Source organism: Miscanthus floridulus, chromosome 4, assembly GCF_019320115.1.
Source record: "Miscanthus floridulus cultivar M001 chromosome 4, ASM1932011v1, whole genome shotgun sequence".
NCBI lineage: Eukaryota > Viridiplantae > Streptophyta > Magnoliopsida > Poales > Poaceae > Miscanthus > Miscanthus floridulus.
The window spans coordinates 2,555,893-2,616,840 of NC_089583.1; the positions used below are offsets into that span (position 1 = coordinate 2,555,893).

The following is a 60,948-nucleotide window of genomic DNA, read 5'->3' on the forward strand; positions in this document are numbered from 1 at the left end:
CCATCCGATGGTGATCCATGGGTCCACTTTGATGGTAAACATCCCGGTAAAGCTGAGGAGGCTCGGAATGTACGTGTAGTGCTGGAAACAGATGGGTTCAATCCATATGGAATGATGGCAGCCATGTACCCTTGTTGGCCCGTGTTCGTGATCCCCCTAAATCTTCCCCCCGGCGTCATGTTTCAACCCAAGAACGTATTCCTATCGCTCATAATTCCTGAACACCCGGGGAACAATATGGGAGTGTTCATGGAGCCTCTGTTTGATGAATTGATCGATGCTTGGGAAAACGGGGTACTGACATACGACCGAGCTACAAAGAGGATGCATGTCTAGTACCAGTACTCCCTGCATGACTTCCTAGCGTATAGCATATTCTGCGGGTGGTGTGTTCATGGGAAGTTCCCATGCCTAGTATGCAAGGAAGCTGTGAGTTTCAATTGGTTGAAGAAGGGTGGCAAGTTCTCTTTGATCGACCAACATCGTCGATTTCCCTTCTAACCATCCATTCAGACGAGACATCAAGAACTTCACGAAAGGTGTTCGAGTCACTGACCCTGCACCTCAGATGATGACCGGCGTCGAGGTCCGTGCTTAGATAGAGGCTCTCAAAATTGATGACAACAAAGGTGGTTTTATTGGATATGGTCAGGATCACATGTGGACTCATATATCGGGCTTGACTAGGCTCCTCTATTTCAATGACCTCCTTCTTCCACACAACATTGATGTAATGCACACTAAAAAGAATATCGTCGAGGCACTTTGGGCAACACTCATGGACATTCCTGATAAGACAAAGGAAAACGTTAAGGCTAGACTGGACCTGGCGACGTTGTGCGATAGACCAAAGCTAGTGATGAAGCCTCCTGCGCCCGGCAAGAAATGGAAAAGGCCTAATGCCAATTTCGTCTTGAAAAAGGACGAAAGGAAGGAGGTATTGCGGTGGATCCAGACGTTAATGTTCCCTGATGGGTATGCGGCGAATCTAAGGAGGGAAGTGAACTTGTCTACTATGCGAGTCTTAGGGATGAAGAGTCATGACTACCACATATGGATTGAGCGGCTTCTTTCTGCCATGACCCGGGGATATGTCTCCAAGAATGTCTGGCGCATGCTAGCAGAGTTGAGCTATTTCTTTCGCCAGCTTTGTGCCAAGGAGTTATCTCAAGCCGTGGTTGTTGACTTAGAGAAAGTGGCACCTATGTTGCTCTGCAAGTTGGAGAAGATCTTTCCACCCGGCTTCTTCCTGTCGATGCAGCATTTGATTTTGCACCTACCGTACGAGGCATGAATGGGGGGTCCCGTGCAGGCCCGTTGGTGCTATCCAATCGAGAGATGTCTAACGGTCCTTCGCAAAAAGTGTAGAAATAAAGCCAAAATTGAGGCGTTCGTGGCAGCGGCATTCATTATGGAGGAGGTGTCAAACTTCACAACAGCATACTATAAGGACAACCTTCCAAGTGTGCACAATCCACCCCCTCGTTACAACACCGATGAGAGTTCATCGAACCTCAGCCTTTTCAAAGGGCAACTTAGAAGCGCAAGCGCATCGAGCACCAAGACCTTGCAGTATGATGAGTGGCGCACTATCATGTTGTATGTGTTGTTGAACCTTGACGAAGTGAACCCATATTTGCGGTAAGTTCTCAATGAGCTTGTTACATACGCCGTCACTATCCTCCATCCATCCAACCCCCTTGTCTCTCATTTTTAGGGAATTTCTAGATAAGTACTGGCAAGAGGATTGGGCTCCTTCCCCTCAAGAACAAGATAGCCTTCTCAAAGATGGTGTGCCCGATTTCATTTTCTGGTTTAGTAAGAAGGTACCATCCAATTTACCTCGTTCTATCTTTCACTCACCACTTTGCTCGTACGAGCAAGTAATGTAACGATCTATTCGGCCTCACCTTGTAGGCCAGCACAGATGCGGAAATGAGTGATGAGTTGAGACAGGTTGCCAATGGCTTCACCTATAAGGTCAAGTCATTTACCGTTTATGATGTGAATGGATATTGCTTTCACACAACAAGACACGAGCAGAGTCGCCCAAACCGAAGAACCACGAATACCGGAGTTTGTACGCCTAACACCGATGACCATGACTACTACGGCATAGTCAAAGAAATATACGAGCTTAGATTTGAGGGTCGCAAACCTCTTAATCCAGTCGTATTCAAATGCCATTGGTTCGATCCTGATGTAACGAGAATGACCCCTGAGCTTGGGCAAGTCAAAATTCGATAGGATTCCGTCTATCGAGGCGACGATGTCTATATTGTGGCTCAACAGGCTCAACAAGGTATTGCCGCATGGTAAAGTGCCTATCCCGAACGATGAGGATTACATCTTTGACCCAAACACATACGATGGAGAGTTCTATCAACCGAAGGGGCTAGAAGGGAGGTTTGAAATAGACATGTCTTCGCTGATGGGCATGGAAGTAGACAATGACATTGATGAGGATGATGGAGATGAGGACGATGGAGATGAGGTGCAAAATGCCAATGACTTACAAATGCTTGAGCGATTACGTTTAGGCGATGACAATGATGACAACGTTGGAGATGAGGCCGATTTTTTTGACAATATTGATAGTGATGCCGATGACAACAAGGGAGATGATGACGAGGGAGATTATTTCTAATTCATGTAATTCTATATTATTATTATTATTAATTTGCAATTATGTTTTGTTCATTTTGCATCTCTTTATAAGGACTTACAAATTCATTTTGCATCTCTGTAATTGTAGGCACTCGACAAAATGCCTAGGGGAAGGCAGAGGCTGATCCACTTGCTCAACGCGGAGGACGAGGAGCCACCGGTGGAGACGTCGACGAGGAGGACTAGGACCAGCCGCCCCCGTGGCCGTCCAAGGATGAGGCCTACGCCTCACGCCCCATCGCCCGAGGAGGACCAGGTGGTGGCCTCCGGGTATGAGGGCGACCAGGGGGCGGCCGCGGGGGATGAGGACGACCAGGCGATGACAACAGGGGGTTCCGCTACATCTGGCCACGAGGAGGCGGCGATAGCAGGGGGTTCCTCTTCCTCTGGTGGGTCGACCGTCTACTTGCGTGGGCCGTCGACCCTCCCGCGGAGGCCGATCCCAGTTCACCAGCGCCCGTTGATTCGACCCATGGGTGATGGGTACGTAACCATTCATGTTTTCTCTACTTGTTCATATGACATGTCGACAATCAAAATGGAGACTAATAATTCTTCTTAATGACTCGTGCAGCAACTAGGAAGTTGTGTCCGAAGCCGGCCAGGTACGCCAGATCAATGGCATCCTGAGCCTTCTGATTCGGGAGCACTACCCTGGCATGGTCACCGTCGCAGGCACCAATGGCAACGTGACTACGCCGCCCTAGACGTGGGACCACTTTGCCCTCGCCACGGACAACGTCGTAGGCACCAAGGCGGCGCGGATTAAGCAGGAGCACTAGGTAAGTCTTCATCGCACTACATTGGTCAATTTATTGTATTCATTGGTCGTTCTTAAAATAATGAAATGATACATGATGCATGTATGCAGGACTTCTTCAGGTGCACCTCAGGGTACGAGGGCTGGGCGGAGCGAGTGCAGGACAAGGTCTGCAGGCACCGACTCTCAGACCTGTACCATGAGACGCGGCTCCAGTGCATTATCAACTACAACGGGAATGTCCTTGGTGAGGTGGTGAGGAAGCAGGAGGCCAGGACCATGACGCTCACTAGGGAGTAGTACCTCCAGGTTAGTATGAAACATTAATACTGATTTCTTCCATGAAGAATAGGTAGGCTTCATTTCATCTTTTGACATGTTATATACTTGATGGTCTGCAGATGTGTCCTGATTGGTGCGCCAAGGACCGAGCCTGCTGGGCGGCCATTGTGGACAGGTGGTGCTCGAATGAGTGGATGGAAAAGCACAACATCCGTTGGGACTACCGCCTGCAGATGGGTGGTGTGCCACACCACCAAGGCAACCGGCACCTCGGCACGTACGCCCAGACATGGGTAACGCTCTTTATATTTATTTCTTTATTCATTCGAACGCTCAATTCTCATTACTTGTAATCATCTTGGTGTTTTCCTCGTAGTCCTAGTCGCATGGTGGCCAGGAGTGCAACGAGTTCATGGCGTATGCCCTGGCACACAAGGGCAAGGCCACAACCCCGGACCTCACCTACAACCCAGAGGACCCACCCGAGGCGTACACCAACATGAGCGTCCACAGCAAGCTTAGCGAGTACTCCTCGGCGGCTCGCAGGCGCCATGGGGAGGACTTCGATCTGGCCTCCCAGCCCCTAGATGCGGACCTTGTGATGAGGCTTGGAGGAGGGAAGCAGCACAGCCGGTACTGGATGGCGGACAGCCAAGTTGACACGGCCTCTACTCCCACCCTCTCCCAGATTCGAGCAACGAGCACGAGCTCCTCCCTTCCTATACGACCTCGGCAGCAGAGTTCACAGCAGCAGGTGGCGGAACTCCAGGTTAGTCCTGTTTTATTCATCGTTCATTGCTTTTACATATATCTTGCCTTTGCATTGTTGAAACATTACGGGTGAAATATTGCAGGCCCAGGCGCAGAGGCTGGAGGCCACGCAGGCTGCCTCGTAGGCGGAGCAAGAGCTAAGGAGGCAGGTTGAGGAGAAGAGGCTGCAGGACCTTTATGCGTTCATGGCGAACCTTCAGGCCACAACGGGTATAGCCGTGCCACCTTCGCTCCTCGCTCCAGTGCTTCGTACTCCTAAACCTAGTCTAGTGAGTATGGTTGTTCATTGCTTTAGCTTGTGTGACCCTCCTACAGAAACTCATGAATTCGCTTTTCCTTTGCGCAGCCACCGTCCGCGGGTTCGAACCCAACTCCTCAAGGGCACCACTCGACGCATTCAAGTGAAGCTGGCCCTTCTCCATAGTCCGGGTGGCCAACTGGCCCTCCTCCACAGCCCGGGTGCCCAGGTGGCCCTTCTTCATAGCCCGGGTGGCCAGGGTGGTAGTAGGTGCCTTTGATTTGTCTCTTTTCATGTTTCATGGACTTATGTTGCACTTAGACTTGTGTTGGATCAAATACTTGTGACATATATGTATTGTGATGGATATTGTGATGGATGTGATATATATTGTCATGGATGTGTATGTGATGGATATTGTGATGGATGTGATATATATTGTGATGCATGTGTGGTATATATTGTGATGCATGTGTGATATATATTGTGAGAATATATGTGAATTGCTTGTCTGTGACAATAATGTGAGAATATATCTGATGGAAAGCAAAAATAAAAAAAATTGAATTTTCTGTAGATTTGCCGAGTGTTGCAACCATAGCACTCGGCAAAACTGGGCACTTTGCTGAGTGCTAGAACCATGGCACTCGGCAAATATTTTTTGAAAAAAAAAATTAATTTTTTTTGCCGAGTACCGGCCATGTCACCACTCGGCGAAGATTTAAAAAAAATAGGAAAACTTTGCCGAGTGCCGACCACGTCACCACTCGGCAAAGGCGCCGTCAGACGGGCCTTTCCGTTGATGCTGACTTTTTAGTGCCGAGTGTTGATGTGGCACTCGGCAAAGGCTTTGCCGAGTGCCCGATATATTGCACTTGGCAAAGAACCCTTTGCCGACAAAAGCTATGCCGGCGGGTCTTTGCCGAGTGTAACACTCGGCAAACTCTTTGCCGAGTGCAAACTTGGGTTTGCCGAGTGTTTAGGGCACTCGGCAAAGAACCCGTGTCCAGTAGTGATAGTAATGTACATTGTACTGTACCATGTTTTCTTTTTTACCAAAGTTCTATCTTGACACAGGAATTTGAAGTGTTGACGAAGCCCATCAATGTGCACATGATTAGAGAAAAGTTGGCCATGTTCTTAGTGGCATAGGTCATCAACAAGAAAGGAGAGTTCTATCATCCTAGTTAACCATGATTAATATGGGTCCTGTGTGTGAGTGAATAAGGTAAGTCCAATGTTGTTGTTGACAAAAGATGCTCGGTAGTCCACCGAGGGGTATCCCATGATGGTAGATTTGTTGTAGAGGTGAGCGAGATCAGGAGCGAGTTGGTAATACAAGCACTAAGACACAAGATTTAGACATGTTCGACCGTTAGTATGACGTAATACCTACATCATGTGTTCTGTTGTATTGCATTGAGATGTATGGATCGTCATGTAGATGTATGTATCTTGTCCGCTAGGGGACTCCTGCCTCTCCTTATATACTCTGGAGGGGCAAGGTTATAAGGAAAGTAGCCTATTTGGTACTATACAATATCTTGCGGTGCACGCCGAGCAACGCCGTGCACGCCTTTATCTTGTGAGCTGGGTCACCTCTGATGGTGTGGCCCATGTCTTGTCTTGTGGATACCGGGGGCCATACCCCCACAGCTAGTCCCTAAGCCTGACAGTAGGTGACGTAGTCATGTGGTGCTAGGGTCAGAAAGTAGAAGACAAGCCGAGCAGGCAGCCAGTCCCCGGACATAGCCATGAGATGAGAAAAAGCATATTCATCGCAAGGTAAAGTGTGCCCACTTAGTCCCTGAGCCTGCTGGAAGATGAAGAATGAATCTTGTAGCAGGGTCAAAGGAAAAGAAGTCTAAAAGCTTGCTGACGTCGTCTGACATGCGCATATCAAGACCTCAGACGTGCTGCCCAAGATCAGCACCCTGATCCGAACAGCATAGAGCAGCTTGATAGCACACCGATGAGACATAGCAAGATCTGACCAGTAAGGAAGTCCCCGGTGTCGCTGGCGCTGTCCAAGCACCGATGAGCAAGGAGCCCCCAGCGTCGCTGGCGATGACCGAGCACAGAAGAGTGAGGAGTCCCCGGCGTCGCTGGCGATGTCCGAGCATCGAGGAGCGAGGAGTCCCCGGCGTCACTGGTGATGACCGAGCACCGAGGAGCGAGGAGTCCCGACGTCGCTAGTAATGACCAAGTATCAAGGAGCGAGGAGTCCCTAGCATCGTTGGCAATGACCAAGCACTGAGGAGCGAGGAGTCCCTAGCATCGCTGGCGATGACTGAGCACCGAGGAGTCCCCAGCATAGCTGGTGATGTCCGAGCACTGAGGAGTTCTCGGTGAAGCTGGCGAGGTTCGAGCACCGAAAACCGAGGAGTCCCCGGCGTCGCTGGCGATGACCGAGCACCGAGGAGCGAGGAGTCCTCGGCATCGCTAGCGATGTCCGAGCACCGAGGAGCGAGGAGTCCCTGGCGTCACTGGCGATGTCCGAGCACCAAGGAGCGAGGAGTCCCCGATGTCGCTGGCGATGACCGAGCACCGAGGAGCGAGGAGTCCCTGGCGTTGCTGGCGATGACTGAGCATCGAGGAGCGAGGAGTCTTCGACATCGCTGGCGATGACCGAGCATCGAGGAGCGTGGAGTCCCCGACGTCGCTGGCGAGGTCCGAGCATCGAGAAATCTTCAGCGCAGCTGGCGACGTACGAGCAACGAGGAGTTCCCGGCGTAGCTAGCGACGTCCGACCACCAAGGAGTCCTCGGTGCAGCTGCCGACGTCCGAGCAGCGAGGATTTCCCAGCGTCGTTGGTGATGACTGAGCACCGAGGAGCGAGGAGTCCCCAGCGTCGCTGACGATGTCCGAGCACCAAGGAGCGAGGAGTCCCCAGCGTCGCTAGCGATGACCGATCACCGAGTAGCGAGGAGTCCTCGGCGTAGCTGGCAAGGTTCGAGCACCGAGGAGTCCCTGGCGTAGCTGGCGACGTCCGTGCAGTGAAGTGTGCCCACTTAGTCCTCGAGCACGAAGAATCCGAGCACCGAGGAGTAACCGGCGTAGCTGGCGATGAAGCATGAGCGATGAATAGTCAGGTCAACTGGCCGGCGGCGAAGTGAGCATTGAGTAGAAGCAACCAGCGAACAGTCCAATCAACTGGTCGGCGATGAAGTCCATGAACCTAGCGGTCCGACCAGTTGATCGGTGGAGAAGTCCGAGCACAAGGTGGTCCAATCACCTAGACGATGATCCTGCAATACAAACATGTAGAACAGGTAGTACATGATGTAAAAATATATGAACTCCGGAGAAAAATCAACAATGGCGATGAAATAGCGTAAGTAGCTCGGCGATTAGTTGGTGTGAAGATGTATTTAATATAAACTGCCCGAACAGTTAGTGTATAGCTGAGTCTTCAGCCCTAGCTAGCCTGTTAACCATAACACGGAGCGCGGAGCCCTGCACGTGTAGCAGGAACAGGCGTCGCTAAGGAGCCGCTGCCGACCACCCATAACGCAGAGGGCAGACGCTCGTGCATGTGTAGGGAGGAGCCGGAGACAGGGCCGTCTCTGGAGGCGTCCGAGTATCAACTAGACTGTTCGAGGGTTCAGAAAATCGTTTGGAGAGCAAACATGTAGAAAATAGCTCGGAGAAACATTATGACGATTAACGAAGATTGGAGAATATTTAGAAGAATATTAAAACGTGACTTAGCTTTAGGCAGAAAGTCCAGTCGGCGACGTATGGCATTATCTGGTTGGCGAGAGGATGGACGTCTTCAACCTGGTCAGCGAATCTGCCCCTCAGGGCATGTTGGTAAGCGGCGGCAGCATTGGTGAACCCGAAGGGTAGGGCCATAACCCCTGGAGTTTCCCGAGCAGCCTTCAATAGAACTGATCGATGGATGCGATCAGATCGTCGTTGTTGATCTGCCTCCTTTGGTAGCGAGGAAGCGGGCGACGAATTATTGATGAAGGCGACCTCGGAGGCGGTTCCGAGATTGGATCTGCTGTTGCGGGGGCTGGCGTAGCCAGCGATGAATCGTCGTCGTGGACCGGCATGGATCTCCATGAAATTGATGATGAGAACGCGCTATTGATTTGAGGTCCATCTCGCTCGTCATGGATCAAGCGCACACCCCTACCTGGTGCGCCAACTGTCGACAAAAGATGTTCGGCAGTCCACCGAGGGGTATTCCACGATGGTAGATTTGTCAAAGAGGTGAGCGAGATCAGGAGCGAGATGGTAATACAAGCACCAAGACACAAGATTTAGACAGGTTTGGCCGTCAGTATGACGTAATACCTACATCCTGTGTTCTGATGTATTGTATTGAGATGTATAGATCGTGATGTAGATGTATGTATCTTGTCCGCTAGGGGACCCCTGCCTCTCCTTATATACTCTGGAGGGGCAGGGTTACATGGAAAGTAGCCTATTTGGTACTATACAATATCTTGCAGTGCACGCCGAGCAGCGCCGTGCATGCCTTGATCTTGTGGGTTGGGCCACCTCTGATGGTGCGGCCCATGTCTTGTCTTGTGGATACCGGGGGCCATACACCCACAATTGTGATGTATTTCGAAAAAGTTGTGAACCTTTGTGAATCTGTGGATGAATTTGATAAAAATTTAAATCTGTTGAAGAACTTGATATCTGATGAAAAATATGAGTGACATTAAAAAGTAGACGCGTCACTGTTATGATACAATCTGAGACGTGTCTTACTAACGCGCGTCGCTTGTTATATGCTATCACTGACATGTTAGGTCGACATGAGTCGCTGATATCTCTTTATTAGTGACACGTATTTTCAGTGCAAGTCGCTGATATCCCTTTATTAGTGACGCGTATCGAGTCGCTGATATCCCCTTATTAGTGACGCGTATCCTCAGTATGAGTCGTTGATATCTCCTTACTAGTGAGCGGTTTCTCAGTACGTGTCGCTACTATACTAATATCAGTGGCACATTTGGTAAATACGCGTCACTAGTATCTTCGCATCAGTGACGCATATTTATGCGTCATTAATGTGTTCACATCACAGACGCAATGTAAGTGATGCGTGTTTTCCGCATCACTAATTACTGTTTAGACACGTCACTAACCTAGTTTTGTGGCACAGTGGTAACTCTAGTTGGTGCATGTGTGGACCTAAAGATCAATAGATGCATGTGCATGCTGCGTGTTGCCATATCAGCTTCCTTCGACAGGATAGACGACGACACACTACCAAAATGGTGAAGTTCTTTTAAAGTTGTAGATTCTGATTGTGACGCAGAGAGGCCAGCCGGCCAATAACCGGTAGTGGTTCATGTCGTCCGTTAGTGACTGTTGGCTCCGAGGACTCGAACCGCAGCGCCCGAACGGCCTGCCAGATGGACGGCCTCAGGCTCCGGTCATGCGCCGTGCACCAAAGCCCTACCACCAGCACGCGCTCCATCTGGCGCGCGTCGAAGTTGCCATCTAGCCGAGGATCCGCCGCGTCCAGGGCCTCACCACGGCCATGCATCTCCAGGACCCGCCGCGCCAGATGGACGACGGTGTTCTCATTCTCATCCTGCATGACCACGATGGGCCGCTGGCCGCAAGCGACCTCGAGGAGGACAACGCCGAAGGCGTACATGTCTGATTCGGTGCTGAACCTGCCCGTGACCATGCAGTCCGGGTCCATGTACCCCATGGTGCCGGCCAGCTCCGTGGTGTGCACGCCGCGGCCATGGTCGACGAGCCTCGCCAGCCCAAAGTCGCCGAGCTTGGCGTTGAAAGAGGCGTCCAGCATGACGTTGCTGGGTTTGATGTCCCTGTGCAATACACCTTGTTCGCAGTCTTGATGTAGGTACAGAAGTGCGGAGCCAATCCCAAGGATAATATCATACCTGCAGAAACAGCATATACAGCTAATAAGACAGCAGAATTGCTTCTTTTCTGTTGTGAAAGCTGGACTACATGCATGAGATCACGATTTGAGCTGTAAATAATGGGTGTGACCTGCGCTGCCAAGAGAGTATGTTGTCTGCACTGTAGAGGTGCCTGTCAAGGCTTCCATTTGGCATAAGGTCATAGACGAGGAGGAGCTCGTCATGGCTATGGCACCATCCGATGAGCTTCACCAGGTTGCGGTGCCTCAGCTGGCTGATGATGGTCACCTCGGAGGCGTACTCTTTCCTGCCCTGGCTGGAGCTCCTGGACACTCTTTTTATGGCAACGTGTAGGTTCAGCTGGTCCAGGAAACCTTTGTATACGGAACCGAAGCCACCTTCGCCGAGCTTCTGGTCGTCTGAGAAGTTGCTAGTGGCAGCCGCTAGCACGCCGTAGCTGAATCCTTTTGGTCCAGCTCCGTTCCTGAATTTTCCTTCCATGTCTTCGTCTGCCGCGTTTGCAGTGGCAGTCCTTCCCTTCAACATGCAGCCAAAGAAGAGGCGCAACAAGATGGCAAGGGTTAACAAGAGGATGGCACTAGCAGCCGCCGCGACCATCAGAGACATCTTGGCCTTGGGGTTCTTTGTGCTGGGCGGATCCGGAGGCGGTGGAGCCTCTTCTGATATGGAGTATACACACATTAAAAAAAATCAGTTTCCGTTTTCTTTCATTGCAAATAATTTAATTCAGGTGATATATAAAAGAATAAACTTATATCAGTCTTGGAGATAATAATAATAATATAACGGGAGATTATTTACTGATATATTAAGCATACCGTCAGGTGGTGGCTCTGGCACCGTCATCAGCGTGATCGGCTCCTGGTCGTATTTGACATAGCAGCTGAACGACCTCAGAGAAGCAGCGGTATTGTTCGGCCATTCTTCCAGCAGATCTAGCACGAGGGCATGGAGGCATATAGTGCACCAGGACGGCGTCAGGTCCCTCCTGCACTGCACGAGCCCGTGCACACCAATACCAGTCGTCGGGTCCTTGTAACTTTCGTTGTTGTCCAAGGCGTATCTAAGTGGTGCTGCGGCGGCTTGGGCGATGAGCCTGTTCATCATCTTCCACCGAGTATTGTTCATGCTCACCATGTCATCCACATACACGCTCACGGACTCATACCACGGTTGTTCAGTTTGGTCGGTATATATGGAGGCAAAGTACTCGTCGGAGTAGCGGAGAAGGCACTCTCTGTACAGGAGCGCCCCGGTCCGGCCACTCGGACACGCCGTGCTCGTGTAGGAAGGTGCCCTGTCCAGGCATTTCTTGCAGTCGGCCCAGGCGGTATCGGCGAAGCACATGATGACTCCGAAGACCTGGTCGTTCCGCTTGCCGAAGGTGGTGTTGAGGAACCCGGTGTTTGTGGCGGAGCCGGCGGTGCTGAGGCTGTGGAGGAGACCGTCTCTGTTCACCTGGAACATGCTGCCGGCGCTGAAGTTGCCTCCATTCGCCGGGCAGAGCGTCTTCACCGGAGTGTAAAGCTCCTCAGCAGTAGCGCACCCAGCAAGCAAGCTGGCGGCGGTGAGGAGAACGAGCGTGGTGGGAAGATATGATGACGGCACCAACCACGGACAGCCATGCATGGCCGCTGGTGGGGCTAGCTGTCGTCCACTGAGACGACGTTCGCGCGCAGGCACCAGTGATGCTTCTTCAAGCTTGCTATGAACGTGGTGGGATCGGAGATAAATCGGAACCCCGCTCAGGGCTCAGGCTTGTGTTGTGAGATGATGGATTATTATTGCATGTGAATGAGCTCCGATCCACCAATACATACGGACGGCAACATCGAGGATCAGAGACCAGTTCCAACTTCCAAGGAAGCTGGCACGTACAAACGACATGGAGAACGGAGGGGAATCCAATGCTCTGCAGCGTGAATAGGCGGCGCCGTGCTCGTGGATTGTTGTTTCTCGTCAACAGCAATATATATAGGGCCCACACAAATCCGTATGAAAACTAATTTTCTGCTCACCACCTCTCACTACGACAAATATGATTTTGCTGAGACACTGTCTGAATATTAACGGAGACCGTCACAAAATCCAACCGTCTCGCAAAATGCCTCGGGATTTTGGAGGCCGTCACAAAATTCAACCGTCTTGCAAAATGCCTCCGGATTTTCAGAGGCGGACGTTTTCATTTATGGAGGCCGCCACAATTAAACGTCTCGCGATCTGAAATCGATTTACGGAGGCGGCACTACTACACTAAACTTAACCGAGGCAGGCAAAATGGATTAACTGATGCGAGTATCACAACCGCCTCGGTTCAAAGGTCACGGTAAACCAATCTTTACCGAGGCGGTTTAAATGCCCGCCTCGGTAAGTCATCAAATAAGAAAAAACAAAAAAAGCCCGCAGCCCGAACCTTCAAATTTTAAATTTACATAGTTCAAATGTAGTTATCCTTAGCTATATGATTTTAAATGAAAAAGTTGTCGACTACAAAGTTGTATAACTTTTTGAGATCTATAACTTTTGTTTTGGTTGTTTTCCATCTGAGGCCATTTAAAAAAAATCAAATTTAAAATTTTAGAAATTGAAATGAGTTTTCATTGATGAAATGATTTTGATTGAAAAAGTTCTCAATTACAAAGTTGTATAACTTTTTGAGATCTATCACTTTTGTTTTGGTTGTTTCTCCATCCGAGGATGTTTGAAAATTTCGAATTTCATTACGTAATTTTTACTATTTGGTGCCCATTTGTAGAGGCGCTTCTAGATCCAACCACTCCTAGAAATGGATTTGTTTTTTCTCGGACACGCAAAAGGCTTATGTTTCATTGTATTAAGAAAGGAGAAGTTTTGTTACAAAGCGCTTTGCCCACGCTGCGGGAGGGATCGAAAGGATTACAATGAAGCTCATGCCCAACCTAAGGCCATGCTAGCTAGCTATTATGCTACAAATTAGACAACCCAAGTTTCTTGCACCCGCCAGCACCCATTGTTCGGCCTCATGCTTGATCACGGCTTGTAGCCGCGGAATCTGGGTGGTGGCGTCACAGAAGCATCTCGCATTCCTCTCCTTCCATAGCTCCTAGGCAACTAAAGCCAACAGAGTGTCTGCTCCAAATCTGTTGTTGCCAGACCACATCGATCTCCATCCGTTCCACCAGTCGAAGTTGGGCATACCTTGTGGCTGACCAACCGTGGAGAGGACACTCCACCTACCTGCTTGCTGAAGGAGCAAGACACGACGATGTGGTCTATGGACTCCGGTTCCTAGTCGCAGAGGAAGCAGGTTTCATTGGCGTCGAGCCCGTGCCTGAGCCAACGGTCGATCCGCCGTCCATTGCTTCTATCGAAGAGCGAGCTACAGGAACTACTTGACCGGGTAGGGGTGCCCAGGTGTCCCACACCAAGCTGCAACCGGGGACCGGATGCGACGCGGAATGTGCAACATATGCTGACTTGACTGAGAACTGCCTGTTTGTCGTCCATCTCCGTATGGTTCGATCGTCTGCGTCATTGAGCTGCACGTCTCGGATGGCGACCCAAATGCGCAGACAAATGGATTTGTAGGAGCAGCTATGGTGAAGTATTTGTAGAGACGATTTTAGACTGAGCCACCCATAAAGAAAAAGGAGGTGTTGCCAGGTGTATGGTTCTGTTTCCTGCAGGTGTGCAAGTGTTTTATATATTAGGAACATCCCTCGTAGTTGGCCGTGGCCCGGGTGTCCCTTCAACTTGGCCCAGCCCAAAACTCGTGGTCCTAGAGCTGACTTCACCAAAATACGCATAACTCTTTGCACAAAGCTCCAATGGACATGCCATCTATTGCATATGAATGTATACTTCAAAAGCTTTCCATCTATACATAACACTTGTGCTGGAACCATCGATGATGGTACAAAATTCATCATGAACTTAGAAGTCAGAATCTGCACATCAACACGTCGTCTCCAACTTTCCTTCCGAGTAGCCTACCTGTCCATGACTTGTGCTTCAAGCATAAGGACAAGTAATGCACCCCCATTAGGTGGTACTTAGTTCTTAATAAAGGCATGCTCACAATCATCAAGGAGTAGATTTATCTCATGTTGTAGTCGATGTATTTTTGTCCAAGTCATTAGCCCCTTGTAATGAGGGCCATGATGTTGTTCAACGTTGCCGAGTATCGAGGGATGCCCTCGTCAGGAGGTGATGCGTAATTTTCTTGATGGTCCGGCCCACACAATGACATTGTTACGGGACTAAGAAGGGGAAAGACCCACGAGGGAGCTGGGCTAGTCCGTTTGAAGAGAAGCTTGGGCTGAAAGGACTTTGCTGCAGAACATACCCTTTTCTTCTTCTTTTTGGCAGGATTTTCATGTAACACAAAAACAATTCTACTTTTTTTTCCCGATCAGGTATATAGCCCATTTTTTATTAAGAGGAAATAGAGGTATTTAAACAGTTACAACAACAGGCATCCCGGTAATCCCAAGATTACCAAGACCCTAAGCACCCTATACAAGAAAAAGCAAGAAAACAGCAAGAAAGGTGGAAGGGAGAGGACCTTTCACCATAGACTAACCGACTGAACCTGCAAGAAAAAAATTCAATGTAAAGGATGCCCACTCAGAAAACGAAGCCGCGGTGGCAAAGCATCCACCGAAAGAACCAAGATAACGGCGACAACAGCGACCAGGTAACCGCTATGATCAACCGCCGAAAGAACCCAGATAACGGCAACAACAGCGACCAGGTAGCTGAGTGGTCAACCGAACGACTGCATCGGCAACTCCAACAGTGACCAGGTAGCCGCTGTGAACCGAGTGACTGCAGCGGCAACATCAACAGCGACCAGGTAGCCGCTGTGAACCACGTGACTACGGCTATAACGTCAACCGCGACCAGGTAGCCACTGTGACCAACCAAACGACCGCAGCGGCAACATCAACTGAGGCAGGGAAGATCGATGCGAAGAGTAGAATGAGGCACACGCAGGCACAATACAGTATGGAGCGATATCTGGCGAACGGCGTGGGAGGAGCAGGCGGAGTGGAACAACGAAGCCTTCAACAAGGGAATGACATCTGCGGATGCCAACTTCGTTGGGAGAGGCACCCAAGATGGACTTTCGTCCCCAGACTTGCCCCAGCAACCCCAGCGATGAGTAGAAAAATGACGACACCTCCAGGAAGGTGATGACACTAGCGCGCCACCGTCGTCGGCCCAAGGCAAGAAGCCTAGCGAGATTTTCATCCAAAGACTGTTCGCCGGTCACGGCAGGCCAGATTCGATGGACGCCCGTCACAGGCGCTAGACCCTCATAGCGTGGCCTAGCCACCGCAGTCGTGGACACCAACATGACCAAGGTAGGCGCGGCCTGGCCGCCGCGGCGTCATTGCCTGCCCGCCGTCGCCGGCAGGCGCGGGGAGGCAGCCGCAGCCTTGGCCGACCGCCACAGGGGAGCCGCCAAGCTACCGAGGCCACCGAAGGTCGGGCCAGCCGCAACGTCCCGACCGGCCACCACGGATCCATGGCAGGATAGGCCAGATCCGGCCTCGGGGCCCCCGGATCTGCCCCGCCGGCCACTGAAACCGCCGGATCCACTGGGGAAGGTAACGGTGGAGGAGGGGAAGGGAGTGCAGTCGGGGTAGCCCTGCCATGCCCCAGCCAGCCGCCGGTGGCCCCCAGCACAGGCCTGAAGAGGACTACCGGCTAGGGCGACCAAGAGCAGGCGCCATGCGTGCGTACCTAGTCCCGCCCCGGCCGCCCGGACAAACTCCGCCGGCCACTGACGAGGAGGGACGCGCGGATGGCCTAAGCGCCACCAAACAACGGATCCGGCCGGCCGCCGCCGCCGTACGCCGAAGGGCGTCGACGGCGGCCGAAGGGAAGGCTAGGAGGGGGGCGAGCTCAGTGGCCGGCGTGGTCGCCCCCGAGTCGCCGGTTGGGGGCGCTCGGGGGAAGGGAAGAGAGTTCTCTGCTGTTTCAGTTACACTGTGGTTCAAACAATTCTGCGGTATGTTGAGCACTTGCTATACGGAGATGATGGAGAATGGAGAGTTAGCATTTTTAAAAATATTTTACCTTTATTTCACTATAGCACTAGGCCTAATGCATTTGCAATGCTAATCCTTACTGGCGGTACTAGATAACCGCATTTGCTTTAGATTATGGCTATCTACCCTAAACCTAACCGTGCACACAGCACACTATTGCACCTTGGTCGGTAAAAGCAAAAACACCTATGCATACCATTGCCTTCAAACCTTTTCTTCATTCTCCATCATCTCCTTCATCCATGTTGAGCACTTGCTTCATGGTTAGCATAATCTCCACCATGTTTCTAGCCTTGCTCAACTCCATAATCCTTGTGGGCCCTAGCCTAACATCAGTCATGAAAGCATTAGTTCACTTGTTGTCACTCAATTACTGAAACAAAAAGCACACTATTGCACCTTGGTCGGTAAAAGCAAAAACACCTATGCATACCATTGCCTTCAAACCTTTTCTTCATTCTCCATCATCTCCTTCATCCATGTTGAGCACTTGCTTCATGGTTAGCATAATCTCCACCATGTTTCTAGCCTTGCTCAACTCCGTATCCTTGTGGGCCCTAGCCTAATCATCAGTCATGAAAGCATTAGTTCACTAGTTGTCACTCAATTACCGAAACAAAACTAGGGCTTTCAGATGCGTGGCACCTCATCCAACGAAACCAATATGAAACCGCTTAGGGGGGAAACAGCCGGTTTTGAGAGTTAAAGTGGTGTAAACATCCAAATTTTTAGATGGAGGAGATAAATCGAAATTCGATGATATATAGTTAAGGAGGGTTGGAAGGACTTGTTTCTTTTTACTTCTTTTCCCTACCCTTCTCCCTTTTGCTTCCCAATAATCCTCGACAAGACAAAACCGAGCACAAGCCTGCATGCTTTGTTGGTCTGCAGCTCACTAGCAAGCCTCTTTCCTTCTTCTAGTTGGGCCAAGGTCAGGCTAACCGCAACTCCCATCTTCATTGACCATGGCCCCATCTTGGCACAAGCCACACATCTGTCCTTATCCCGTAAGCAGCAGCCGCTATGCTTCCTCAACTTCACTAATTCGCGGACATTTGCTTGATTCGGAATCACCAACCATCAGATAAATCTCCATGACTTTTCTTTTCTTAGAAAAAAAAAGTATTCCTGTAGCTTTCTATTTCTAAAAAGTTATAAAGTTATATTTATAACTTTTGTGGATAACATTTTGGGCCACAAAACTTATCGCCACAACATTTTTCACATAACTTTTTCAATATAGTTTCTACATGATCTTTGTGGCCTATTTATAACTATCAGCGGACAAACATATCATGACAATTTCTTAACATAAATTTTCTAGCTATACTTTTATATAATAGGTTTTACAAATAACACAACTTATCCACATAACTTTCTTTGTTGCTCAACATCTTTCAAAATTTACACACAACTTATCAAGCACATTTTTTACATAATTTGTTCGAATAAATAACTTCCCAACCTAAAAAATTTGTTCATATTATATAGTAGAAAATGGCTAATATAAAATCTAAAAAAGGAAAAAAAAAGAAGGAAAGAAAAATGAAAGGACAGAAAGAGTGAGAAACATAATAGACTTGTCGAATCAGATACAAGGTCATGCTAATAGTTGTTAAGATAAGTTGTGTATACAATTTGGTCAAAACTGTAAAAAATTATGATTAGAGGCTATTGTTGTAAGTTATGTCCCGCAAAATATTATGCATAAATGTTGTGAAAACTCTATAACTTTCCAAAACTAGAAAATTATGTAAATAACTTTTTTCACAAAAGGAAAGTTGTCGCTAGTTTCAAGTTTGGCGAACCGTTTGTTGCTTTTTGGATTCTGGGTCCTATCATCCTCTATGGTGATAGAACATACCTGTTCCATAAAAAACAGCCATTTTGTATGGATTTTGCTGCTTCCATTGTATGCATGATCTTTCAAGTGAACCGAGCTAGTATAGTCTTTGGTTTGGACTTCTACTGGTTCAACCGCTGGTTCAGTTAAGTCCTACTAACTATAGTTGTGTGTGGTGGTGTATGAACTTCCCAATTTGTTATTGATCTTCGGTTTTCTTGTGTGCCTCTAGGATGAAAATGATCATAAACAAGCAAACTAGGCCTACATAATTTGCATTTTCATATCTTTCTCATAGAAACGAAATCGATAACGATATTGCCCAAAATGAATATGACACCCGTATTGCGACATGTCAATATAGGTCAATAATCGATAATGTAAACTAAAAATAATGTTATACAACACCATATGTAGGAATGATAAGCCAAGTCTTCAAACATGCTTTACTTATTTTTAACTAACAAACATGATTTACTACCCATACAAACACAAGACTATTGAAGTGTGGGATATATATAGGTAAAAACTGTATAATATCGTCAGGATTTCCTGGCTCAGAAATGACAAATCACTAAAACAGTCCGGTAGAAACAGATATCATTTCCAAATTTACAGTTTCTATTTCCGTTTGCTCCCAAAACACGATAAAATCTCATAAACGAGCGACAACAACCGATTTATTCCATTTGGGCTTTCATCCCTACGAGAGAGGGTTTGTGGCATTCAATTGAGAGCTAGCGGAGTTTAGGCCTTGTTTGGATACATCTAGATTGTGGAAGCTGGATTTTGAAAGCTTGATTATAGTATCGGAGTTGTGAGGTTGATTGGACCCATAGATTATAAAAGCTGCGGTGGACCACTTTTTTGAGTAAAATTATATTAATACCCTCAGTATTTTATTTTATGTTGTAGCTATGGAAGAAAGAGAGAGGGGCAGAACAATCTTTTGATGACTAGGAAGCTAGAAAAAGCTAGGTTCCTCAACTTACCAGATTATGGAATCTAGGATCACTGAATTCTAAAAGCTAGATATAAGTTATGGCTGTTTGGATCCCTCCCTAGATTCTAGAAGCCAGCTTCTACAATCTTTGTGAATCTAAACATGCCCTTAATATCCCGGCATTTGTGCAACAGTGATCCAGACAAGATTTTCAATTTCGGTAGTAAAAAAATTCGGCCACCCTCGAAATTACCGAAATTCGCGAGATTTGGTAGAAATTTCACTGGGATTTTTTTAGGGACTTGCACACGAAGTACGTTTTTTTCTAAAAAAATAGATCTAAACAAATATTGCATGATTTATGACTACACATCTATTGAGTAGAAGAATATGCAAAATAAACAAAATAAAATATTAATCTAAAATTATATAGCACATATATTAATGTATTACAAAATTTCGGATTTTTCTTTCGGCCACCCCAAAATTACTGAAATTCGAGAAATTTTGGTGAAACTTCGTTGACATTTTGAACTCTTCCTGAGCTCTATGGTCCATCTGTCTGCTTTTGTTTGCACATGCCCGGCAGAAGATAAGTACTACATCGCCAATGGTATAGTAGACACCAATGCAAATCAGCACACGTCTTAACGACATGTCGACACTATTGTATATTGGCGAGCCTGTAGACTGGGAGCAGAGATGAATCATACAATAATAGTAGGAGCAGTTGAAGTGAGTAGGAAAATGAAAACAGAGATGACCACCCGTGACTAGGACTTGCAACCTGCCTGCACGTCCACCGGCGGCGAGGTGAGGATGTCGTCGTCGTCCAAGAAGGTGTGCGTGGTCGGCGCCGGCGTCGCGGGACTAGTGTCCGCCCGCGAGCTGCGCCGGGAGGGCCACGACGTGACGGTTATGGAGCAGAGCGGCGGCGTCGGCGGGCAGTGGCTGTACGACCCGAGGACCGACGCCACCGACCCTCTCGGCGTGGCCGGCGCGCAGAGCAGCATCTACGCCTCTCTCCGGCTCAACATGCCCAGGGAGACTACGGCCTTCTCCGACTTCCCTTTCTTCCCCAGCAACGACGGCACCGGCGACGCCCGGAGGTACCCGGTGCACGCCGAGTTCCTGAGGTACATCAGGGACTTGTGCGACGCGTTCGGGCTCATGGACGCCGTCAGGCTCAACACCACGGTCCTACACGTCGGCCCGTTGGCGCCGCGCGCCGCTGACGACGGTGGCGTGAAGCGGTGGACTGTGAGATGGTCCTCGAGACATGGTGACAGTGAGGGCGAGGTGGTCACCGCAGAGGAGGTGTTCGACGCCGTCGTCGTCGCGGTCGGCCAAAACTCCCAGCCAAGGCTCCCTACCATCAACGGTAGGTTCCGATCGATTAAGTCGTTGCCAATAATTGCGTGCACTGATCGCAAAAGATGATGTATCGATTTCAGAATTTTTTTCTCTCTCCTCCCTGTCGAACTGAATTTGTGTTCTTGTTCTTGGTCACCTGAACACATCGATCAGGCATGGACAAGTGGAGCAGGAGGCAGCTGCATTCGCACTCGTACCGGGCCCCGGACTCGTTCCAGGACCAAGTGGTGGTGGTGGTCGGATGCCACACGAGCGGCACGGACATCGCGCTGGAGCTCTGCACGGTGGCAAGAGAGGTGCACATCAGCGTCAAGTCCATGGACGACGGCGCCGTGTTCCCGGGCATGAGGCAAGCTGTGTCCAGGCACCACAACCTGCATCTCCACCTCCAGGCATGTCGTCTCTGCTCGTTCATGGACATCAACAACATACATATATGCATATAATCCGACAAGAACGCTTGTGCGTATGTAGATTGATAGCTTGTGCGAGGACGGGCAGGTGGTGTTCGCCGACGAATCCTCCATTATCGCAGACGCCGTCATCTACTGCACCGGGTGAGCGTATAGTATAGGTGCCAACGCTTCAGATTGATTGCCAACTGATTGCTGAATGGTGATGAACTCGTGCAATGGTCTCAACTAGAGGTACGACTACTCGTTCCCATTCCTGGACACGGGAGGTCTGGTCACCGTCGACGAGAACCGCATCAGCCCGCTGTTCGAGCACACGTTCCCGCCGGCGCTGGCGCCATCGCTCTCCTTCGTGGGCGTGCCCAAGAGCGTGGTCGTGCCGCGGTTCTACGAGGCGCAGGCGAGGTGGGTGGCGCAGGTGCTATCCGGCCGGAGGTCGCTGCCGCCGGTGGCTGACATGCTCCGCTCCGCGGAGGAGTACAACCGCGCAAGGGAGACGGCCGGCGTGGCCAAACGCCTGACGCACGACATCTTCGACCTGGAGTACTGCGACGCGTTCGGGGAGACGCATTGCGGGTTCCCGCGGCTGGAGGACTGGAAGAACGAGCTCCTGTGGCCCTCCGTCAAAAGACTGCGCAATGCCACGGAGAGCTTCCGTGACGACTACCGCGACAGCGACCTTGTCCTGGAGGACCTGCGCTCACAGGGCTGGCTTACCGGCCGGCCGCCGCCGCCGCCGCAGGACACGAGGGTAGAAAACGAGTCATGAGTGGCGGCTCGTTGGCCAGACAAGTCGCTGGGGAGCTCCCGCAACAGTTTTTTTTTTAATTATTTTTGAAAGATCCGGATTCCCGGCTTGTTTGACAAAGTACATGCGCGCCAGAAGCACGATTAAACAAATTGTAGAGTGTTCCAGCACTCGTGGACATGTCTACCAACTCTTCTGAAAAAACTAAGAGATCAATTAGATACAACTTGAGGAAACAACTAGGCAGGGGAACGCGTATCTCAGCATTAGGATTTGGCACAGCTGCCGGCCGGACATGAATGTTCAATGGCCATTTGCTGACAACAGAGCACGCCGCCACGCCGGAGAGGGAGACGACGCACTACTGCGCATGGCAGACGAGGGAGAGGGGAGGTGTGCGTTAGCCCGGCCTGCGGCCCAACAAGGCATGCAGGCTCGTGCTCTCGGTTTTGCCTTAGGGACGAAAAGGGAGCGGGCCAGCAACAAAAAAAACAGTAAAAAGATAATGAAAATATATGGGCTTGGCCGATCGTGAAAGGAGCTGGGCTGAATTGGATCGATGGAAAAAAAAAAAGGCAGTAGGGGATTTTGGCTAAGCATTTCAATGCCCAATATAGACCATGCAGGGTCACGCATGTATGGAAGAAGTCTATTTGGGCACCCTCAACTATGGTTGAAGTCCAATTTTTCTCCCTTAGGGCTGTTCGGTTGTGGACCAACCCGGCCTGGATTCAATCCGGCCCGTTTCTCTCTAAAATGCGTGTTTAGTTAGCCCACTCTAGGATTATGGAAGCAAGTTAGCCTACTCCAAGATTGTTGAAGTACGTGAGCATGGCTCACCTCGCCGGGAATCAAGCCGCTACTCTAGGGTAGTGGAACGATTCCCTGCGGAGGCTACGTGCAGCAGAACGAATTCCTGCGGAGGCTACCTGCACCTCAGCGATCTCCCCGCTCGTGGCTGTGTGGATTGGTTCCACTGGGGGAATTAATCCTCAACAACCGAACATGCCCTTATTAAATTCTAAAAAACTAGACATCTTACCTCCTAAACTTTAAAAATTGTTCACATTACCTCATTTTTAAGTGATTTTGTATTTTTACTTAAAAAAGATCGATAAATACTTGATATAGTTTTTAAACCACGTGGTACATCTTTAAGCTTCTAAAAATCCTATAGATAGACATTGGGATAAAATAAATTCAAATAAAACATTTAGACCTTGTGAACATATCTCTAGACGCTTTAAAAATAGATTTAACTCTAGGAAAATGGCAAGATATCCAAAAAAACCTACAAGCTTTCTAAAACATCCTGATTGATGTATAAACATGTTTGAAACAATTGCTGGGATGGGCAGATTCTGAAGCGTACTTTTTGAAGAAATGTTAGTGAAGAGTTGTATCAATCTTGGTAAGAAGTTGTTGAATTAGTCTCTACAATTAACTTGTGTGAGGAAGAAGATGAGATGATTTGGCAATTCACCTCTTCTGGAGTTTATTCCTCCCAATCTCTTTACAAAATTATCAAATTTAGAGGTATTAAACCTGTTCATGTCCCTGCCCTTCGGCACATAAAAGTTCCACCTAGAGTTTATTTCTTTTTGTGGTTGTTAACTAACAATTGACTCGTTTGACTAGGGATAATCTAGCTAAGAGAAGGAAAGTTGATGACCCTAACTGTTTGTTCTGTTTAGAACCTGAATATATTCAACACATGTTCATTGACTGTGTAGTTGCCAAACAATGCTGGAAGGTCATTTCTGGTATTGTTGGTACCAATATAGGTGTTAATTTAGCTATTACGAGACAATTTTGGCTTAGTGATAAAAGACATGGTATATTGAACATTGTTACATCGTCTGCTGTTTTTTGAGTATCTAGAAACTCATGAATGAGTTTTGCTTTCAGAATGCTGGATGGAGAATTATGAAAATACTGCTCTTCAGGATAGCTAGACTCTTGCAAAATTGGGAGATCCTTTGTCCACCCGAGAAGGACCAGTTGCGGCTATATGTGATTTTTTAAAGAAGATCAAGGATGCAACCAAACTGATCTGGTGTCTGCCACGGGTAGAAGCCTAAGATACCTAAAGGTGATGCAAAGGGTGTCAACCTCTTTCTGATAACATCAAATTCTTTGATCAGAAGCCCGTGCTTTTTTCTGTGAAGTCTCGTCTGCGTGTGTTTCGGGAGAGATACTGTTGACGGTAGTTATCATTCATCATAAACAGTCAACATAACTTAAATAAATACATAAAAAGGGTCACCAACATAGACACAACTAGCATGAATGCATTTAACATTAATGTATGTTGCATTCATGCTAGTTATATCTCATATTTTTGTCATGCAAAGTTTAAAAACACGTTTATACATCAATTTATAATGTTTTGGGAATTTTCTAGATTTTTGTTGGATATTTTCTTATTTTTCTAGAGCTAAATCTATTTTTTAGCTTCTACATATATTTTCATGAGTTCTAAATATTTTATTTGAACTCTTCATATCTCAATCTATCTCTATGATTTTTCTTCGAATTTTTACAAGCTTAGAGATAATTTATATGGTTTAAATGTCTTATCAAGTACTCCCTCCATTTTAAATTAAAAGAAGTTTTGGCTTCTCTAGATACATATACTTTTTCTATGCACTTGGATATATAATATATCTACTAGATACGTAATAAAAATAACGTATAAAACATCTTATAGTTTAGAAGGGGGTATTTACCAACTTTTTTAATTAGATAGAAAAAAGACAAAACCGTCTTCAAAACCACTTCAAACTATTTGGCAGGCCTCCTTTTCGAGTGCTCCTCTAGAGGAGCCGGAGCATTTGAGGAGGAGTCACTGCAGCTCTGACTCCATACTTAAAAACGGTTTCGGATCCTCTACTATTCATGAGAAAACCACTTCGGATCCTTTTATTTGAAAAAGCTATGTTCTTTTTTTTATGAAACTGAAGGGGGTCTAAACCCCTACAGGGATTTTATTAAAAAAATAAATGAGCAAAATCCATACAAGCAAAGACAGAAATCAAGAAACAAAGAAAGAGATAAAGAAAAGAAGAACAAGTAGAGAAATTAGACTTTGGATCCATACATCAAAAGTTTAAGAGAACCTAGTCTTAACCCTCAGGGAAAGAATCCTCAATTCCTTTTTGAAAATATCTTTGGCAGGTTGCACGTTTGGTGTGAAAAGCTATTTTCTCACCACGTAGATTAAAGATTTACTTCTAAAACAAACCCTATCGTATTCGCATTACATTTTCTGCTACTTGTGTTGCTGTGAGCCAGCCGGCCAGCCCTGTGCCTGCAAGCCCTCCCGAACCAAGTCGCTGTCGTGGTAGACGTCCCGGAAGGTCTCCGAGCCATCACCCCTTTGTCTTGCCATGGACGCCCACCGGAGCTCCTTCTTCCAGCTCTCCAGCCGCGGGAACCCGCAGTGCTTCTCCCCGAACTCGTCGCAGAAGTCATAGTCGCCGAAGAATTCATGCGTGAAGCGCTTGGGCATGCCGGCCATCTCCCTGGCGCGGTGGTACTCCTCGGCCCAGCGCATCATCTCCTCCGACGACGGCAGCGTCCTCCGGCCTGACAGCACCTGCGCCACCCACCTCGCCTGCGTCTCGTAGAACCGCGGCACCACCACCCTCTTGGGTATGCCGACGAAGGACAGCGCCGGCGCCAGCGCCGGCGGAAACGTGTGCTCGAACAGCGGGCCGACGCGGTTGTCGTCGACGGTGACCAAACCTCCCGTGTCCAGGAACGGGAACGAGTAGTCGTACCCAGTGCAGTAGATGATGGAGTCGGCGACGACACACGAGCCGTCGGCGAACGTTACCTGCCCATCCTCACACAAGCACTCGATCTGGAGGTGCAGATGCAGGTTGTGGCGCCTGGACACAGCTTTCCTCATGCCGGGGAAGATGGCGCCGTCGTCGTCCACGGACTTGACGCTGATGTGCACGTCTCTCGCCACCGTGCAGAGCTCAAGCGCGATGTCCACGCCGCTCGATTGGCATCCGACAACCACCACCACTTGGTCCTGGAACGAGTCCGGGGCCCGGTACGAGTGGGAGTGCAGCTGCCTCCTGCTCCACTTGTCCATGCCTATACTACCAGCAGCAGCAGCTCAGTTGACCAAGAACACAAACTCAGCCTCAATTAGTGTACTTCATGACATGTAACGATTGTTCAGAACCTACCGTTGATTGTAGGGAGCCTTGGCTGGGTGAATTGGCCGATGGCGACGACGACGGCGTCGAACGTCTCCTCCGTGGTGACCACCTCGCCCTCACAGTCACCACGTCTCGACGAGCACCTCACCGTCCACCGCGTGCCGCCGCCGTCGTCGCGGCCGCGCGGCGCCAGCAGGCCGACGTCCAGGACCTTGGTGTTGAGCCTGACGACGTCCATGAGCCCGAACGCGTCGCAGAAGCCCCTGATGTACCTCAGGAACTCGGCGTGCCCCGGGTACCGCCGCGCGTCGCCGCCGGTGCTGGGGTAGACGAAGGGGAAGTCGGAGAAGCCCATACTCTCCCTGGGCGTGTTGAGCCGGAGAGAGGCGTAGATGCTGCTCGCCACGCCGGCCACGCCCAGGGGGTCGCCGGCGTCGGTCCTCGGGTCGTACAGCCACTGCCCGCCGACGCCGCTGCTCTGCTCCATGACCGTCACGTCGTGACCCTCGCGGAGGAGCTCGCGGGCTGATACCAGCCCTGAGACGCCGGCGCCCACCACGCACACCTTCTTGGACGACGACGCCATCTCGCCTCGCCGCCGAGTTGATGGACCTGCAGACACGCAGGCTGCTTGTCTGATATTGGTTGGCTGCAATTGCAAGTCCTAGTCACGGATTGCCGTCTCTGCTTTCATTCTCCTACTCACTTCAACTGCTCCCACCCTGCAAGCTCGTCAATCAATATATAATGTCGTCAATAGCTCGTCAACATATAATATCGCCAAGATGTACTATAACACAGTCCATATAGCAGGTAGCTTATGCTGGGCATGCATATGTAAACAAAAGCAGGCAGATGAGGATACAAAGAGCTCTGGATCACTGTTGCACAGATTGCAGGGAGCATAGTATCTCTAGCTCAGTTGAAAGCCGAAATGGAACAAATCGATTGATGTGGCTCGTTTCCGAGGGTTTATCGTTTTTTATAGGGCAAATGGAGATGCAAACTGCAAATATAGTAATGATAGTAGTAGTTTCTACCTGACCATTTTAGTGATTTGTCGTTTTGAGCCAAAAAAAAATCCCCGACGATATTAAACCGCTTTTTTCCCTATATCCCACGCTTCAGCAATTTTGTGTACAATTTGATGTTTTAGACATTAGTGTATACTAGCAAACATGCCCATGCATTACAACGGGATCCAATACATAGTGAGTTGTAGCACAGGTCATGAATTCAAGTCAAAAATTAAATTAACTTTGTAGTAAAAAAATCTTTGTTTGCTAAGGAGTCAAAGATTAAAATTGTTGTGATTTCTTATTTATTGTTTGTTTTTACTCTTATTATATTTATTAGAACATGAAAAAACCAGGTGGAGAAAACAATGAAAACAAAATCAGAAAAATCGAGCTAGTGTCAAAACATCCACTAGAAAAAATTATGAGCATACTCGAAGCCAAGTAGAAAGCAGTCATGACAAAAAATGGAATGTACTCTAGAAAATAGCCACGAAAAAAAATTAGAACATATTCGGAGCTAGGTGAAAAACGTCCAAATAAACGTAAAGCAATACGTACTCAGAGCAAGAAAAAACGGACAAACCAGAAAAAAATAGAAAAAGAACAGAAAAGAAACGAAACAAAAAAAATTCTACCATTCTTTCCTCTTTATTAGATTTCTAATTTCTATTATTATATTTTTGCATTTGGATTAAGATTCCTATTTTAGTTACTTGAAGTTGGGGAGATCTAATTGGATTAAGATTCTTAGTTGTCCATATTATTATATTTTTCCTATTTAGATTAAGATTTCTATTGACTCGAAATCGGATAGATCTAATTGGATTAAGAATCCTAGTTATATAAAGAGAAGGGTTATAGGCGGTTTTTCACATTCACAAAGTTAGTTAAGGAATGACTGAACTAAAAAATAGGTGAAGAAAAGTTTTGCCTCTTTATTATTAAACGTAAAGCAACACGTACTCGAAGCAAGTAAAAACGGACAAACTAGAAAAAAGTGGAAAAAAAAAGAACATACAAGAAATGAAACAAATAAATTCTACCCTTCTTTTCTCTTTATTAGATTTCTAATTTCTATTATTATATTTTTGCATTTGGATTAAGATTCCTATTTGGGTTACTTGAAGTTGGAGAGATCTAATTGGATTAAGATTCTTAGTTACCCATATTATTATATTTTTCCTATTTGGATTAAGGTTCCTATTCATTTGAAATCGGAGAGATCTAATTAGATTATGATTCCTAGTTATATAAAGAGAATGCTATAGGCGGTTTTTCACATTCACAGAGTTAGTTAAGGGATGGCTGGACCAAAAAATAGGTGAAGAGAAATTTTACATTTTTATTATTAAGTATATATATGTATATATATATAGGATCCGTAGAATGATTAGGATTCTTATTCAGCTTAGGGTCTATAGAATCTATTTGAATAGGATTATGATTCTTAGCCCGGCATATGTATAAAATAGGAGGGTGCATAGAAGTAGCTAGGAAGGGTCAGACCAAAATAAATGGACCAAAAAAGAGAAGAAAATTTTGCCTCTTTATTATTAGGTATAGATATAGATATTATTTTTTATAAATTTAATTAAAACTAAAACTAGAGAAGTTTTATTTAGGACAAACCTAGAATGACTAAAACGGAGAGAGTACGAATTATTAAGTTGGGCTCGTTTTCACCTTATTGTTCTACCCGTCTACAAATCGAGCCTAATTTTCAGTGTAAACGGATTGTTGAAGGTAAATAACTAGATTCAGCATGTTTTTTTGTTTCTTATGAAAAACACGGTAGATGCTCATACGCATGACATGCACATTTATTTAACGCGCACGTTTGCGCTTCACTCCTATCATGTTTTTTTTTCTTATGAAAACACGGTAGATGCTTATCAGATTTTTAAATTCAAAATCTTAAATTTTTCATATGACAGGATGCTGATATGGTATATAACAGAATTGTAGTTCTAAATGTGATATATAACTTTGTTCTTAATAACTTTTCAATCTGAGATCATTTGGAGACCCAAATATTATTTTTAAAAATTCTCAATTTTGAAATTCATTTTTTTTAAAAAAAATCAAACGACCCTGGAGGCTCAAATATCTGTTTTAGTTTTTAGCATTTTAAAATTCAATTTGTTTACATTTTCCAATGACTTCGGACATTGACATGATCTATACCAAAGTTACATATCTCAATATGGTCTATAACTTTATGGTTGAAAATCCTTTTATTTGAAATCATTTAGAGGTTAAAATATTTGTTTTAAGTTCTCTAGTTATTTCTTTTTTTTAACAATCTCGGATGGAGACACACTCTATACCAAATTTGTGGTGCTTCAATAGATTAAAATTTTATTGTTGATTTTCTTCATTTGAGGTCATTATAGGAGCTTAAAATTCAATAAAAGATGGTGTGACAAAAAAACTAAAGACATTAACTAAACCCACCATCAAAACCACTATGAACTATTTTATGAGAGTAATTTATTAAGTACAAGTTATGAACTTTGCACAAACTCATATCACACACAATACACCGTGCATAAGTTGGGCCTATTACACCTATATATATCTAAAGAAACACATGACGGGCACACATTGACCATTGTGGAACTTTAGCGCTTGAGGCTACAAAGAAAATAAAAAGTGTGGAGCTCGAACCCAGGCCGTGGGTGCTCCACTGAGCAAGCCCTATCACTGAGCCATCGGCTCGTTCGCTAATTTATTAGGAAAGTTAAGGGGTAGGTTCTTTTGTATTTGAGATTGAGGGTGTTTTTTAAAAAAAATCGGCGATAGGTTAAGAAAGTTCACAAGCAAACCACTCGTTTATATTTAATAAGGTGTTGATAAAACACATATAACTCCGCTAACCATAAGTTTGGTTGATCAATTCGCGGTTTTATGCCACCACTTCAATCATTCGATGACTATGATCTGTACTTGTTTCCCAAAACGTCACGACTAGATCGAATATGCATGCAACAAGTCTGTGTCGCCGTGTCGGTGGTTGTGGCTAGCTCTGGTACGCCGTCGTCTTCATCTTGGCCGACCTCCTCTTGTGGTGTCCAAGGCAGCCAGCCCTCTGAGCACAGGCCCTCCAGGACTAGGTCGCTGTCGTCGTGGTAGCTGTCACGGTAGGTCTCCATGTCGTCGTCCCTCATGCGTGCGACAGCCGACCACAGGAGGTCCCTCTTCCACTCCGGCATCCGCGGGAAGCCGCAGTGCTTCTCCCCGAACTCGTCGCAGTACTCGAAGTCGAAGAATATGCCATGCGAGAGGCGCCTGGGCACGCTGGCCTTCTCCCTGGCGTGGTGGTACTCCTCGGCGGAGCGCATCATCTCCTCCGACGACGGCAGCTGCCTCCGGCCGGACAGCACCTGCGCCACCCACCTCGCCTGCACCTCGTAGAACAGCGGCACCAGCACCAGCCTGGGCAACCCCACGAAGGAGAGCGACGGCGCCAGCGCCGGCGGGAAGGTGTGCTCGAATAGGGGGCCGACGCGGTCGTCGTCGACGGTGACCAGCCCGCCCGTGTCCAGGAACGGGAACGACAATTCGTACCCAGTGCAGTAGATGATGGAGTCGGCGACGACACACGAGCCGTCGGCGAACATTACCTGCCCATCGTCGCACAAGCACTCCACCTGGAGGTGCAGGTGCAGGTTGTGGTGCCTTGACACAGCCTTGGACACGCCGGGAGCGACGCCCTCCATGGACTTGACGCTGACGTGCACCTCCATCGCCACCCTGGCGAGCTCCAGCGCGGTGTCCTTGCCGCTCTCATGGAAGCCCACGACCACCACCACCTCGCCGTGGAAGGAGTCCGGGACTCGGTACCAGTGGGAGTGCAGCTGCCTCCTGCTCCACTTGTCCATGCCTAGCAGCTCGATCCGTTGACCAACATGACAAATTCATCCTTTGCAATCAGTCACGACGGCAATCGATGAGAGGTCAGAACGTACCAACCGGTGATGGTTGGAAGCCTTGGCTGGGTGTATTGGCCGACGGCGACCACGATGGCGTTGAACACCTCCTCCGTGGTGACCACCTCGCCCTCACGGTCACCATGTCTCGAGGACCACCTCACAGTCCGCTTCACGCCGCCGTCGTCAGCGGCGCTCGGCGCCGCCAGGCCGACGTGCAGGACCTTGGTGTTGAGCCTGACGACGTCCATGAGCCCGAACGCGTCGCAGAAGTCCCTGATGTACCTCAGGAACGCCGCGTGCCCCGGGTACCGCCGGGCGTCGCCGGTGCCGTCGTTGCTGGGGAAGAAGGGGAAGTCGGAGAAGCACGTGAGCTCCCTTGGGCTGATGAGCCGGACGGTGGCGTGCATGCTGCTGTGCGCGCCGGCCGCGTCGAGGGGGTCGCCGCCGTCGGTGCTCGGGTCGTACAGCCACTGCCCGCCGACGCTGCTGCTCTGCTCCATGACCGTCACGTCATGGCCCTCGCGGAGCAGCTCGCGGGCAGAAGCCAGCCCCGAGACGCCGGCGCCGATCACGCACACCTTCTTGGATGACATCGACACCATCTCGCCGCCGATGGACCTGCAGGCACACTGCTCCTGCTCCTCAGATATTGGCTGGTTGCAAGTTTTGGTCACGGATGGCGTCTCTGCTCCCACTTTGCAAGGTCGTCAATACACAGCAGGTGTGGTGATGCAGCGATGCTTGACCTCTAAATATGCCCATTTAGATATCTCGTTAACCACTGCCAACATGTAATATGATATTGTCGATACAGGTATCTATCTTGTTAAGTATGAAATCGAAGCTCAGAAGATTCTGCGCATCTGCTAACAAAAGTAGGCAGATGATACAGAAAGCCAGGATCATAAAACAAAAATGGTTCAACTACAAAGAACGTCCACAATCACTTTAACGACTGAACAAAAATTGGCAACTATTATGATTCCTCGTTCTTTACTGGAGTCCACTGTGCAGCTTCTTTCTTTCTCCTGATAAGAAATCCAAAGGAAAACCCCAGGAGCAGTGCAAGCATTACACTGCCTCCGATTTCCAAGTACAACGGAGATATTTTTCGCACGGTGCTGACTCCTGTGCCATGTTTAGTATCATCCACCGCCTCAGCAACACTACTGTTACTAGATACCAGGCCGGAAAATATCTCCACCATATCATGGACTTGCCCATCATGGTTCCCCACATAGGTTAATGTTAGCTTCTCCCTTGTTGCTACAAGCCTTGTGTATCCAAACTCACCGCCACGGTACATGGACCTCTCAGGCTGTGGAAAGATGGGGACGTCTGGGTGATCAGGCCTCGGTTGCCATATGGGTTGCCAGTCTTGCCCGCCCATCCCAATCACAAGATGCACAGGAGCACCAGAGTATTGGAAGCTTGATGAAGTGTTGACACATTGGAAGTTCTTCATCGGGCAGAACCTCTCATACCTGTGGACATGTCCCCATAGTGCAAGGGTCACGTTGTATGTTACCAGCAGTGGTTCCAAATGCTGGAGCATCTGCTGTTTCAAGGCTGCGTCCCTGGTTTCATCACTTGAGGTGTACATGGGGCGGTGGCCCTGAAAAACAATAAATGGTGTTCTGCTTCGGTTCACCTTCTCAAGGTCCGCTTTCAAGAAGTTGTACTGATCACTGCCCTCAACAAAATTTGTTTCGGTTGACATGTAGACGAAATGCACCACACCTGAATCAAAGGAGTAATAAAGATTCCTGGTGTCTGGGCCACCATTACCAGTAGGCAGGATAGAATTGCCAGGCATTCTGAACTTGACGCTATACGGTATCCCACATTCGCCCCCACCGTCCTTTCCATATGTAGCCCACCATGGTTTCCAAGGTTGTGATGGCCAATCGTACTCATGATTTCCTATACAGACATGGTATGGGGTATTGGCAGCAATAGGCTCAATCTGGCTGAAGAAATGATCCCATACCCAAGAATAACCTCTAGCATAGCTGATGTCCCCAATGTGTGAAATGAAGGCAGGTTTATCCCCAAGGGCTTCAATATCACGGAGGATCCACTTTACAGTGGCCAAGCTCTCATCTGGTGTGCGAATGTAGGTGTTATAAGGCACATAAGTTCCCATGTCACCAAACAGAAATGTGTTGGTCTCACTGGCTTCACTATCACGTGAAATAAAGCTGTATATCTCACTCCATCCTCCAGTGTCACTACCAACCTGCCAAAATGATTGAGTTGATTAAATTTAATAATTGAGAAGAATATATATAAAAAGCATGCTCACACAGAAAAAGGCCAGTGGTGTTTAACTCCCCACAAAACTGGATCCTTGTTCCAGTATTCAGAACAAAAATCTAAATTTTAAAGAATTACTATTTCCAAATAAAAGATCTGATGTACAAACTCTTCACTCAAACAGAAGTACTAGTGCTTAAATGCTTACTGAGCCTTCCGACAATCTAGTAAATTCTCAGTAACCTACACTTCAGGCAACAGTATACTAACTACAGCTCTTCAATGGAATGCTCATAGGTCATATTTAAGTGCTTACGGAGCCTTCTAACGATCTAGTAAATTCTCAGAAACCTACGGTTCAGGGATGAATATACTAAGTTCAGTTCTTCAATGGAATGCTCATAGATCATACTTCAAGTGCTAGTGCTAGCTACACCAATACAGTTGGTTGCATTGAATCCTATTTGCTATTTTGTAGTACATCAAGTCAATGCTGAACACTTCAAGATTCAGTATACAAGGCTTGAAATGTTCATATTCACTACACCAACTTCACCTCCTTAGCATTCAGTGTTAACTACACTACTTTTATTGGGTACATTGGCATTTCTGACCATATTTGCAACTAAGTAATACAAGTACATTCTGAACATTTCAAAATCAGTCCAATGAGAATTTACATATGCAACTACCAGTACATGCATACAACTAATGTGAAGCAGCAACCTAAGAACAAGTTATAAGACAACAGACAAACTGTTAGCAAGTGAGAATACTCCTTTCTTTAAAGAACTCTCACTGTGCATATTTTCAAGATCACAGAACTTGAGAATCAAAGCCTTATTATGGCACATATGCTGAATACAAAATTCAATCTTTTTTCCTGCAACCACCCAACACATAGCTACAGTACTTCAGATATCTCCACTAGGACTGTTTAACTAATGAATAACAAATCTTACTATGTCACCAATGCTGAACCAATACGCTAATGCTGAATCAACAAATCTTACTATGCTGCTAATTCTGGATCAACACAATTTAATCTTAGGAACACAATGATCCATCCAGCACACTATAAAGCACAATTAATTCCAACCCTTGTGCGCCTCAGGTAACCCAACTGTAACATTTAGGCTACAGCATGTATGGCTTGAGAGGAGCTAGTACCTTTTTTTCTCTGGGACAAAATTTACTTACATAAGTAAAATACTGTTTTTTTATTAAAAAACTGATACAGAGCCAAATTGTAACTAAAATCAGAAAATTTGAACCATTCCAAGTTACAGCAGGGGATAATTCACAGTACCTTGTAAAAATACCTCCTTCCGGGCTCCAATCCCTTCATGAGGCCGTCGAAGACGAATCCCGGATCCCTCCAGGCGACGCTGCTGTTCGCCGGCCAATCGCACATGTGCTTCTGCTCGTACGTGCTCACATCCGTGCCCACCTCCCTCCACTCCTTCTCGTCCTCCTTCTGCAGCCCGTACCTGACGACCCTCTTCCCGCGGTCGCCGCACACGAACAGGGCCCGCATCTCGTCGATCCCATCCGCGAACGCGAGGTGCACCTGCTCGGGGCGCGCGGGGTCTCCGACGGAGACGTCGGCGGAGACGGCGACGCGGTGCTTGCCGTGGGGGAGCGGGTTCCGGTCGTGGTCGATGTGGTGGTAGGAGTACTCGTTGGCGGGCCAGCGGAAGAGGCGGAAGTGGTAGGGCGCGCGGAGGGTGGGAAGGCGCGGGAGGGAAAGCTCCCCCGAGCCGCCGCGCCAGGAGGCGGAGCCATTGAGGAAGAGGTAGCCGAGGAAGTCGCGGTCGCGGGAGGACGGCGGCGAGTAGATGCCAACGTAGTCGAGGCCGTCCGGGGCCGGGAGGCCCGTCCAGCGGATCTTGATCTGGTGGCCGGAGAGGGACGCCGTAAGGGTGGTGCCCGCCGCAGCCCCGCCGGCAGCGACGGCCGCGACGGCGAGGAAGAGGAGGAAACGGAGGTGGGGGTTTTCGGGGGACATTTTACTGGGGACGCCGTGGAGAAGCTGCTGGTGACGTGTCCTGAGCAATTTAGGTGAACACGCAGGGTCACCGACGGTGTGGGACCCACCCGTCAGTTCAACGAATCCGGAATAGAATGGTGTGAGTCAAACGGAATATTCCACAATCTCTTCATAATTTTGTGAAGAATTTCCTTCATCCAAAAACTTTCATTCTCCCTCCTCTCCAAATTATAAAATATTTTTAACTTTTCTAAATATATTTTGTTATAAAACATGTTGTCAGTGGTTAGGATATTTTTTACTATTTTTTATTTCTCTCAATATTTGTGATTACAACATATAGCTCACACGTATATAGTCCTGCTAAGGTCTAAGAGTTTGTTAAGAGCTCACATATAAATAGACTAGAATTAGGATTCTTCCTCATTTCCTTCTAGGATAGAGTCCGTATGACAACACTCCCTCTTGGGCGATTACCACGATATGCACATGCCTCGTTACAAACTCCATCCAAAAATCCGATGGGAAAAAATGGTTTTTGAAGAAAAGAGTACATCGTATTCGTTAATTGCATTGCACATGTTGTCTCATTAAAAACATTGTGTGAGAAACCTTTAAGTAAAAAGTCACATAGGGAAAAAGAGTATAACATTTAACCTTCTTGATCATGTATTCTTCGAGATATTCTATTCTTCATGATAGATATTGATCTTCATGTTCTATGCATAAACTTAAGTGTTTTAGCAAATCTGATCTACTTGATCTGTGTAATTCTAGTGGTTTTAATTACCTTCAAGGTAGATTCAATCAAATTGCTCTCCCTTATAAAACCAAATTTTGAACTTCATTGCTCAAACCACACTTTTCATAAATGTGTGCTTAATTAATGGTATGTAGTACCACAATACTATATCTTTCAAAAAGTTGACTTATAATTCTTCTATGAATTATATGGGAAAAACAAGAGCAATATGCTTCATGCGTAATAACTACTTATTAGTTGTGCAAAATAAATAAATTTTATCCTTCAAGGTAATAAATCATTTCAGAGGATTATGGGGGTAAATAAGTTACAATATTCAATATCTTCTAGATAGTGCATCAAACTTATACTAGAGTTTGAATACTTATAATTCTTTCTTAGTGGATTTTCAAATTATATTCTATAAATCTTTAGGATTTTGATTGTACCACTAAATAATAAATATAGTCTTGCATTTGCCATTTACGGGATAATTCAATTACCAACATCATCATTATTCTTATACCTTCTTTGGTATTTAGAGGATATCATCACTTTAATGCTAGCTTTTCAATATACACTTTCTAAGTGTTTATATGACACATTCATGGTATTTATGATTCCTCATTTGCTTTCTCTGGGTCTGCATTCACTTCAGGGATTAATGGTGTTTATTTAAGAATCGACTGATAAATCCTTCGTGGATTAATTTCTTCAAGGATATTCTCATTCTTAGCGAATAACATTTCTTTTCTATGAGATATAGTCTCTACTACATGAGAGATTATTATATGATATACACAATGATATAGTGTTATCCACTACAAAGCCGTTCAATGACTCTTTTCCTTGTAGGACATGCTCTTCTTGAGACTTCAATATTCATTTAGGAATATATTCTACCTTAGAATTTTTAATACATAGTATGAGATTTCTATATGTTGCGATTTAGATTCTTTAGGAACTATCTAGATCTTCATAATCCATTTATTATCTACATATTTTATATTCATTAATTTCATTTGCTACATATTATCTACATATTATCTACATATTATCTACATATTATCTACTATCTTGAGACCCTGACGAAACTGAATCCCGCAACCACCAGAACGCTGGTTTCTTCACGGCGGGGTTGAGGTTTCAGACGAAAGAAAAAGCGAAAAAGAGATAGAAAAGGAGGGATTCCAAGGAAAGCTTCACAAAGATGAACGAAAATAGAAAGATGGAGAACAGCATTGGGGGTTAGATGGTTCAGACTAACCCTGAAATAACCAAGAAACTGATGAAGGAAGGCGGAAGCAGGAAGGCAAAGTCTGGCGCGGACAAAGGAAACGAAGAGGACAATCTCACCAGGACCCGGAGCTAGAACGCGATGCTCGCCCGGAACTCTTCATTTAGCGATGACTTTGCTTTGGATCAAGCCGTCACTAACGAGCTCGCGCAGCTGGTCTTCGCTTGTTGTTGGAGCCGACCAGACCTTCTGAGCAGCCCTCATGGCCATGAACTCCTAGTTTTCGATCAAAGAAAGGGATGACTCCTTGTCCACAAAGGTCGCCTGAGACTTGCTTGCGGTTTTCTTCTTTCCCATGAACTTGCGGAAGCAAAAAAGGCACTAGGGAAGATGAAGCTAGGATGATGGTGCTCGGGTGATGGCGACAATGACGGCGGTGGATTTCTGAAAGCTAGGGTTTAAAGGCAAGAGCTGGGCAGCAAGGGAAAGGAAGATAAAAGGTCTTTAAATAGATTTTTCAGTGATACAAACGGCCCACAAGGCCCGTTAAAACACAGTGTGAGAACGCAACGGTCTATTTACCGATGCAGCTAAAACGACAGAGGGCACAAATCCACACAACGGTACAAACCAACAGGCAGATTTCAGACTTATCCGTCCAACACCACGGCAGGGCTACCAGATCGCTACAAGAACAACTCGTCGAACCAAGAAGAAAGAAAGGGCTACCTCACAAGGAACAAAGGAACCCAATTATTTAAGAAAGAACTCGGTAATCTTATGAACGAACAGGGATCACAGCAGAAAAGTAAAAGACAACTCAGAAGACAAGATTCGTTCCATTACAAGTGGCTTCAAAAATAGAAAATTACAAATCTTACAAGACCCAATGAACTCGGTACCATGAAAAGCAAAGTAGCAAAGAGGAACATGGACACGGCTAGGCTCTAGAACGACTACGTGTCCCAAATTGCTACTCGGAAGGACAAACCGCCATCAGCTACACTGTTTTCTTCAAAGGACAGACGCAGTGCATCCAAGGTGGAAATCGGCAGCACGGCAGGGCAACATGGAGCAGAGAAGGCCGGCGGGCATCTATCTACCCAAGACCGATGTGATGCTGGATATGGTGTTGATCTGCACCGGATAGTCTTAAGACAGGCGACGAGGATCAACCCAGAACTGCCAGATGAAGGAACGAAGCCCACATCACAAGACTTCCTCCAACTATCACCACGTACATCCTGGCACAATGCTGTCGCAGGATTAGCCTACCTCTAATCCCTATCACAAGACTTCCTCCAACTACGACAAGACGCAAAGGAACTACAAAATATGCCCGGGGGCTGCTCTACTTCACAAACTACCATGTTTATGACCATGAAGGTTTAAACAGAATGTCCAATGGATGAAAACAAGCACTCCGGGTCAGTATTTATAGATCAAAAGAGCGGCGCACATGGACTAGGAGTACCAACGAAATAAGCCTAACAAAGGACACAGTGAAAAAAAAACAGGACTCAATAATGGATGACTCAGGCGAGAGGGAACAGTACTCGAAGACAGGTATATTAGGAAGAATATACCAGCACAGTACAACCCGTGAACAAAAGACATTTACACTCAACCACCACCATACAACTACCTCTGACAACAGCAGACTATCAAAGAATACGCTAAGACCTCGCATCCGAGTTCTTCCGGAACAAAACAACAAGGATATACGCTCAGAGGCCACATGCTGCGAAACTACTCGGATGATGGTTTAATCCAAGACTAAAGGGCTGCTTCGAAAAGATGCCGCAAAACTACTCAAATGATGACATAACCCAACCCTCAGGAACTACTTCAGAACATAAATTTTCAGACAACATAAAGATTCAAGACCCTCCAACTTTTTGTTTCAAATAGCAAGAGGCTCGGGGGCTACACTCAGTGAGTGCACTTTTTCTTTGGAAAAGCGCACGTTACCAAAAGACTTACTCAACACCGACCACTTCAAGACATTACGACAAAAAGAACCCGGAATGAGCTATATTCGAGTTCTTTTTGATAAAACTTCAACGAACAAACAGAGCAACTTCAAGACAAGATCCTCCAGCTACTTGTTCCAAATAGCAAGAGGCTCGGGGGCTACAACCAGATGGACATACTTTTTCTTCAAAAAAGCACTCACCACTCGAAGGTCCCAAGAAGCGCTACAAGGTTTCACTCCAGAAAGCACTCGGATGACGTTTGTCACTACTCATCAAGACCTGAAAGAGCAAAATGAGACTTTCAGAGCTCAACCATAAAGTGCTCGGGGGCTTGTCGATACGGGACCCACATGATACCCCACAAAGGAGAGAGAAGATCTAGTCTAACTAGGATTCTTCCCTTGTAATCCTAGTAGTAGTACTATTCAGTAATCCTACTAGTAACTCTCATTATAAATCGACTAGGACTCTGGTCTCCTGACTATATAAAGGAGGGCAGGGCTCCTGGACGAAGAGGACGACAATTGTACAACACAACATATCACAATCAATCCAACGCAAAGGCTAATGCCGACTGGACGTAAGGTTGTTACTCGATCTACGATCGAGGGCCTGAACCAGGATAAATCGACTGTCTCTTGCGTTAACCATCGAGTTCAGCATACGCCGAAGCCCGAACATACTGCCCCGGATACCCCCGTGGCAGGCTATCGGTGGTAAAACATCGACAGTTGGGAATGGTGAAGACATTTTTACACAAAATGGTAGATAGAACTTCAACAATAAGGTCAGTATTTGTTAGTCTGCAGTCAGTTAGTTTGCCCTGAAATGAGAAATGTCTTGCATTCATAACCCCACACTAAAAATACTAGTTGCACTATTTGAAATCTACAATTTTATCTTTCAGATTTGGTAATTCATTTAGAAGAGAAATATAGAAAATGCAGAACATATATACATGCTGTGGCTGCAAAAGTACTTATTGAAATTGTCCAATAAAAATGGGTTTTCAGTATGTGTGTGTGATTCTTCTAGCTACGTGATCCTCTTATCTCGCATAATATATGCTGGATCTGCTTGTTCACAGTGAGGAACCAGGGAACCATGAAGCACAAGCTGCGTGGGTTTTTTTTCTCTGATAGAATTTGTGTGCTAGCTTCTCCTAAAACACATGGTTTTTTCTGTGTTGTAATTCATGTGTTTTTTAGGCAGCCAACAACCATGTGTTAGCTTTGGCTGAAACACATGGTTGTTGGATAGACAGAATCAATACAAGAGTTGATTCATAAGCTAACTTTAAGTTTTTTATATATTTTAATAGAAGAGAGAGAAAAACTAGCTCTTAATCAAGAGCTAGACTCATACATATATTTTAAAATCATATAATAGTGTCACGTGAACCTAATTATACTATGAGCTATTGTTAAAAGCTAGCATTATTGGACAGGTTGGCATGGAGCCAGTAACTTGCTTATACCATCGCGGGTGCCCTGAGTAGCATGGCAGGCCAGCTAGCAGATCGTTAGAACTGCGTGCAGCGAATTGTTCCATATTATTCATTCTGCTAAGCACGAGCTTATTAGTATCCCGATGCATGTGATCCATGTTTACTCTAATTACCTCAAACTATTCACGTAACTTTTATATTAAACTGTGCAATTTGTACTATTCCACTATAGGCTACCAATCGATTCCCACTAAGTGTCAACTCATTTTATGTATAATTACTACTTTCAATATATATCAATATACATGGCATAGGGACATCATAATATTTGGTTTTTTAGGTGGAAGAAGAATTATATTAGATTATATAGCTGGGTAACAAGCACCCTGAAATATACTATATATATCAACAAACTGATTTTCTTCTATATAGGACTCACGCTGACAGTTACGTTTTTCTATAATTTGATATAATATTCTATTACCTTTTTATTTAATTATATTCTTCCATAATATAACATCTCTTCACTCAGATATGATTCAGCAGGCTCAGCGTCCAGCCGCCACCCCGCCCACCTCGCCGTCGTACTCGTACTCGCGCGCACCAACCGCCCCGGCGAAGCACAGCACCCATGCCGCCGTCTCCGTCCGACCCCGACATCGACCCGCGCAGCGGCTAATGTGCAGCCACGAGGACGTTCCACGGCCTGCTTTCGCCGGCGCCACTACCTCCGCTGGATCTCCCGCTCTCCTTCCCGGCATTCGCGCTGTCCTTCCTCCCCAACCCGCTGCCCCTGTCCCGCCCGGCGCTCGTCGACGCAGGCACCGGCGAGGCCGTCCCGTTCCCGGCCTTCCTGTCCAGGACCCGCGCGCTCGCTGCCGCGCTCCGCACCCGCGTCCGCCTCGCCCCGGGCGACGTCGCCTTCGTGCTCGCGCCCGCGGGCGTCCACGTCCCCGTGCTCTACAACGCGCTCATGTCCATCGGCGCCGTCGTGTCCCCCGCCAACCCAGCGCTCTCCGCCGCCGAGGTTTCCCGCCTGCTCGCGCTCTCCAACCCCCGCGTCGCGTTCGCTGTCGCGGGCACCAGAGGCAAGCTCCCACCCGGGCTCCGCACCGTGCTGCTCGACTCCCCGACTTTCCTCTCGTTCCTGCACGACGAGCCCGAGGACGACGTGGCGTCGGCGGCGGCGGTGGTCCGGCAGTTGGACCCGGCGGCGGTGCTGTACTCGTCGGGCACCACCGGGCGCGCCAAGGCGGTCGTGATCACCCACCGCAACCTCATGCCCTGCACCGCCACGCAGGCGCCGGCGCCGGGGCCGGAGGTGTTTATGGTCGCCGTGCCCCTCTTCCATATTTATGGCTTCATCCTCTGCCTCAGGGTGCCGTCGGCGGCGCAAACGCTGGTGCTGCACACGGCCAGGAGGAGGTTCGACGCCACGGCGGTCCTAGCTGATATACCAAGGTTTGGAGTAACGCGCCTGGCGCTGGCGCCCCCGGCGCTGCTGGCCATCGTGCGGGCCGCCGAGGAGGACGTGGCGGCCACCGCCCGCGTGTCCACGCTCATGGCGGTGACCTGCGGCGGTGCGCCCGCCGCGGCTGACCTCATTGCGCGCTTCTCGCGCAAGTTCCCCGGCGTAAGCCTTGCCCAGGTTGGTTTCACTGCTGCAAGTTCATGTCTTTCATGTACTACTAGTTCATACAAATCACTTGCAATTGCAATTGTGTGTTCATCGTAGAGTGCAATCTGATGCGCAATTGGTCAGTTAGAATTATACTAATTGTAAATTCAGATAGAGTGCTGCAATCTGATGCTCAATTGCAGTTGCGTAAGCCTTGTGCAGGTTGGTTTCACTGCTGCAAATTCATGTCTTTCGATTCTTAGTTCAGAGATTATCGTAACAACTAGTTCATACAAATCACTTGAAATTGCAATTATGTGTTCATCGTACAATGCAATCTGATGCGCAATTGGTCAGTTAGAATTATACTAATTGTTACTTGTTTCCAATTGCAGTTGTGTACTTGTGTTCATCATAGCATAGAGTGCAATCTAATGCTCAATTGATCAGTTAGAATTGTCTGTGAATTATTACACTTTTTATACATATTTCCAATTGGTAAAAGGGGTATGGTCTTATGGAGACTACATCCGGTTTCTGCCGTGCTGTTGGAGAGGAAGAAGGCGCGGGAATTGGATCCGTGGGCCGCCTTTCATCGGGCGCCCAAGCGAGGATTGTTCATCCAGAAACAGGGGTTGCCCTGCCTCCTGGTGTGCCAGGGGAGCTTTGGGTCCGAGGCCCTTTTATAATGAAAGGTACGTCCATATAACCATGCAATTAGTCTAGTAGTAAAACAATATGCTAGTATCCACTTTGCTCGTATGAAATGATAACGTTGCTTTTAAGAGGACCTTTTCCTCCTGATAGCTATAGTTTGAGTGAATCCACAGGGGTATTGTATATTCAGATTCAGATATGCACGCACCTGTGTTGTTTTCATGGAATTTTGGTATGGCCGGACCAGCAATGTCCTGCAATAGTTTTATAAGTTGACAAGAGTTTCAGCTTTTAGAGTGTCTATATTTGCTTCTTCAGCCACCAAAGAAAATATGCTACCAACCTTGCATCTGTTTACAGAATATGTAAACTTCACAAAAAGAAAAGAAAAAAAAAAGGAATTATGTTGGCATTCCTGTGTGGTCCCTATCCCTTCATGTGGAGAATATGTTCTCGGTTAATTTGAGGAGCTATCTGATTCAGTATCAGTGTTCCAACTTTGCTAGTGCATAATGTGATGCCTGTTCTTGCTTGATTATTTCGTCATCACCTTGACATTAAACTGAAACTTCTGTGACCCTTTGTCGCATTTGGGCACTAGCGTAGGTTACCTTGGCGAGAAGGATTCTACATCTGAGATCTTGGACAGTGAAGGATGGTTGAGGACAGGAGATGTTTGTTATATTGACCAAGTCGGGTTCATTTACACTGTGGACAGGCTGAAAGAGTTAATTAAGTACAAAGGCTACCAGGTATCTATCTGCTAGTGTTTTAAATTTTCTAATTAGCAATAATAATCCCATGACCTAGCAGAGCATCTGTTACAGACTTTCAGTGTCAGCTTGCCTTCTCTCCTGATGGAATCTGTTTCATTTCATTCAGGTGCCTCCTGCAGAGCTCGAAAGCCTGCTTCAGACACACCGAGATATTGTTGAAGCCGCAGTTGTCCCGTAAGTACACATACACCCAGAAAACATGAGAATCAATCCTTTAAAAAAAGATACTGATGGAATATTACAATAACTATTCTTCATAATACAGATACCCTGATGACGAGGCTGGAGGGTTCCAAAGCATCAACGACTGCTACAGATCATTGGAGCTGATGTGGTAGATCCAAGATGACGCAACAGTCCATGCTCGCCCAAACCGAGCGATTGGGGTAGGAGTTGTCGGAGATCACGTGATCCTTGAGATTGTACTTGTCGAGGACGACGATGAAGAGGAAGCGCAAATGGCCATAGTTGTCAGGTGACTTCTCCAAGGTCATAGGGACGAGGACCTTGATGTTGAGGATGGCAATCGCCTGCATGCGAAGGGTGGCGTTGGTGGCTTCCTTGTTGGTGAGATCCCGATCGCGTGCCTCAGCAGCATGGTGAGTGGCCTCGTTCGTCAGGCGCTGGGGCCTCAACGGTGGAGGCGTCATTGAGCGTCATTGTTGGCGCCATGGTGTCATTGGGCGCCAGGAAAACCACCAGGTGGTGCCACTGCTTGTAGGGGAACTGTCTGTAGTGGAGTAGGGGTTGTAGGTGTCTGCACTTCAGTGTCCTCTATTTTATCCTCCCACTGATAATACTGACAGCCTCCGATCTCAAACCCAAAGCATCAACACATTGTCACCAAACAAAAAAAAGAAATAGGCAAAGAAAAAAATGAGCAGAGAAGGAAACACAAACTGCAAAATAGGGGCACTTGTGAAATGCATAGTTGTTGTTCTTCCGGGTCATCGAGATGAAACGATTGGCAAGCACATGACAGTTGGGGCAAATCACCTGCTTGATCCTACCACCATAGCTGCTAGAAGCTTGAGACATAGCTGTGGCAGGAGAGAGGTGAAGGAGATAGAGCTCAAGTTGGATGAGTGGCAATAGATAGGGCTGAGGACCTATATATAGGAGGAGAAGCCCAGGGGCTCAGTTGGCGCCAACAATCCTGGCTTTGGCACCAAAACGCTTGGCCTGGAGCTGGCCTGGGAATGGCACAGAAACAAATCAACTAGTTCATAGAGCCTCTCAAGTCTAAGGGCATCTAAGTCATTTGGCTGTGTCGTTAACCACCGTTAGGAGCAAAACTGAATGGAATGACGTGTTGGACAAAAGAGTTTAGCGTCATAGCACCAGGATCCGTGTAAACTTTTTAGTGACATGCAGAAATAAAACATCTTTCGTAGTGGCACAAGAGGAAAGGCTCTTTTTCTTTCTACACCCAACTAGCATACTTTGCCAAATCGCCACCCATCACTTTCTCCACAACGGCGCCGCTGCCGCCGCGGCGCCTCCCCCATCCCCTCCACCGCCGTCCCTTCCGTCCTCATGGACCTGGTAAAGCTGGCACTGCAGCTCTCAAAGCGCGCAGGCGACGGCACCTCCCAACAGCTGGCGGCCGCGACCGCACGGGCTTGGAGATGCTGGAAGCTCTCAGCGTCGAGGCCTCCTACCCCGCCGCCGCCGACTTCACCGCCGTCGAGTTCCTCCGCCCCGGCATTCTCCTTCTCCAACCCCTCATGGAGATGCGGGAAGCTCTCAGCGTCGAGGCCTCCTACCCCTCCGCCGCCGACTTCACCATCGTCGAGTTCATCCGCCCCGGCATTCTCCTTCTCCAACCCCTCATGGAAGCTTCCAACTGCCCCACCAACGTCTTCAACCGCAAAGGCCCCTCTGTTTTCTTCCTCTACACCTACAAGGCTTCCTGCCCCGCCTACGTCTTCGTCCTCCAAGGCCCCGCTGCTGATTTCTTCCACCAAGCCTACAAGGTAGATCCCCTGCTGCCGCTATTCATTTTTTTCTCGATCACGCAAAAGGCCGCTCTCTATCTCTCCATGCTGTTCAGTTCATTCATCGGTGCTATCCTGTATGTTCCAGGGAGCAGGGGTACAGAGGAGTGGGGATAGGCATCGCGCTGCGCTCGACTCACCTTGCAACACGTAGATTCACTACTCTTCCGGCCCGGCTTCCACCACTTTCTGAACTAAGGTAATCTAAGAATAGTTAGGCTATTGCCATAAGAAATCTGTTTTAGTTCGGCTCAATGAGCCAACAACATGGAAAGTCGCTGATATAAGTAGATATAGTAATTTGTAACTAAACTTGACATCAACCGTCAAAACTGCTTTTTTGGTAGGCCATAATATCATTGAGTGGTTTAAAGGATTTCTGTGCCTAATCCTTCAGTGTATGTTTGTGCACATAAAAAATTAAAAGGGATATTGCACAGGAAAAAAATGCTGAATGTGCCCATAAATCTGAGCTTAGTTATCCTTTCTTTTTCTATTTCATGCATAAGAATGGTAAGGCCTTATCTAAACCCGGTAAGATCTTACTCATAAGATGTACTTATAAAGTACATAGGCTCGGATCATCATGAGACACAAATAAACAAAAATGCATCAATATGGTCCTTGGAAAATTCTGACAGCAATGATAAGGACATTTAAAATACCTAGGATTCTAAAGGACATTGTTTTAGGCTTTTAGATATGACAACATGGAACACGTAATGTACTTAAATCTGTCAGCAACATTTTTTCCTTGGCAATAGCAACATATGTAGCATTCTTTTTTCCCCGTAGGTTTACTGTTTTCCGATTTGCTACTGCAGTTATGATCAAGTAGACAATTGGCCCGAGGTTTGGGTTCCCATTCTTGAGTACCCCGATGCTCCTTTAGATGGCTCCTATACCAACCAACTCTCAACTGATCATTTCAGACAGATGCCTCAGTTCATCTGGATTTGGTCTTTTACTCTTAAGTTGTTCTATTACATCGCAAATTGCATTCAAACACAACTCATAACATTCTATAACACATTTGCCCCTCATAGTATAGCTATCTATGCTGACATTTCTCATCCTCTAATCACCTCCTTCTCATGACCGGCTAAAAACAAAGCCTATTTTATGAAGTCTATTTAGATTCAGTGATCTACTGATCTTCAAATCTACTTTGGGTTGTTTGGAAACTACTTCCTATATAACAAGTGTTGCTATGAGGTGATTATTAGTAATCGTTGCTTGTTGTTGGTGATTTATCCCCAAATAGAGAGAGCGAGGAGAACATTAGAGAAAGTAAGAAAGAGAGCAAATGGCCACAAGTCAACCTCTAAACCCTAGTGCTCTATTTATAGGAAGGGGAGATTGTTGCCCCATTGGATTGTGAATTACAAGCAAGTCCTTATATGTTCCTAATATTCCTGACGCTTACAAATACACCATGGACCTATCATTTAGAACTCTTTTGTATACAAAGGGCGAGAATATCCATCATCTATTTGGTTTTAGTTGGACAATGAGATCTAACAGCTACTTCTACTAGAAGAGGCCCAACTACAACACTCCAATTTTCATTGCCAGAGTTTCATGTTGAAGTTGTTAATGAGCGACGCCTGATCCTAGGAGCCACCAGACATGGGTGACCATGGTGTCGGCGGCTGCTACAGCCCTGGTGAAGACTCCATGGATAGGGCCAGCATAGGGACCCCTCCCCCGTATGTGAAGCCTAGGGGCGCCGTCGGGTAGTAGGGCCTTGGGTAGGGCACGACGTGGAGCGTCGGCTGGGGTGGTCATACAACGAGGACAGGGGGCAGCGTTTGGCCAAGGAGACCAGTGTAGCTATGAGGCTAGGGCTGCACCATGCTAGACCATGGGTTGGCGTGGGGCGGCACGGGGCTAGTCTACGTGTTGGGGTACGGGGCGCCACCAGGGCGGGGACCACGAAGGCCATCGCTGGTCTTGCCACTCACGTCCATGACGGCGAGTGTTGCGCTGGCCAAGGTAGCGCCAAAACCGGCAGGGGCCGGTTGCATCGGGCACGGCGACGGCTACGGTGGTGCCACAACAAACGCCGGTGGTGCTACCGGAGGGTCATCGTCTGTGGTGTCAACAACGTCGATCTCCTCGAGGAGCAACAGCGTGCGCACCGCATCGAATGTGGGGAACGACCGCTACATCTTCAAGTTAGACACCATGTGTCAAAATTTGCCATTGAGGCCACGAAGGAGGGTGAGGACCAGTTGTTGATCGTCGGTCGGATCACCAAGGTCGGCGAGGGAGGCAGCCATCGTCTCTAGGTGGCAACAATATTCTGTGATGGAGAGGACGCCCTGTTTGAGGGTGCGAACTCGGCCCCCAGCAGCAGGGCACGGAACTTGCACTACCTGAGGAATTCATCCTCGAGGTAGAGCCACACGGTCTTGCCGGTAGCGTTATAATTTGTCATGCAGGTTGTGCACTACAAGAGAATCCACCATGTTTTTTCTTGTGGATTCCATACCACAAAATGCGGCAGGTAAGATTCTACGGAAGGACTTGGCCAAGCTAGCATTGCGGCGTATTAGCTCCAAGCTATAGTATGTAGTTGCATTGTATGTGATGCCATTTTTTGTTGGATAAGTAGGCAACGTGATGTCAGGGTGTCACGCCCTCGCCATGACTGTATAAAAGTTGTAGCAGATATCACGTTTGTAATCAGTTTAAGACATTGAGAGTAATTGAGTAAGTGTGAATTTTAAATTATATGCATTGTTTAAATATCTATAGATTGAGATTATATCAGATACTACGTACTCTGATGAATTTGTACCCTGGAGTATTATTATTCGTAGCCACTCCAAACGTGTCTCCAATAACCAATATGATCATAATTTTATTTTAGTAGTGGAACTGCAAACATCAAAAATTAAATTCAAATATTTGGCACATCCACCAATATTCGTTCAGTTTCGAAAGGATGGGGGCAAAACAACACTGATAACAAATTTTGGAAAGAAAGAGAGAGATGATATGGAGATGAATGCATAACAGTCTAATAGGAATTGCAGAGTTTAAGTTCTTCATTCAGTTCAGGATGGGTACTTTTCCCACCAGCGTCTTGAACTCCTCTGAAATGCTAAAATATAATTTTAATTAGCAAGCGCATAGTAGGCAACTAAACAGTGGAACTCTAAACAGAAAAAAAGTTAAATTCAAATATCTGCCATATTAGTCCATTGATCAGATTGGAACCAAATTTGACAGATCTCTTGATTAGAGAAAATCTACCAGTACATCAAGAACTTCAAGAAAATAGAAACGAGTGGCATTCTCTGTAGCAGGCCAGCAGTAAATCAAGAACCCCAAGAACAGAAAATAGAAGCAATCAGCATTCTCTGCAGATAGATGTCGATCCTAAGCTTTTCATTCCACTGCACCCAAAAGCATAGTTTCTAGAAAAGCTGGAAGTGGCTGGGTTTTCCAGATATATATTTTCCAACCGTGAGCAGAAGCCTGCGAACTGATTGGCCATCATAGATTGGCAATCGGACGTAACGCTTTTTTTATTATTATTCATCCTGTTCGCTGATGCTAAAATTGACTTATCCTAAAATGTTGTAAGAAAAAAATACTATTCTCTAACTAAAAGAATAGTTTTGAATAAGCTCCAACGAACATGCCATTATTTTTCGCTACCGTGGCCGGTGGCCAGTTGCCTTCCGAGCCGTGCAGGTCTCTTGACTTGATTCAGCAGCCGTCAGTGTCCAGCCGCCACCCTGCCCACCTCGCCGTCGTACTCGTACACGCGCGCACCAACCGCCCCGGCGAAGCACAGCACCCATGCCGCTGTCTCCGTCCGACCCTGACATCGACCCGCGCAGCGGCTACTGCGCGGCCACGAGGACGTTCCACAGCCTGCGTTCGCCGGCGCCGCTACCTCCGCCGGACCTCCCGCTCTCCTTCCCGGCCTTCGCGCTGTCCTTCCTCCCCGACCCGCTGCCCCCGTCGTCCCGCCCGGCGCTCGTCGACGCCGGCACCGGCTTGGCCGTCCCGTTCCCGGCGTTCCTGTCCAGGACCCGCGCGCTCGCTGCCGCGCTCCGCGCCCGCGTCCGCCTCGCCCCGAGCGACGTCGCCTTCGTCCTCGCGCCCGCGGGCGTCCACGTCCCCGTGCTCTACTACGCGCTCATGGCCGTCGGCGCCGTCGTGTCCCCCGCCAACCCGGCGCTCACCGCCGCCGAGGTCTCCCGCCTGCTCGCGCTCTCCAACCCCCGCGTCGCCTTCGCCGTCGCGGGCACCAGGGGCAAGCTCCCTCCCGGGCTCCGCACCGTGCTGCTCGACTCCCCGACGTTCCTCTCGTTCCTGTTGCACGAGCCCGAGGACGACGCGGCGGCGGTGGTGGTGCGCCAGTCGGACCCGGCGGCGGTGCTGTACTCGTCGGGCACCACGGGGCGCGGCAAGGCGGTCGTGATCACCCACCGCAACCTCATGCCCAGCATCGCCACGCAGGCGCCGGCGCCGGGGCCGGAGGTGTTTATGGTCGCCGTGCCCCTCTTCCATATCTATGGCTTCATCCTCTGCCTCAGGGTGCCGTCGGCGGCGCACACGCTGGTGCTGCACACGGCCAGGAGGAGGTTCGACGCCACGGCGGTCCTAGCTGATATACCAAGGTTTGGAGTAACGCGCCTGGCGCTGGCGCCCCCGGCGCTTCTGGCCATCGTGCGGGCCGCCGAGGAGGACGCGGCGGCCACCGCCCGCGTGTCCACGCTCAAGGCGGTGACCTGCGGCGGCGCGCCCGTCGCGGCTGACCTCATTGCGCGCTTCTCGCGCAAGTTCCCCGGCGTAAGCCTTGCCCAGGTTGGTTTCACTGCTGCCAGTTCATGTTTTTCGATTCTTGTTCAGAGATTATCGTTACTGGTTCATACAAATTAAATCACTTGCAAGCAATCTGATGCCCGCCCAAGTGGTCAGTTGGAATTATACTAATTGTTACAGTATCTGCAATTGGTAAAAGGGGTATGGTCTTACGGAGACTACATCCGGTTTCTGCCGTGCTGTTGGAGACGAAGAAAGCGCGCGAATTGGATCCGTGGGCCGTCTTTTATGGGGCGCCCAAGCGAGGATTGTTCATCCAGAAACAGGGGCTGCCCTGCCGCCTGGTGTGCCAGGGGAGCTTTGGGTCCGAGGCCCTTTTGTAATGAAAGGTAGCAGGTCCATTCAATCATTCATAACCATGCATTGAGCTATATATGATTCAGTATCAGTGTTCTAGTTTTGCTAGTGTATATCATGATGATGCCTGTTCTTGCTTGATTATTTCGTCATCACCTTGACATTAAACTGAAACTTCTGTGACACTTTGTCGCATTTGGGCACTAGCGTAGGTTACCTTGGCCAGAAGGATTCTACATCCGAGATCTTGGACAGTGAAGGATGGTTGAGGACAGGAGATGTTTGTTATATTGACCAAGACGGGTTCATTTACATTGTGGACAGGCTGAAAGAGTTAATTAAGTACAAAGGCTACCAGGTATCTGCCCAGCGTTTAAGATTTTCTAATCAGTTATAATCCCATGGCCTAGCAGAGCATCTGTTACAGACTTTCAGTGTGAGCTTGCCTTCTCTCCTGATGGAATCTGTTTCATTTCATTCAGGTGCCTCCTGCAGAGCTCGAAAACCTGCTTCAGACACACCCAGATATCGATGAAGCCGCAGTTGTCCCGTAAGTATACATTACATACACCCAGAAAACATGAGAAAAGAGAAATCGACTATGCATGACACTAATGGAACATTTTCTTCAAACGGAAAAGACACTAATGGAATATTCATGCTAACTAACTATTCTTCAAAACACAGATACCCTGATGACGAGTCTGGAGAGTTGCCGGTAGCGTTCATCGTCAGGCGCCCAGGAAGCCACTTGCACGAATCACACATCAAAGAGTTCGTCGCCAAACAGGTTTGCTGCTGGCTCAACACAACAATTTTGTAGCCACTGTGTTTTTTTTTCTTTTTTGAAAAAGAAAAGAAAAGAGGGGAGCTTTGTTGAGTTGATTCAGCAATAAGCTTGGGCCCAATAACCGTTGTCACTTGTCATGCAGGTTGTGCACTACAAGCGAATCCACCATGTTTTCCTTGTGGATTCGACACCGAAAAATGCGGCGGGTAAGATTTTACGCAAGGACTTGGCCAAGCTAGCATTGCGGCGTATCAGCTCCAAGCTATAGCATGTAGTTGTATGTGATGTCATTTTTTGTTGGATAAGTAGGTAGATCAGTTGCAACATGATGTCAGTGTGTCACGCCCTCACCATGACTGTATAAATGTAGCATATATCACATCTGTAATCAGTTTGAGACATATATATATATATATATATATATATATATATATATATATATGTGTGTGTGTGTGTGTGTGTGTGTGTGTGTGTGTGTGTGTGTGTGTATGCATTGTTAGGGAGGGCATCCCCATTGTTTAAATACATGTATATATATTGAGATTATATATCAGCTACTGCAAACAATCTACAATTCGATCATAATTTTATTTTAGAAAAAAAATCATAATGAGACCCAGCTGGCAGGGTCAGAGTCTCAGAGACTCAGAGATATCCCTCCTCCCCTCTTCTGTGGCTGCATCCGTGACCCCACCTGTCAGGATCAGAGCTGCCCCTCAGATGACACTGCCCAAATGCCCAATCCACCGCGCGCAGCTCAGCCGACCAAACCCTAGCTCCGACCCGCGGCGAGCAGCATGGCGCCGCCGGCGCTGATGGACGAGCTCGTGGGGGAGATCCTCCACCGGCGGCACCTGTGACCACCTGGACTGTGGACGCGGGCATTTCCTTGTTGTGTATGTGTGCAAGTCCGAGACTGGGATGTTTGCCCATGTCTACTCATCGGAGACTGCTGCATGGAGCGAGGAGATCTCTGCTCATAACCTCCATGTGAATAATATATATGCGCTGCCAAGTGCCCTCGTAGGGAATGCTCTCTACTTTCTGTGTAGCGCAGCTGTCCTCAAGTATGACCTGGCTGCACGAGAAATGTCTCTGATTCACCTGCCATGGGATTGCGTCAATGAGCGCACTATACTCAGAATAACAGAGGATGGTCGACTGGGACGCGCTGACATAAGCTCAGATGGACCATACCTTTACCTATGGTCAATGGAGGTTGGTCCTGACGAGGATGTAGGATGGGCACAAAGGAAAGCAATTAAGCTTAGAAAATTACTTCCTGATGTCCCCCTACGCTCACTTCATTTGGTTGGCTTCGCACATGGCCTTGATGTTATTCTTGTGGCATAAGTAAGGGCCCCTTTCACTGTTGACCTGAAGTCCATCCAGGCCACAAAGTTGCACTGCAGATAGAAGCAATCAGCATTCTCTGCAGATAGATGTCGATCCTAAGCTTTTCATTCCACTGCACCCAAAAGCATAGTTTCTAGAAAAGCTGGAAGTGGCTGGGTATTCCAGATATATATTTTCCAACCGTGAGCAGAAGCCTGCGAACTGATTGGCCATCATAGATGGGCAATCGGACGTAACGTTTTTTTTTATTATTCACCATGTTCGCTGATGCTGAAATTTGGTTTATACTGATGCTTATGCTGAAATGTTGTAAGAAAAAAATAATATTCTACTAAAAAATAGTTTTGAATAAGCTCGAACGAACATGCCATTATTTTTCGCTACCGTGGCCGGTGGCCAGTTGCCTTCCGAGCCGTGCAGGTCTCTTGACTTATTCAGCAGCGTCAGTGTCCAGCCGCCACCCCGCCCACCTCGCCGTCGTACTCGTACACGCGCGCACCAACCGCCCCGGCGAAGCACAGCACCCATGCCGCCGTCTCCGTCCGACCCCGACATCGACCCGCGCAGCGGCTACTGCGCGGCCACGAGGACGTTCCACATCCTGCGTTCGCCGGCGCCGCTACCTCCGCCGGACCTCCCGCTCTCCTTCACGGCCTTCGCGTTGTGCTGACAGCTTGGCGGGTCTTTGTTTCGATGTGCGTCTGCAGGTGAAGCAGAAGCCCAAGCATGCACCAAAGGGCTTAGGTTGGCCTCCTAGTGGTGTCCGTGCCCGGGTCCGATTGTGGCGGAGTCAGATAGCGCCAGGATCTTGACTGCTATGGAGACCGACGGCATGGATCATTTTGGAAGCCAAGGAATATCTGCAGATGCTGCTGGAGTGGAAACTCCATAAGGTAAAGAGAGAGCGCAACAAGGTGGCTCACGAGCTAGATGATTTAACTAGGCGAAATATCCATACTCCTATGTGGTTGAGGCAGGCAGGGACGTAGCCAGCGGTGGGGCTAGGGGGCTTCAGCTCCTCCTACCCATCCTGAGCACGTGGAGTTTTCCTAAGTTCTCTCTTAAAATTTTATGCATACATATATTAGATAGGAGGGGCTAAAGTTAAGAGAAGATAAAAAATCTCTATTCTTTTGTTCAGCCCCTCCTAAATTTTTTTCTGGCTTCGTCACTCGAGGCAGGCACCTGCGTGTGTAACTGACCTCTTAATAGCTGATCGTAATGTTTGGCCCAGTTAAATAAAGCTCTCTTTACCTCCGCAGAAAAGTGTGAATTTTAAATTATATGCATTGTTTAAATATCTATAGACTGAGATTATATCAATATCATATACTCTGTGATGATTTTGTACCCTGGGAGTATTATTCATAGCCACTGCAATCCAATCCGATCATAATTTTATTTGAAAAAAGAAAAATATCATAATGAGACCCCACATGGAAACAGCCGAATCTATCTTCCGCGGGTCTCTCTCTCTCTCTCACAGTGTATACTCCGTACCTATGTCTCATCCCTGCCTGCCTGTGCCCTCTCTTCACTATACAATATTCACTTTGCATGTACATGCACGACGCACGAGCCGGGATGAGCACGACTGAACGAGTGCGCTCCATCCGCACGACCCAGGTGCGCTGCGCACCTTAACCGCCGGCCCCTAGCACGCCCCACCTGGCGGCCCCGAGCTCGTCGCACCCCATTTTCGGGCACTCGGACCGTGTTCCATGACTCTCTACCTCTGAAATATAAAACACTTAACATATGTCTGAAGCAGATAAAACATGTAAAACATACACTTAAAACATGTATGTGTAATATATGCAACATCCAGATAAAACACTTGCAATATGAAAACACTTATTGCAACATAAGACTAAAACGACTGAAATATTCCGAACATACTCTTGCGACATATATGTGTGAAACATATGCAACATCCAGATCGAAACGTTTGCAACATATGTCTGAAACAGACGAAACATTTCTAACAAACGCTTGCAACATTCCTTTGAAACACTTGTAACATACCTCTGAAACACTTGCAACATATGCAACATCCTAACCTATTTTGCAACATTTATATGAAACGCTTGCAACATACCTATAAAATATCTGAAACACTTAAAGCATACTACCTCTGTCCCTAAATGTCTATCGTTTTCGTTTCCCGAGAAACAACTTTGACTAAATATATATTAAAAATATTAATATTTATGATACATAATTAGTATCATTGGATAGATATTTGAGTCTAGTTTTTTTAATAAATTTATTTGAAGATAGAAATGTTGCATGGATTTTCTATAAATCGAGTCAAAGTTATCGGCACGCAAATCGTGGCGACAAATATTTAGGGACAGAGGAGTACATTTGTAACATAGGGAAAGGGGACCGGGGCCGGTCCATACTGGCCTCGGGGTGGGAGCCGATGGCGAGTGGTGGCGTGCGAGCATCACCAGCCCAACACACATGGGAGGGAGCGCCCGACCAGTAGAGGTGGGCGCGTGCGACGGGCAGGAGAGAGGAGCGAGCGGCGTAGACTGGGCGCGCGCGACGGCAGCACCAGCACCAGCTGAGGCGGGCGCGCTGTAGAAGACCGTGACGGGGCAGAGGCGCGGTGGAGTGTGACGAAGACAGGCGGCCGCACTTTGGCGTGGTGGAGAGGAAGGATGGCGGCTGGCCGGGCGTGGTGGAGCACGTCGTGGCGGTGCGGGTGCAACGGCTCGGCCGCGATGCAGCACGCCGCGATGGTGCAGGGGGTGTGATGGAAGGAGTGCGGGCGCTACGGAAAAGCCTAAGGACCGCGATGGGCCATTCGGCCGGTGTCGCAGCCGGCAGCGTCCGACGGATTCCTATCCACCAGCCAGCCTTTGCAAAATGGAACCAAAGGCTTATATTAACTTGTTGACCCAATTCATAGCTGAAAAGCCCAATGGGCCCGGCCCAATCATCATATATTAGGCGCAGCCCACAGTGCCATAGCTGACAGCTGCCTCCATAATAAATGTACGATAAAAACTAGTCCAAATAGGACACCGGAGAATGTGCATTTAATTAATGGAATCATCAGAGAAAAAAGCTGTATATACATGTAGTTCTAGCATCCTTGATGCAGTTGACCTCTCCGTGTTGGTGGAGGCATTCTCATCCTCTGTTTTTATTAATCAATAAATAAAGTCGTGAATGCTTCATCATCTTTTCTGTAGAATGCATCAGTCCATTGTTATTACAAAACAATGTAGAAAATGCTACCAGACTCACCAACAACAATTACGATCTGTAGGATACAAGAGCTTATTACTTCTAGTTAGCTAAAAATTAGCCCTAGTATATCCAAACAGGGGGGTTTAGTGCCTTCAACTAGTTGTTAGCCAACCTTAACTAATGTAAGCTAATTTTTAGTCCAATTATTAACTCGTCCTATCTCATCCAAACAGACCCTTAGTATAGCACCATACAAATGATATATAGTTCAAAACCATATTCGATAGATCAAATCTAGAAAACATTCATCCATGTGGGAAGCAAAAAAATGCATGCCTCTTGACTGTGTGGCCTGCAAATATCATCCACTCGTTTTGCTCTTCACTTGTTTGCAACAGCACCCATAACTGTGTCTAAAAAACTTTGAATATGGTAGAAACCATAATGATCTTGACATTAAGAGGAAGGATTTGTACTTATGACATTGGCAGAAAATAAGTTTGAGTCCTGCATGCAGCTGAAACAACTGGTGTGGGCCTCTGACGATCCTGATGATGTATATGTACATATTATCGATGGCAATGCATGCATGTGCAAGTCCAAAGGACGACGAGCGAGAACCCCTATTTGGGGCAAGCGTGCAGTGGCATGCATATGAAGCCTGCCGTAAACGGGGCAGTAGTACCGCCGCAGTACGTACAAATTAATCAAATAATATCTGTCTCGCCAACTGCGTAATTTGGACACAAAGGACGAATAATACAGTCTCATCGGTATATATATGTCACGGCACTGCAAAATTTAATTTTGACAGAGACGAGAACTACAAGGGTATGAGTTTCTTTGGATCACCTGGACTCACTGATCGATTGTCGTTGATCCAACTAAAATTTAGACGATTAAAGTTTATATTTCGTTAGCTGTTTGGATACATGAACTATATACTAGTTGAGTTGACGTGGAGTAAAGTTTAATCCACATTTTGTTAGTGTATCTATTTGAATAGCTTAGAATTAGGCCTTGTTCTCTAAGGGCTCCTCCGGAGAAGTCAGAGCGGATAGAAGTCCTGCCAAATAGAGCCTTAACTTTAGGTAATTAAAGTCTAGTCCAGTGATCCAAACAGTATAGACCTAAAACTGCCCTAATAAGATTTTGCTTGGTAGGGCTCCTCCTCAAAGGAGCCATAGTTTCTTCAAAACGCATCTGGCTCCTATTTTTTCACCGAAAACGGCTCTAAATAGCTTCTCCTATTAAATCATTTGATAAGGCTCTTCCACATAGGCCAGAGCCAGACCTAAGAAACGGTTTTAAATGTATATGCTAGGTACGCAGGGCGACACAGTAACATTGCATGTACAATGAAAATTGTGAAAATTATGTCTATGCGCGTGCATGCATGCAGGCTATGCAGCAGGTGCTGTTTGTCCATCAATTTTTTTTACTGCTCTGCCACTGTGCAGTGTTTATGTGTAAGCACGTACAGTACGTGAGCTCCATCGATCTCTCTTTAATGCACGGTGCGGGTACAGTACTACATGTATGCATGTGTATATATACGTATACGTACTTCCCACGTATAGGATGGATACGTACGTGTGTACGTATATGCAGCTTGTTCGTTTGGTCGTAAACGATCGTAGATTATAAGCCAGAACAATATTTTTCTCTCACACCAAATCGGCCAGCAGTAATAATCCACGATCAGATTAGTAGCTAGCACTGCAGTGCAGTGCGTGCATGCGCCATTACTAGTACTAGTACTCAACTCCTCGTCTCCTGTATTATACAGTGATGAGGTGCATGTACCTACATGATGCATATATACCACTGCTACTACCACTGTCTGCACAGGCAGTCTAATGCTGTCGTTCACTGGAAATACATATTTCACGTACGTGTACGTATGCTTGGGTTTGTGCATACTGATATATACTGGATGCTGCCATCCGGCCCATGCATCTATCTGTTTGTCTGTACGTACGTGATCGTCGGTGTACTGAGATCGATCTATGTGTATCTATATATATATGACATGACATATCCTGCAATTGGCATGCATACACGACACGATCGAGATGGATCCGCATCGCATCTGCCGTACACGTACGCTCCAACAGGAAATGCAGAGCCGTACGATCAAAATGGGTTAGCTTATATCCTAAATAAAGCATTGTTTACTGTACCTAAAAAAGAGAGAGAACCGATACTAGCACAGAAATAATATTTATAATAGGTGTCGTTTTTTTAAGGGAATATTGTGTTCTTGCCCTTACTTTGATGTCCAATTGTGATTTTACCCTCGTTTTTGTCGTCTTTGTGATTTTACCCCTGTTTTGTAACAACTAAGCCTCAGTTTACCCTTACTTTCAACTCTGTCAGTTATATCCCTTCACAGTAAGACCAAAGGACGACAATACCCTTATCCGCTCGTACCCTTCCAATCCCCCGTCCTCTACCATCCTCTCTCCCTCCGGTCTCCTCCCCTCCCCTCCCGGCGCCCGACACGCCCCCTCCCCTCCCCTCCCCTCCCCTCCCGACGCGCCCCCTCCCCAACCCTCCCTCTCTCCTCCACTCTCCCCCACGACGGCTCCCGCGCGGTGGTGCACGGTTGCCGCGAGCGCGGGCCCAGCTCCCGGCGGTGGCTCATCCCGGATCCAGCGTCGGGCAGGGCGCAGGGCGGCTCAGCCCCTCCCGGCGGCACAGAGCAGCAGCAGCAGCGGATGGCGTCACGGATCCGCCCTCCTCCCCTACCTCCATGGCTCCACCGGCGGGAAGGAGCGCGGCTCTCCTCCATCAGCGTGCGGCGCAACCCCTCTCCCTCACCTCGGATCCGGCTGGATCCATGGCGGGCGTGCCACCCGGCGGCTGGATCCGATGGAGGACGGCCGGATCCATGGTGGGCGCGCCCCTGGCGACTGGATCCGGTGGAGGGCGGCCGGATCCATGGCGGCCGCGCCCCCCGGCGGCTGGATCCGGTGGAGGGCGGCTAGATCCATGGCGGGCGCCCCCCTCCCGTGGTGGATCCATGGCCGGCGCGCTTCCCGACAGCGGATCCAGGGAGGTCTCGTCCTTCATCGAGACCGACGCGCCCGCGGCCATCCGATGTTGGGGCCCGCAGGGTAGCGCGGTGCAGGCGGGGCTCGCCAACGTGACCGCCGCGACGTACCTCGCCGCGGGGGGCTTCCGAGCATGCACCGACGTGACTCTGCTCGGGCGCGGACGACGTCGGCGCGGCGACGAACGCCTCTACCGCCGGCGCGCTGCCAAGGGACCTCTTCGGGTACGGCCTGGCCGTCGGCGACTCCCACGCGTGCGCGCTCCGGCGGCCCAACCACACCGCAGTGTGCTGGAGCCTCAGGGGGCCCACCACCACCCTGTACGAGCCGGCGCTCGGGATCTCCTTCCAGTTCCTCGTTGCCGGCGGCAACTTCACGTGCGGCATCGCGTCCAGCTCCTGTGATTTGGTCCGTAGGAAAATTAGGATCAATATTTAGGAAGAATGAGTTTTTGTCGGTCCATCGATTTAGCTACTGTGTATTCGGTGATGTGATTTGTTTGCCAAACAGGGGTAAAATCACAACGTATTCAGATAAGTAGGGGCAATTTCGCAGGGGTAAACTTGTCTTTACTGAGTCCATTTGACACCGTTACCTGCTGTTCACGGAATAAGGGTAAACTTAAGCTTCGTTTTCAAAAAACAGGGGTAAAATCACAACGATGACAAAAGCAGGGATAAAATCACAACTGGACGTCCAAGCAGGGGCAAGAACGCAATAGCCCCTTTTTTTAAAGGCGATTTACTCATTAGCAAATTGGCTCGAACAAGCTTTTATTTTTTATAGGATTCTATCTTTTGTTTAGATAACCGGCTCTAAAAATCGTTTTTGACCATATGTAAAAAAAAATAGTACCTTTTTATTACAGTAGGGATGAACTTACTGAAATAAACAAAAGGTTAATGCTTTTATTACATCTAGTTTTTTTTATATAGATTTTTTGTCTAGGTCACGCGTGGGCCCAACCTATCCAACCTCGTACTGAGGTGGTGTTTGGTTTTTTAGTTGCTCCTAAAATTAATGTCACATCAAATGTTTAGATACTAATAAAGAGTATTAAATATAGATTAATTATAAAATCAATTACATAGATGGAGGCTAATTTGCGAGACGATTTTTTAAGCTTAATTAATCTATCATTAGCACATGTTTACTGTAGCATCACGTTGTCAAATCATGGACTAATTAGGCTTAAAAGATTCGTCTCGTAAATTAGTCGCAAGTTGTGTAATTAGTTTCGCAATTAGTCTATATTTAATACTTTATGCATATGTTCAAATATTCGATGTGACAGGAATTTTAGGCGCCCCTTTAAAAACCAAACACCCACTGAGTCCAGCCCAGATGAAAGCCGAGTCTCGCAATCTCGCATCCCTTGGTTCCGTGCCGCAACCCCGTACGTTACATTGAAGGAGACGACGGCGGCCCCTTCCCGAGCAGCGGCAACCGGCGTCCGCGCCAACAGCGGGACCTCCTCCTCCGATCTCGTTTCATCGTGTGCTGTTTCTTTGGTTGGTGATATAAATTGCCCATATCATTTGGTCGTTTCATACGCACTAAAGATGTAAGACACTTACATTTGATAGCTTCAACATACAAAATTTGGTACTGAAGATTAATGCAATTAG

General features: G+C 47.6%; 8 protein-coding genes, 1 long non-coding RNA gene and 2 pseudogenes across 9 annotated transcripts; 6 read left to right on the forward strand and 5 right to left on the reverse strand.

The window, feature by feature from the left end:
• LOC136550783 (uncharacterized) overlaps window positions 1-5,909 on the forward strand; it is a 12,320-nt pseudogene extending 6,411 nt beyond the window's left edge.
• A 4,057-nt stretch (window positions 5,910-9,966) lies between these two features.
• LOC136550720 (L-type lectin-domain containing receptor kinase IX.1-like) lies at window positions 9,967-12,226 on the reverse strand. Its single transcript, XM_066542320.1, has 3 exons — window positions 11,416-12,226; window positions 10,707-11,256; window positions 9,967-10,594 (listed from the first exon to the last, which is right to left on the reverse strand). The coding sequence occupies exons 1-3, from the start codon at window positions 12,224-12,226 to the stop codon at window positions 9,967-9,969; spliced, it is 1,989 nt and encodes a 662-aa protein (XP_066398417.1).
• Window positions 12,227-20,237: 8,011 nt separating this feature from the next.
• On the forward strand, window positions 20,238-22,068 carry LOC136550784 (flavin-containing monooxygenase FMO GS-OX-like 8). Its single transcript, XM_066542374.1, has 4 exons — window positions 20,238-20,799; window positions 20,946-21,184; window positions 21,267-21,349; window positions 21,440-22,068. Exons 1-4 carry the CDS (start codon window positions 20,238-20,240, stop codon window positions 21,972-21,974), a joined length of 1,419 nt encoding a protein of 472 aa, XP_066398471.1. The 3' UTR covers window positions 21,975-22,068.
• A 2,956-nt stretch (window positions 22,069-25,024) lies between these two features.
• Window positions 25,025-27,030, reverse strand: LOC136550786 (flavin-containing monooxygenase FMO GS-OX-like 8). Its single transcript, XM_066542375.1, has 2 exons — window positions 26,156-27,030; window positions 25,025-26,060 (listed from the first exon to the last, which is right to left on the reverse strand). The coding sequence occupies exons 1-2, from the start codon at window positions 26,712-26,714 to the stop codon at window positions 25,225-25,227; spliced, it is 1,395 nt and encodes a 464-aa protein (XP_066398472.1). The 5' UTR covers window positions 26,715-27,030; the 3' UTR covers window positions 25,025-25,224.
• A 2,931-nt stretch (window positions 27,031-29,961) lies between these two features.
• Window positions 29,962-31,700, reverse strand: LOC136549315 (flavin-containing monooxygenase FMO GS-OX-like 8). Its single transcript, XM_066540554.1, has 2 exons — window positions 31,120-31,700; window positions 29,962-31,030 (listed from the first exon to the last, which is right to left on the reverse strand). The coding sequence occupies exons 1-2, from the start codon at window positions 31,679-31,681 to the stop codon at window positions 30,081-30,083; spliced, it is 1,512 nt and encodes a 503-aa protein (XP_066396651.1). The 5' UTR covers window positions 31,682-31,700; the 3' UTR covers window positions 29,962-30,080.
• Window positions 31,701-31,853: 153 nt separating this feature from the next.
• On the reverse strand, window positions 31,854-35,353 carry LOC136549314 (probable inactive purple acid phosphatase 2). The gene is made up of 2 exons (XM_066540553.1): window positions 34,645-35,353; window positions 31,854-33,318 (listed from the first exon to the last, which is right to left on the reverse strand). Exons 1-2 carry the CDS (start codon window positions 35,341-35,343, stop codon window positions 32,056-32,058), a joined length of 1,962 nt encoding a protein of 653 aa, XP_066396650.1. The 5' UTR covers window positions 35,344-35,353; the 3' UTR covers window positions 31,854-32,055.
• A 5,990-nt stretch (window positions 35,354-41,343) lies between these two features.
• On the forward strand, window positions 41,344-44,871 carry LOC136549324 (4-coumarate--CoA ligase-like 7; annotated as a pseudogene).
• A 176-nt stretch (window positions 44,872-45,047) lies between these two features.
• LOC136549327 (uncharacterized) lies at window positions 45,048-46,047 on the forward strand. The gene is made up of 2 exons (XM_066540564.1): window positions 45,048-45,754; window positions 45,864-46,047. Exons 1-2 carry the CDS (start codon window positions 45,407-45,409, stop codon window positions 45,927-45,929), a joined length of 414 nt encoding a protein of 137 aa, XP_066396661.1. The 5' UTR covers window positions 45,048-45,406; the 3' UTR covers window positions 45,930-46,047.
• Window positions 46,048-49,429: 3,382 nt separating this feature from the next.
• Window positions 49,430-52,119, forward strand: LOC136549323 (4-coumarate--CoA ligase-like 7). The gene is made up of 6 exons (XM_066540561.1): window positions 49,430-50,602; window positions 50,760-50,949; window positions 51,130-51,275; window positions 51,400-51,467; window positions 51,605-51,707; window positions 51,850-52,119. Exons 1-6 carry the CDS (start codon window positions 49,589-49,591, stop codon window positions 51,973-51,975), a joined length of 1,647 nt encoding a protein of 548 aa, XP_066396658.1. The 5' UTR covers window positions 49,430-49,588; the 3' UTR covers window positions 51,976-52,119.
• On the reverse strand, window positions 52,079-53,108 carry LOC136549330 (uncharacterized). Its single transcript, XR_010781875.1, has 2 exons — window positions 52,911-53,108; window positions 52,079-52,811 (listed from the first exon to the last, which is right to left on the reverse strand). It is a non-coding gene; the product is annotated as an uncharacterized lncRNA (long non-coding RNA).
• A 481-nt stretch (window positions 53,109-53,589) lies between these two features.
• Window positions 53,590-59,254, forward strand: LOC136550721 (formin-like protein 14). The gene is made up of 2 exons (XM_066542321.1): window positions 53,590-53,726; window positions 58,660-59,254. The coding sequence occupies exons 1-2, from the start codon at window positions 53,590-53,592 to the stop codon at window positions 59,252-59,254; spliced, it is 732 nt and encodes a 243-aa protein (XP_066398418.1).
• Window positions 59,255-60,948: the final 1,694 nt, after the last annotated feature.

Coding starts and splice junctions, on each gene's coding strand:
- LOC136550720 (XM_066542320.1), bottom strand. CDS start 12,226: ATGCATGGCTGTCCGTGGTTGGTGCCGTCATCATATCTTCCCACCACG. Junction 11,257..11,415: donor GCCAGAGCCACCACCTGACG/GTATGCTTAATA, acceptor ACTCCATATCAG/AAGAGGCTCCACCGCCTCCG. Junction 10,595..10,706: donor ATACTCTCTTGGCAGCGCAG/GTCACACCCATT, acceptor CTGTTTCTGCAG/GTATGATATTATCCTTGGGA.
- LOC136550784 (XM_066542374.1), top strand. CDS start 20,238: ATGTCGTCGTCGTCCAAGAAGGTGTGCGTGGTCGGCGCCGGCGTCGCG. Junction 20,800..20,945: donor AAGGCTCCCTACCATCAACG/GTAGGTTCCGAT, acceptor CACATCGATCAG/GCATGGACAAGTGGAGCAGG. Junction 21,185..21,266: donor ACCTGCATCTCCACCTCCAG/GCATGTCGTCTC, acceptor GTGCGTATGTAG/ATTGATAGCTTGTGCGAGGA.
- LOC136550786 (XM_066542375.1), bottom strand. CDS start 26,714: ATGGCGTCGTCGTCCAAGAAGGTGTGCGTGGTGGGCGCCGGCGTCTCA. Junction 26,061..26,155: donor AAGGCTCCCTACAATCAACG/GTAGGTTCTGAA, acceptor CTGGTAGTATAG/GCATGGACAAGTGGAGCAGG.
- LOC136549315 (XM_066540554.1), bottom strand. CDS start 31,681: ATGGTGTCGATGTCATCCAAGAAGGTGTGCGTGATCGGCGCCGGCGTC. Junction 31,031..31,119: donor AAGGCTTCCAACCATCACCG/GTTGGTACGTTC, acceptor TCGAGCTGCTAG/GCATGGACAAGTGGAGCAGG.
- LOC136549314 (XM_066540553.1), bottom strand. CDS start 35,343: ATGTCCCCCGAAAACCCCCACCTCCGTTTCCTCCTCTTCCTCGCCGTC. Junction 33,319..34,644: donor GAAGGAGGTATTTTTACAAG/GTACTGTGAATT, acceptor TCATTTTGGCAG/GTTGGTAGTGACACTGGAGG.
- LOC136549327 (XM_066540564.1), top strand. CDS start 45,407: ATGCTGGAAGCTCTCAGCGTCGAGGCCTCCTACCCCGCCGCCGCCGAC. Junction 45,755..45,863: donor TCTTCCACCAAGCCTACAAG/GTAGATCCCCTG, acceptor TGTATGTTCCAG/GGAGCAGGGGTACAGAGGAG.
- LOC136549323 (XM_066540561.1), top strand. CDS start 49,589: ATGCCGCTGTCTCCGTCCGACCCTGACATCGACCCGCGCAGCGGCTAC. Junction 50,603..50,759: donor CCGGCGTAAGCCTTGCCCAG/GTTGGTTTCACT, acceptor AATTGGTAAAAG/GGGTATGGTCTTACGGAGAC. Junction 51,468..51,604: donor GATGAAGCCGCAGTTGTCCC/GTAAGTATACAT, acceptor TTCAAAACACAG/ATACCCTGATGACGAGTCTG.
- LOC136550721 (XM_066542321.1), top strand. CDS start 53,590: ATGCCGCCGTCTCCGTCCGACCCCGACATCGACCCGCGCAGCGGCTAC. Junction 53,727..58,659: donor TCCTTCACGGCCTTCGCGTT/GTGCTGACAGCT, acceptor ATCCCTTCACAG/TAAGACCAAAGGACGACAAT.